Source organism: Calonectris borealis, chromosome W, assembly GCF_964195595.1.
Source record: "Calonectris borealis chromosome W, bCalBor7.hap1.2, whole genome shotgun sequence".
Lineage (NCBI taxonomy): Eukaryota > Metazoa > Chordata > Aves > Procellariiformes > Procellariidae > Calonectris > Calonectris borealis.
In genome coordinates, this window is record NC_134351.1 from 15,135,049 (window position 1) to 15,207,137 (window position 72,089).

General features: G+C 43.8%; 1 protein-coding gene across 1 annotated transcript; it reads right to left on the bottom strand.

Moving 5' to 3' along the window:
- Positions 1 to 15,938: 15,938 nt before the first annotated feature.
- LOC142074876 (very long chain fatty acid elongase 7-like) lies at positions 15,939 to 55,968 on the bottom strand. Its single transcript, XM_075135799.1, has 8 exons — positions 55,936 to 55,968; positions 27,870 to 27,963; positions 25,325 to 25,515; positions 22,812 to 22,892; positions 22,343 to 22,399; positions 20,465 to 20,570; positions 17,453 to 17,589; positions 15,939 to 16,142 (listed from the first exon to the last, which is right to left on the bottom strand). Exons 2-8 carry the CDS (start codon positions 27,931 to 27,933, stop codon positions 15,939 to 15,941), a joined length of 840 nt encoding a protein of 279 aa, XP_074991900.1. The 5' UTR covers positions 27,934 to 27,963; positions 55,936 to 55,968.
- Positions 55,969 to 72,089: the final 16,121 nt, after the last annotated feature.

The window sequence follows — 72,089 nt, forward strand, 5'->3', positions numbered from 1 at the left end:
ACTGCAGAGCACAGCAGACTACAAAACCCAACTCCAATCTTTAACAGGTACAGCAAAAACAAGAGCATGGTGCAGATCAGATAAATTAATATCGAGAACAGATGAATCAATATTGTGACCGGCAACTGTTAACAGATATAAATTCCTTAATACGCTCTAAATAATCTGTCATTATCTCAACCCTTCATGCCCCACGTTGGGCACCAAAAAGGACTGTCGTGGTTTAACCCCAGCCAGCAAATAAACCCCACGCAGCCGCTCGCACACCCCCCCACTCCAGTGGGATGGGGGAGAGAATCGGGAGGGCACAAGTAGGAAAACTCGTGGGTTGAGATAAAAACAGTTTAATAATGGAAATAAAACAAAAGAGAACAGTAATAATAACAATGATAACAACAACAATAGAACATACAAAGCAGGCGATGCACAATGCAACTGCTCGCTGACCGCGTGTCCCGAACCGCGAGAGCCTCCCCACCCCTAGTTTTTATACTGAGCATGACGTCACATGGTATGGAATACCCCATTGGCCAGCTGGGTCAACCACCCCGGCTATGCTCCCCCACCAGCTTGCTCTGCACCTGGCAGAGCATGGGAGGCCGAAAAGTCCCCGGTGCAGGCGCCACCCAGCAACAGCCATAGCATCAATGGGCCATCAACTCTCCTCTCATACCAAACCCAAAACACAGCACCCCCTCCAGCTACTGGGAAGAAAGTTAACTCTGTCCCAGCCAGAATCAGGACAAAGACCTAACTACCTTGTTCCCAATGACACAACTCTGCACCACGGTGTACAGTTGCAGTAAATTACTATAGGAATTTATAGAGAAGGTATGAAGTATATCAAGGTTTCCAGAGTAAGCACTGTCAATGGAATTAAGAGCTACTTGTACTTCTACCCATATTAAGACGGTGAGAAACATATTTACAAAGTAACATTAGTAAAGTCCAGCAGAGGGAGCTGCCAGGACATTAAATACATGAATAAGGGAGGGCTGGTAAACATGTTTAGCTCCATAAATAGGAGAAAAGCATGTTTTAATACTTAAAGCCAAACACCAAAACCACGAGTAGCATACATAGTTTATTTATGCACCAAGCCCAGTGGGAAAATGCTGGCTCCAATTCATGATGTATGAAAGGTATGCAGTTTTACTAAAAAGTATTTAACTGTGCAGTTAATAACTTAATTATCTTTTGAATGGGAGGTAGAGAAAGAAAAAGAACATTAAGGTAGCTATCACAAAAGAGCTCTCTTGTCTAATAGGAGACTTAGGCAGAGCTCGTAGAAAGTTAAAAGCATAGAGATATTTCACCCAATCAACTTCCACAGCCTGCAGTTCATGAAAGTCACGGCTGAAAATACAAAGGAGAGAAGAACAAAATAATTTGAATGCGTCACGATGCCAATGCAAAAGAAACAAAAAAAACCCCACAACCACACAAAACACCAAACCCAAAACAAGGGATATAGCATAATACCAGTGGTTACCAAAAACTAATCTTTTGACAAAAACAATTCAATGCCCAGGAAGAAAGGAGGCAAAGTACTTAACACCTATGGCACCAGTAAAAAAAACTGCGCAGATAGTGCTGTCATAAGAATAGACAGAGCAGGACTGGGCTAAGAAGTATACAAAACCACTAACACATCTATCACCATATGCTGTATCAGCACCTGATTGCTTTTCTAGCTCTGTTTAAACAAGCAAGAAGCCCACTCCACACCCCTCCTTTACATTTAACCTTCTCCAGGCTGAAGTCAAGATGTAAGATCCTCTGCAGCTCTTCTTGTCTTCCATGCCTGTCTTCCAACCTGAACTAGTCGATGACTAGGTAAACTATCCCAGTATCATGCCCTCCTATAGCAGCCATAAGCAGATGGCCAGAGAAGAGTTTAAGAACAGGAGAAGCATACATGATACTTCCTCAGCACCCTTTCCCAGCCTTCAGTCATTTTCAGCTCACAGACTGCAGAGCCATATGTTGTTTTTAGATAGATAGTAACAGACTTTCTTGGATCAATTTGTCAAAATATCTTCAGATACAAGTCCTTAGATATACTGGGACCTTAGAATTTGAGACTCAAATTCTAAAATTTAACATTTTTCTTGATTATTACATAGAATTTCCCTTTATTGAGCTAAGTTTGGAGAGAACATTCATTTTTTATTTCCCCAAAATTATTTAAAATTTCTTCCATTAAAGTTGATTGAAATTGCTTTGAATATTTAACTTATTTGGCAGGGAAGCTGTAGCACTCAGTGTCGTTTCCTTCAGAAGGGAGGCTAAAAACCAGCTACCACTTTCACTGAAAGATGTCATGCAGTATTGTGAAGAACAAGTTGAATTGGTACTAATTTGTTACTGGAATTAAGTACAACTGAACTGCACTGGAACAAGTTTGTTAACATAAAACACGATTATTTTATAAAAAAGTATCTTGACCCAAATCTGAGTAAAAGAACTACATCATGCATACCTCGTACTTTTAAAGTATTCCAAGTTAATAAATAAAATTAGGAGAGTAGTGAACAACTGCACTTACAGCATAGGTGTACAGACTAGACAGCAAAAAAGCTTAGGCACACTTTACAAACAAACTAGTTGAGATCACAGAGAAAAATGAAAAATTGACTTCATCCACATCACGTGGAAATTCAGCATTACACATGTCTTTCCAAAGACAATATTAAGAAATCATTACCAAAAAAAAATACATAAAATTTCTTTAAGGAAAAAACTAGTAAGTAGAAACGTAGCATTATTGCTGATCTATTTTCCCTATTGCTCTGCATGAAGATAGCTCCCATTTCCTCAAAAGAAGACTCACCACGATATAAGTTACAAATCCATACTTAAGGCAATGGTCATTTTTACGCTACTTTTTCAGTGAACAGGACAATACAAGATGGGACAAAATCAGAACCTGCAACTTCTTGACACCTAAACTTTAACAAGAGGTCAAAAAACCCAGTGATGCTAAGCTTTCATTACAAACACCTGTAACTGTTAACAAGCCACCAATTGAGAGGCTAAACAGGGATAAGTAAGCAAGCAAGCATCCTTGAGCATGAGCAAATAAAACTTCATCTCTTTTAAGACAATTTCAATCTACAACCCAAGGAATATAGAAAAAGGTTATATCATGAATGACTTTTAAATTCAGAAGGCCTCTCTCTTCTCTCAGAAGGAATGGAAACAGCATCCAAAGTAGTTGAGGGGTTGGGAGGACAACTGGAGTTGGATGCTCAATACCATCCTCGCTTTCATCAATGTCTTCTTGATATGCACTCTTCCAACACTGACAAACCTGATGTCTACCAACAGCAAACAGAACTCACCACCTTGTAAAAGCTGCAAAAGCTTTTGTTAGTATTCATAGAATGAAATCGAGTAAAAGTACTCTTCAAAAGTATTTAAAAACAAACAAGCCAAAAAAACCCAACCAAACATTAAATCATGATACTTGTCTGTCACTAAAGAAAATAAAGTCTTTAACAGGAAGGAAAAGAAAAACCACCAAAAACACAAAACAAAAAACACGTTAACACCTTTTCAAAGGCATTCTACAAAAATATTTGTTAGACCAATACAGAAGAGTTATTACTCCCTGTTTCCATAAAACCAAATTTTTTCCATCACCGTATAGAGGTTTACCTATATAAATGGCCATCATCTTGAATGTCCTCTTTGCCCCATCTTCCTTTAATATCTTCGGTAACACAATTTTTCAGGAATTTTTTAAAGCAGCTTAACCATTTGATTGTGAGTCACTTCTGGGCCAAAGTTTTGATTAGAGCCAAGCAGTTCACGTAAACAGTCCACTGCCTCCCAGGCTTTGAAGCAACACTCGTAGCTTTCAAAGTTACATCAATGCTTCTGTAAAGGCATCCCAGCATGAAAAAGTTCTATTATCTCGTTCCACTAGGGAAGAAGAACAAAGCAAACCGTTACAGGAGCTCTTCTACTAGAAGCATTTTAGTTGTACAAAGCGAGATCAGAAAATGCAGCCAGATCTGAACACAGAACTATACTTTTTTGATCATTTGCATTTACAGGCACACTAAAACCTAGAACTAGATGTCGTGGTTTTGGCTGGGATAGAGTTAAATTTTTTCCTAGTGCTGTGTTTTGGATTTAGTATGAGAAGAATGTTGATAACACACTGATGTTTTTAGTTGTTGCTAAGTTCCCTGCTGGTCAAGGACTTTTCAGCTTCCCATGCTCTGCCAGGTGCACAAGAAGCTGGGAGGGAGCATAGCCAGGACAGCTAGCCCAACTGGCCAACGGGGTATTCCATACCATAGGACGTCATGCTCAGTCTATGAATGGTAGGCGTGGTCCAGGAAGTAGTGATCGCTGTTTGGGCATTGCTTGGCGGGTGGTGAGTAATTGCATTGTGCATCACTCATTTTGTATATTCTATCATCTTTATATTATTATTATTTTCCCTTCCTTTTCTGTTCTATTAAACTGTCTTTATCTCAATCCACGAATTTTACTTTTTTTTTTCCAATTCTCTCCCCCATCCCACTGTGGGGGCGGAGTGAGTGAGCAGCTGTGTGGTGTTTGGCTGCCTGCCGGGTTAAACCACAACACTAGGATTTAAACAGTTGAGATCTGAGAACAAACACCTGATTTAGGAAGCTAAAATTTCTAGAGCCCTATGCTACTTACGGCTCTACAGCTACAGCTTTAGCCTCCCCTTGGCTTTTATCTCGACAAAAAGCTCGACTAAAGCTCCACTCTGCCACCGCCCCAGTCATGCATGGGTCTAGCCGCCCACACACACAGACTCAGCATAGGTAGCACTAACACCCGGACAGCAGTTGGGGAGCGCCCCACCGGGTCCCAACCGGGGACCAGCTGCCCGGGACAGGCCCAGGGCACGGACAGGCTGGCAGCACTCGTCCCTCAGGCTGCAGAGGCCCAGCCAGCGGGGCAAACCTAGGCGGTCAGACTGCCTCAAGGCAGCCGGCTGGTACCCAGGAGACTCTAGAAGGCCTCTGTAGGGCACGGAGACCCAACCCAGACGACATAAAGCTACACAAGGGACAAAGGCTGGGATGGGGCGCCCCAGCCCAGAGGAGCACTCACTAGCTGGGTAGCGCGGTAGCCTCAGCTCCATGGACGCGGCTAGGCCTCGCCATCTCCACGGAAACCAGCAGCCGCACACGCTGCGCCAACCGACAGTTTGAATCCGGGCCCGCGAGGCACCGCCTTCGCCCATTGCGGCACGTGACGGGTCCGCCGGGCGCACTCGAGGCGGCGGCCGCCGCGGCCCGCTCCCGCGGTAGGCCGGGCGAAGAAGGGTGGAGGGTGGGACCCGTCTCGCCGCTGCCTCACCCCGCCCCCGGGGTCTCCCCCTTTGCCCTTCCCCAGGTTCGGGTGCCTCTGCCTCACGGGCCGTCCCGCTGACAAGCTTCCACACGTGCCCACGCTCCTCGGCGGGAGAGCGGGCCGGGGCAGGGGGCGCCAGGAAGAGGGCAGAAAACAAAAGAGCTAGGTGGGACTAGGCACAGGAGGATTACCGGAGAAACTTGACTCCTGCCGGGCAGGCGAGAGCAGGAACGTCTTCTGTATGTCAGTCTCCAGGGAAAAACATTTTAAAAAAAAACCTCTGCACAGCGCTCTGTAAGCGCTGATAGACTCCTGAGATAATAAATGCTGGAGGGAGTGGGAAATGGCAGTTATGAGGCAATCCAGCCCGACACCTGCTTCTCATCATAAACTTCAGTGGGACAGCTCTGGCTTCCCAGAAGATACATTACTTAATTTTTAAAATGAACATTAACTATGTGGTGGTGTTTGTACTTCCTCAATCAATAAGTGGTTCAGGACAGGGGCCCAGGCTTCAGTTTGGAAAACACTCAAACCATGTCAATGGAATATAGATTGTCTGGTGAATTATCACCTTGATAAAGAGAATACAGCCTTTTCATTAATTCACAAAAAAAAAAAAAAACCACAACAACAACAACAACAAAAATCCCACAAACCAAAAAAAAAAACCCAACCAATTTTCAGGACTTAATTTCTTAGGAGAGTAATACTAGTAATACTAATGTTTCTCTTCCACCAAATCTAAGGAATATAAAATTTCAGTCCAATCCCCCTCATTATCAGTAAACATTCACTATAACGTTAATGATTTTGCCGACTGTTGCACTCCTATTTCTAGTATACCTCAAATGTATGCTACACTTCAGCATGTGAGATGCACAATTTTTAGGTAGGAAAGAAATGTAACTGTCCAGATCAAGATTGTGTATACCAGGATGTGTTTAATAACATTTTGTACAGGCGTCATTAGGATAGTTACGCTATATGCAACCTTTTAGAATATACCCATACAACTCACTGAAACAATGCATTTTCTTTCTCCAAATGCTTTATAACTTACAGAAAACTAAACCAGTGTGCAAGAAATTACGTAGTAGGAATCTGAAACGGCACTTGCTGACAGCCCACTGAATGATTAGCATCTCCAGTTTCTGCTCCTGCTTATTAATTCTTAATCTCAAACAACTGACTCTGGAGGCAGTTGGCTACTGTACAACTGCTGGACTTGGAAGTTTTTCCTGGCTCCTTACAGTTCAGCACCTGCACATGTGCAGAGCTGCTCAGTTTTGACCGTGTATACTCTCAGCTCCTACTTAAGCCCAAGTGAGCTTGAAGAATCAGTTGCTGATCTAGGTCCCAAAACAACAAACAAGTGTCTGGCCCATCACACTCAGCTGTAGGATCAATTTATTTTAAAATGTAACTGGAGGCATGGTATCTCCTACTTTCTATAAAACTTCCAACTGGGCCTGATCCCTGCATATTTATGCATTTTTTATTGCTTGGAGGGAGGGTAGATAATTGCAAAGTCAGAGACCAGAACTAGGACTTCCCCCACCAGCATAGGAGTCATCTGCAAGACTACAGAGTAATGCCTACTTCCCTCCAGAAGCAGCAGAGAACAGCATCATCCATCTTGCACTACAGACTAGCTATTACAGCCTTTCCCAAACACATTCGAACCCTCAAGCTTGAGGAAGCCTGAATGAACCAAATTGTCCCACTTTCTTCATCAGTAATTAGTTAAAATTGTTATATTAAAAATAGGCTTAACCTGGCAGGCAGCCAAATACCACGCAGCCGCTCACTCACTCCCCCCGCCCCCCCAGTGGGACGGGGAGAGAATCGGAAGGGTAGGAGTGAGAAAAACTCGTGGGTTGAGATAAAGACAGTTTAATAGAACAGAAAAGGGAGAATAATGATAATAAATAATGATAGAATATACAAAATGAGTGATGCACAATGCAATTGCTCACCACCCGCGCTGACCGATAACCAAGTAGCGATCGGCACTTCCTGGATCACGCCTACCGTTCATATACTGAGCATGACGTCACATGGTATGGAATACCCCATTAGCCAGCTGGGCTGGCTGTCCTGATTATGTTCCCTCCCATCTCGTGTACCTAGCTCAGTCAGTAGGCACGGGAACTGTCCTTGGACTAGGAGGGCACTTAGCAACAACTGAAAACATCGGTGTGTTATCAACATTCTCCTCATACTAAATCCAAAACACAGCACTAGGAAGAAATTTAACCCTATCCCAGCCGAAACTAGGACAGTATCCACCCCTTATTCCATACCATTTACGTTATGCTTAGGTCTCACATTTTTCGATACCTTTCAATTAATCACCACTATCTTTTTTATATATATACATATATAATACATATACATACATATATACATATAATACATATACATACATATATATATACATAAATATATATAAATGTCCATTGAGTTCTTTTAGTCCACAACTTTGGGCTCCATCTGTCATAACAGTCTTTCAGGGCCAGAAGGATGGTGTGTGGTGTTGGGCTGTTGCATCCTGAAGCCAGTTCTCATTTCGGTACTGCTGCACTCGTCCAGTTCTACCATCGTTGCACTTTGCTCGGTTTCATCGGAGTTAGTTCATTCTTCATTAATCTGGGTGATTTTCACTGCTATACCATTGATAGCAACCATAGAAATAATGATATACAATATCATATAACAATTGACATCATAAAATTCAGTTCATTAGCTATTTTCACCCAAAATCAAATCCCCTTGAGGTACACACCGGACTTGCCCATCCTTTCGCATCACCCACCAAGTGCACCCAGGTCCTTGAGCAAAAGCAATCCCATGGATGGGTTTTCCCTTGCCAGAGGCAGGAGTAACCCAGACTGTCTTCCCCAGCATATTTCTTATGTGCACGACAGGAACTTTATCTCCATCTACAGTACGTAAAAGTCTTGATTGGGCAGGGCCAGCTCGATTAACAGACCACCTAGTGTTGACTAACCAGGTGGCTTTTGCTAAATGTGTATCCCAATGCTTGAATGTCCCACCACCCATTGCCCTCAGTGTTGTCTTTAGCAGCCCGTTGTATCGTTCGATTTTCCTGGAGGCTGGTGCATGGTAGGGGATGTGATACACCCACTCAATGCCGTGCTCTTTGGCCCAGGTGTCTATGAGGGTGTTTCGGAAATGAGTCCCGTTGTCTGACTCAATTCTTTCTGGGGTGCCATGTCGCCACAGGACTTGCTTTTCAAGGCCCAGGATGGTGTTCCGGGCGGTGGCATGGGGCACAGGGTATGTTTCTAGCCAGCCGGTGGTTGCTTCCACCATGGTGAGCACATAGCGTTTGCCCTGTCGGGTTTGTGGGAGTGTGATATAATCAATCTGCCAGGCCTCCCCATATTTGTATTTCAACCATCGTCCCCCATACCAAAGAGGCTTTACTCGCTTGGCTTGTTTGATTGCAGCGCACGTTTCACATTCATGGATAACCTGTGCAATAGCGTCCATGGTTAAGTCCACCCCTCGATCACGAGCCCATCTATATGTTGCATCTCTTCCTTGATGGCCTGAGGCATCATGGGCCCACCGAGCTATAAATAATTCACCCTTATGTTGCCAGTCCAGATCCACCTGGGCCACTTCAATCTTTGCAGCCTGGTCCACCTGCTGGTTGTTTTGATGTTCTTCAGTGGCCCGTCTCTTGGGTACGTGAGCATCTACGTGACGTACTTTTACAACCAGGTTCTCTACTCGGGCAGCAATATCTTGCCACAATGCGGCAGCCCAGATGGGTTTACCTCTGCGCTGCCAGTTGTTCTGCTTCCACTGCTGCAACCACCCCCACAGGGCATTTGCCACCATCCATGAGTCAGTATAGAGATAGAGTACTGGCCATTTTTCTCGTTCAGCAATGTCCAAGGCCAGCTGGATGGCTTTTACCTCTGCAAACTGGCTCGATTCACCTTCTCCTTCAGCAGTTTCTGCAACTTGGCGTATAGGACTCCATACAGCAGCTTTCCACCTCCGATGCTTTCCCACAAGGCGACAGGACCCATCAGTGAACAGGGCATATTGCTTCTCGCTTTCTGGTAGTTTATTATACAGTGGGGCTTCTTCAGCACGTGTCACCTCCTCCTCTGGGGATATTCCAAAATCTTTGCCTTCTGGCCAGTTCGTGATCACCTCCAAGATTCCTGGGCGACTGGGGTTTCCTATTCGGGCCCGTTGTGTGATCAGTGCGACCCACTTACTCCACGTAGCATCAGTTGCATGATGTGTAGAGGGGACCCTCCCTTTGAACATCCAGCCCAGCACCGGCAGTCGGGGTGCCAGGAGGAGCTGTGCTTCAGTACCAACCACTTCCGAAGCAGCTCGAACCCCTTCATATGCTGCCAATATCTCCTTCTCAGTTGGAGTGTAGCGGGCCTCGGATCCTCTGTATCCCCGACTCCAGAACCCTAAGGGTCGACCTCGAGTCTCCCCTGGTGCTTTCTGCCAGAGGCTCCAGGTAGGGCCATTCTCCCCGGCTGCGGTGTAGAGCACATTCTTCACATCTTGTCCTGCACGGACTGGCCCAAGGGCTACTGCATGGACTATCTCCTGTTTAATTTGTTCAAAGGCTTGTTGTTGCTCAGGGCCCCATTTGAAGTCGTTCTTCTTCCTGGTCACGTGATAGAGAGGGCTTACAATCAGGCTGTAATCTGGAATATGCATTCTCCAAAAACCCACAACGCCTAAGAAAGCTTGTGTTTCCCTTTTGCTAGTTGGTGGGGACATGGCTGTTATTTTGTTGATCACATCCATTGGGATCTCACGACGTCCGTCTTGCCATTTTATTCCTAAAAACTGGATCTCCTGTGCAGGTCCCTTGACCTTACTTTGTTTTATGGCAAAACCAGCCTTCAGAAGGATTTGAATTATTCTCTCCCCTTTCTCAAAAACTTCTTCTGCTGTGTTGCCCCACACGATGATGTCATCAATGTATTGCAGGTGTTCTGGAGCCTCACCCTGTTCCAGTGCGGTGTGAATTATTCCATGGCAAATGGTAGGGCTGTGTTTCCACCCCTGGGGCAGTCGGTTCCAGGTGTACTGGACGCCCCTCCAAGTGAAAGCAAACTGTGGCCTGCACTCTGCTGCCAAAGGGATGGAGAAGAAGGCATTAGCAATGTCAATTGTGGCGTACCACTTGGCTGCCTTTGACTCCAGTTCGTATTGAAGTTCTAGCATGTCCGGCACGGCAGCACTCAGTGGTGGCGTCACTTCGTTCAGGCCACGGTAGTCTACTGTTAGTCTCCACTCTCCATTAGACTTTCGCACTGGCCATATGGGACTGTTGAAGGGTGAGCGAGTCTTGCTGATCACTCCTTGGCTCTCCAGTCGACGAATCAGCTCATGGATAGGGATCAGGGAATCTCGGTTGGTGCGGTATTGTCGCCGATGCACTGTTGTGGTAGCGATTGGTACTTGTTGTTCTTCAACCCTCAACAACCCCACAACAGAAGGGTCCTCTGAGAGACCGGGCAAGGTGGACAGCTGTTTAATTTCCTCCGTCTCCAGGGCAGCTATACCAAAAGCCCACCGATACCCTTTTGAGTCCTTAAAATACCCTCTCCTGAGATAGTCTATGCCAAGGATGCACGGAGCCTCTGGGCCAGTCACAATGGGGTGCTTCTGCCACTCATTCCCGGTCAGGCTCACTTCGGCCTCCAATACAGTTAACTCTTGGGATCCCCCTGTCACTCCAGAAATACAAATGGGTTCTGCCCCTTTATAGCTTGACGGCATTAGGGTGCACTGTGCACCAGTGTCTACGAGAGCCTTATACTCCTGTGGCTCTGATGTGCCAGGCCATCGAATCCACACAGTCCAGTAAACCCGGTTGTCCCTTTCCTCCACCTGGCCGGAGGCAGGGCCCCTCTAGTTCTGGTCATAGTATCCGCTTCTCACTTCTTGCAAATGTGAGTCAAGAATTCCTTCATTACAGTCCAAAGTAAGATCAGCCCTTCTACTCTGTCTGGGGAACTGTTCACTGGAAACTGGACCGTCGTGGGACAGGGTTTTCCTGAAAACTGGAGCAGCATTTTTCCTGAGAGAACCCCCTTGTGTGATTGTTTTTCCTTGCAACTCACGTACACGTGCCTCTAGGGTCAAGGTAGGCTTTCCATCCCACTGCCTCATGTCCTCTCCGTGGTCACGCAGGTAAAACCACAGGGTGCCCCGTGGTGTGTACTTTCGATATCCTCTCTCTTGAGGAGAAAAACGCTGACTCCTAATGGCTGAGATACTGGTCCGTACAGGTGGAGAATAGGACCTATCGTCTTTGAGTTGCTGGACCTCTCGGGATAGTTTCTCTACAGCCGAGACAAGGGAGGAGGAGATAGTTTCTTCGAAATCCCGAAGTCTGTTAACCACCTCATCCACCGTTGGTGCTTCTTCCTCTTTCCAGCACAGTACTGCCAACGAACTGGCGTACGATGCTGGTGCGCTCCGTACCAACTTCCGCCACATGGGTCGGGTGCACTGGACATCATCTGGATCTTTGGGTGTTCGGCCGTCGTCCAGGTCACTATAAACCACCTCCAGCATGCCTAGTTCTCTCAGGTACTGGATACCTCTCTCCATAGTGGTCCATTTGCCTGGGCGATATATAACATCTTCCTTGAAGGGATACCTTTCCTTCACGCCTGACAGCAGTCGCCTCCAGAGGCTGAGGACCTGTGTCCCTTTTCCGATTGCTTTGTCAATACCCGCTTCCCTAGCAAGGGATCCCAGCTGTTTGGCCTCCTTCCCCTCTAATTCCAGGCTACTGGCCCCATTATCCCAGCATCGGAGCAGCCAGGTAACAATATGCTCGCCTGGACGACGGCTGAAATCTTTCCGCATATCTCGCAGCTCACTCAGGGATAGGGATCGGGTGGTTTCCGTCTCGTTTATGAGTTCTTCCTCTTCCTCCTCCTCTCCTCGTGATGCCCCTGCTCTTTCATCATCCCTTTCTAAACGACCTGATCTCCGCTTCCAAGATTTCCTCTTCTGTACAGGGGCAACGGATACCAGCAAGGGTTGGTCCTCTGGTTCAGCTGTAGTGCCTGTTGCTGGGGTTTGGGTAGCTGCAGTGCTTGTCATGGGGGTTGGAGTAATTGTAGTGCCTGTTGCCGGAGCTTGAGTGGCTGCAGTGCTTGTCGCAGGGGTTGGAGAAGCTACGGTGACTGTTGCCGGGGTTTGAGTAGCCACAGGGGTTGTCATGGGGGTTGGAGTAGCCGCAGTGCCTGTCGTGGGGTTTTGAGTAGCCACCGTGTCTGTAGCCGCCCCCGAGACTCGCCGCTCCGCCCGCCCCGATGAGGCACCGCTGCTTGCCCTCCCTCTTTTCTTGTTCCTGAGGGTTGATCTCTGGACAGTATCCCTGAATAGTTGTTTAACCCTAAACAAGGCCTGAACCACATTCAGGAGACATAGCAATATGATCATGCTTGTTTGAACATCCCAAGGATATTCAAAATTCTCAGGGAATATTGTGGACATCTTTGTGAAGAGGATAGAAGAAAAAGGAGTTTCTGACGATATGGAAGGGAAGATGAACAAGTGGGAGAGAGTGTCCCATCCCGTCTCCCCCTTAAATTCATTCTCCGAGGAGAAGCAAGTGCAATTACCAATAATTTCTAAGAGGTGGTTCCCAAGGTACAGAAATGACGGCAGTGCCGAATACAGATACCAGATTAGACTTACGACCAACGATTTTATCACCTCATAAAACAGCAGCAAAATGATAATCTTGGCCCAGTTCCGAATAATGATAAACAGCACAAACGGGAACATATCCTGCAAGCAAGGTATTACATGACCCAACATTGAGAGCCAGCCCCACAACTTTGACAGCCAATACATTAACATTGTGACCAATCAATATAATGGATGCTTGTAACAATTTTGCCTTAACACACTTTGGTCAGATCTATCGTTATCTCAACCCTTCAAGCCCCACGTTGGGCGCCAAAAAGGACTGTCGTGGTTTAACCTGGCAGGCAGCCAAATACCACGCAGCCGCTCGCTCACTCCCCCCGCCCCCCCAGTGGGACGGGGAGAGAATCGGAAGGGTAAGAGTGAGAAAAACTCGTGGGTTGAGATAAAGACAGTTTAATAGAACAGAAAAGGGAGAATAATGATAATAAATAATGATAGAATATACAAAATGAGTGATGCACAATGCAATTGCTCACCACCCGCGCTGACCGATAACCAAGTAGCGATCGGCACTTCCTGGATCACGCCTACCGTTCATATACTGAGCATGACGTCACATGGTATGGAATACCCCATTAGCCAGCTGGGCTGGCTGTCCTGATTATGTTCCCTCCCATCTCGTGTACCTAGCTCAGTCAGTAGGCACGGGAGCTGTCCTTGGACTAGGAGGGCACTTAGCAACAACTGAAAACATCGGTGTGTTATCAACATTCTCCTCATACTAAATCCAAAACACAGCACTAGGAAGAAATTTAACCCTATCCCAGCCGAAACTAGGACACCACTCAAGCTTCAAAAATAAATCAGAGGCAAATCCTTTCCAGCTGTTTGAAAAAAACAGCAATAGGTCCCCATCCTTGGGTCCCTTCCCCTACTTTGGAAGCCAAGGGCACACACACAGGCCAGAGGCTGGCAGGATTTGACACTTGGAGTCAGTGATTGCATTTCCCACTGAAACTGTGTGTGGCCCCTGATCAGCATCCTGGCTGTCTTGGATTCTGTGCTAAAGTACCTCTCTGCATGCATTGCCACAGAGCTGAAACTCGGCACTGAGGATTCTAGGATCAAGTGTCTAAAATTTAGGGGTTGCAATATACATCTCAATCCATCCAAATCCTTTCTGGGATCTAATTTCAATCTGCCATGACTTGATAGCTACAGGGATTAAATAGTGGGAAGCTAAAATATAAATTATTTTTTATTTGTTTTATAAAGGCGACTTGTATGTAATCTCATAAGAAATAATTTGCAACTCATGTCCAAGATAAAGTTTAAATTCTTTCAGCATTAACAATACACCATAAATGTCAGTATTCCCATAAAAGTATCCAGGTAACAAAACTTACTTTCTTGGAATTGTACAACAGGGATGCAATTAAAACTGCCCCAAAGTTTTGGGTACTTGAAAATCCCACAGATCAGATCAAGCACAAAGCAAAAATCTCAAGCTTCTTTTCTGTTAGTGGCAATCATAATAGAAAACAGTACTTTTAAAGGTAACATTAATTAAAACACCTCTAACTCCTCATTTACAGGTCTGTTGCATGCACCAATTCCTTAATAAATTCATACAGTACAAATGCAACTTGCATACAAATAGCTAGGTCCTTTAATTTCCATACATGTGTGACCCTAACAATCTGCCTAACCAAGGAAAACAACATACTGGTTGATTCTATACGGACTGGAGTCATGCCCTGTTACCACTGCCTGCCCCACTCTCAGTAGCTCAGAGAATGGCACATATCTTTTTGCCTAGTTCTGGAGAACAGAGACAAGGTAACCGGTGCTATTAATGGAGAAACTTTAACCTTGAGTTGTTAAAAACAAACAATAATAATCATGAAAAAACCAACAGAAAATCTTTCTAGGCATGTATTTCAATACATAATGGAAATAGAAGAAAATAGAGCACGGTACAATCATGCTAGGTGACATTTAGGCTTCAATTAAAAAATGTTTCTTTAAAAGTTATTTGAGAACTAAGATTTTGTCTATTGAATCACAAGATTTTTTTCCCCCTAAACAGCCTAGGCTACCAATATCAAAATATATCTATAGACACATTGAATAATAAGTATATAAGGATACTTTGGTGGATGTTTTGTAGGATGTTTTGATCATTACACTACAAGACAGTTCGGATAATCCTCAAATTAGTAGGTTTCCAACATTTAGGATAATGTTCAAGTGAGTAGAAGTTTCCTACATGAAATGAATTAAGTTATCTTAGTAAAAGACAGTATATCAAAAAAACTATGATCTTAAATTAAACTCCATACTTTGACAGATTAACATACATTCCTTTCTTTAAAGAAATATCATTTGTAAACACATATAACAATGTTTATGTATTAACTATATTAATAATAAGCTTTAGATTCTATAAACAGTATTTATTGAAGATTTGTTCTTTTAATAAAATGCAGCTGACAGTCTCGAGAACTTATAACATTTAAGGTAATTTTTTTCCTCAGTATTCAAAGTACTCAGTACTTGTCATACACATTTTAATTTTACCAATGAGTATCTTTATTTTCATGCATCTTCTAGATAGAGATCATCTATCCATTCATTTCTCATAGGATAGACATGAACAAGTTGTTGAAAAAAAAAAAAAAACCCACTTTTTTTTTTTTTTTAAATCAGAGATCCACGCTGCTCCCCACACCCCCCAAATTCTGAATCCCAAATAACTTACAGTAAAATACAAATTCTGTTTTGGAAGAAAACATACAAAATATACAGAGTGTAGTGCGTGCACCTAAATATCTTGATTGTCAAGTAGTGCAAGTTTCTACTTTGACATATACACCTTTTTTTTTTTTTATAGACAAGAGTTTGTTTCACTGATCTTTGCTAATTCCATTTCTTGCCATCTTTGGTAGTCGTTGTCCCTTCGTGTAAGCATGGTACCAGAAGTGGAGAAACAAGACTAAAAACATAGAGCCATATAGCCAAATAATAAACATGAAAATTGGATACTGGTACGGACAATCATCCATGATGTAGATTTGTCCTATATGTCCTGTAATCATAATAAACTGGACCTGGAGGAAAAAGATGAGGAAAAGAAATACTTTTTAAATAAATGACAAACTTACTACAGAAGTTTAAAAAGATTCAGCATAGCTTGCATACAGAAAAACAGAAAGTTGGGACTGGGGGGCTTTTTAGAACTATAGAGATGTACCTTTAGAGTCCCTCTCCCAAAATGTTACTTCACTGAAAAACATTTTCACAGAGTAAAGAAAGAGAAGTCCTGGGACAAACTGAATCACAAGCAGCATTGAGAAACCCATACTAGGAGAAAAGGAGTCTGCACTGGTCAGTTCAGAGAAGAAAGAAGGAAAGAGACATGTGTTTGACCAGTGACAAATGGGAGACTCCTTTAGAAAAATTAGCCAGAAAACCAAAAAGACAACCATTATAGGATTGGTGAACATGAATTCCTACCCACCCCACCCCCACACACTAGCATGTGACACAAAGGTCCACAAGGTCCCAAAAAAAACAATTTCATGGAGGATTTAAAAAAAAAAAAATTCCACATGAACTCCAAGTTAATAATCCACAAGTAGTGCCTCCAAGACAAAAAGACTTTAAATAAGTTATAAATATTCAAGCTAAATCAGAGTTACACGTGTTTACATGAACTATTCTAGTAACACCAGACCTGGTGCAAGCAGTTACATCCATGGCTGCTTCTCCCTGCTCCTTTCCCTCCTCCATCAGCATCCTTGCTCAGGACAAACTAATTGTTTAGCCAGAAGCTGAATTTTGAAAATTCAGCTATTAAAAAAGCCGGGCATGAAGAAAGCACCCAGAGCAGTAACCATTTGAAAACAATCTAATGCTGATAAAACATGTAATGTAATTATTGCAAGAGTACTTTTTAATGCTCTGAATTAAGGAGAAGTAAATTCTCTAAACACAAACAATTTCTATGAAAGAATGGACATGAAATTCTTAAGAAAAACTTTTTTTTCCTTTTACTCATTGCTATTTACATGTATATTCTATACATTAATTAATTATGTTTTCTTGGTGTAAACTTATATTCTAATCATTTTTATACAGGAAATGAGTTTTGTAAATATATTTACGAAGTACTGCATAACTGAAAAGCTCATGTGTCTAAATCTGTGATTATAGTGAACACTGAAGTAAGCGGACTTAAGTAAATAACTGAGTGGAGCTCACAACTTTTGTTTTACTCAATTAAAACATGAGTAAAACTTGTACCGACTGTAAGCTACATACATGAACATAACTAAAAGTATAAATGTATTGCATTAAGTCTGCGTTAGCCTTAATCAGCTTTCTGAGAGGTGTTTAAGTCAAACAGAAAATTACTCACAAGTTGTATAGTTGTCATGTATTTTTTCCACCACAAATATTTATGATAGGCTGGTCCCAAAGAACAGATTCCATAATAAGTGTACATGACAACATGGACGATACAGTTCAGCAAAGCATGAAACGTTCCTAAACCACCTGTAGAAAATCAAAATATGGTAGTATTATTGCATCAAGTATTTAAAAAGCCACCTCAGGTCCTAGTAGTTTGGTTTGAGTTGGGGGAAAAAACCCAGACTACAAAACCTACAGACTTCAATTAAGTATTTACCCTGAATTGGGTTGACACCAATTCTGAGGTATCTCATCAGTTTCCTTTCTCAGAAAAGGCTTATCTAAGCATTTCCAAAAAAGCAATAAAACCTAGCTGATCTAATTACCTGTAAAAGGTTTAGTGTTTTTTTGTTTTTAATTATTATTTTTTAATTATTAAAACATATACATGAAGGAGGCGCAGAGAATTTAATGGAAACAGCGTTCCTCCTGTTTTACACCTCTTTTCTAGACATCATGATGAACTGTGCAAAGCTCTGGAGGATAAGTAATAATTCTCTCCTCAACATAGATTTCCAGGTTTCCAGGGAAAGAATCACAGTTTCAGACAGTAAGTTTTCAGAATCATGACCTAAGTGAGGGTCTCACAAATCCATAGTCCATCTCAAAAGCATACGCACAGTGAAAAGGAAATTTAAGGCCAAGTAATCCCCCCTTTGGGGCAAACTCATGACTGAAACTGGTAAGATACAAACATTTCACAAAGAGAGTAAGGAAATATTTCCTTTTCCATTGGATCAACTATGGAGTTAGATGATCCTGTTCAAAGTAATTTTATTTTGATTAACACAAGAAATTATAGGTAAAAATTATCCAAGAAGTGGCATACAACAAAGTATTTTTAAGAGAAATATGAACGTGAAAATATTGAGCATCAGGAAGAAAACAAAATGTCATGAAAAGCAGACACTTAGTGAGAATACTTTTGTATCCAAAAGCCAATTTTCCATTAAGAATCATTCAAGTTAAAAATAAAACTTATTTTGTGATTTTAGTAGCTCACACTAGTCTTCCAGCTTGATAGATCATAACTCCTCCAGCTGTGATTGCAAACTTTCTTTGAAACTTAGCTATTTGTATTTTTGAAAATAATTTGAGTTTTCTTACAGTTCAAACATACATATTTTCCTTTGGCTTGCACAGTGAACATTCAAAAGAAAAAATAAATAGTTAAAGCAGAGAAGAAAAAAAAAAAAAGAAAAAACAACCTAAGCAACAGTATAAAAATATGCTCCAAAAAGCAACACCATACATAAGCACCATCTTACAATTCCCTGTTTACAGCAGATCAGAGAAAATAATCAGCATCTCCTTTCACAAATGTGTTGTTTTTTAAAAACAGGTTGAAAACTTGATCAATGCCACTATTTAGAAGGAAGAATAAACAGTGATGAAACTGAATACAAGATAATCATCAGCAGGACTGAAATTATTGGAAAAAAATTTAAGTTATCAAACAGATCAATATTTGGAAAGATTAGTGTAAAGATAAGCAATAGAGTTGTAGGAATAAACACAGCTCTTCATGAGTATGAGGGACTATTACGAGCAGAGGACAAAACAGATCTTGCACACTTTGCTGAAAGTATTTGTCAAATTATCACATGGGAAATTTGAATCCAATGCAAAATCAGAAGCCTGTATCTGGTATACTGATCCAATGTCCAGATAAAAGGCAGAAAGTTAATCACCTATAAATGGAAACTTTCCAAGGTTGAAGAGGAGGGACTGTTAGTTGCTGGGATTCTTTGCAAATCTATAAACATACTGAACTGTATGCTGAGAGACTATTCACAATTTCATCATTAACTTTAAATACCAGTTACTCATCAACATTTGAGAAAGACATGATCAAGACACCAGCTTCCTAATAACAGAAACTCAACAAATACAGCAGAAGTATATCCTTTTATATACTAGGAAAATCTGCACACAGAACATGTTCAAAAGACCCCATCTACAAATCTTCTGGACTGCTTTCAGGGCTTATTTTTGTATTCATGAAACAGGCACTAACAGATCTGATTTAATAGGCAATAGTTCTCTTCATCAATTTGTCACTGATTTTCTGGGAGAAAAAAAATAACATGCCAGAGGACATGAGTGAAAGAACATGTACAAAACCCCCTCTTTCTTGGTAGAAACTCCTAAAAAACCCCACACCCTCCTAGAGATGTACTACTAAATGACTGTGCATTTCTCTACTCCATGCTTACCAGGCTATTCTTATGGCAAGCTATATTTATTAGTGTTGCACACTAATACTATAGCATAGAAAGATGCATGCATAGACACACAGAGCAGGAAAGGAGAAAGTGAAGGTAAGCTAGAAGTGGACAAAGACTTTCAATTCATTACAATTCAAATAAGTTTCTGTAATAAATAAGGTCTAGAAAATATCTCTGTAGTTTTGAGAAAGCCAAAGTATTAGATGTAAATAAGCCGCAATTATGCTACCTAAGGCCAGTAAAAATAACTGCAACAAAGCCTGAATAATTTCTTAAACAGGCAAAACAAAGGATGGTAAGAACAATGAGAACACAGTCCTCCCCTCCAATTCAATTCTTATGTTTCAGGGGGACAAATGCCTTTGAAGTAGTTTCAAGAGAGTATCTGCCTCATACTTCTCCCCTAGTACTTCTGATTTTGCAGTCATCTCTCTTTTTCATGTAATAATGCTCTTTTCTTACATACACCTCTCTCCTCTGCACCTTCTTCCCCTTACGAGAAAACAACATTGCACAAAATGCTGTCAAAAAGGAAAAATTAGTACTCCCCACCCACTTAAATAATTGTTATGTATGGTGATCTCAGATGTTCCATGAAATACTGCAGACATCTAAATTTAAAAACATCGATGTTCGCAAGAGTTTTAATTCTGTTCTTTAAATATTTTTGTCTAGCATAGTTAACTTTTACTACCAGCAGATATGTACAACTTAAACTGTCTCTCCACTACCTGCAGCAAATTTGACTCCAAACCACCAGGTCCATGGCATGATGGAATGATGAAAGACATGCAGGAATGTAACTTGGTTGTTTTTCTTACGCAGCACAAAAAATATCTGAAACAGATTTTTAATGAACAGAATGTTACAGGAGATAATCAAGCCCAACACACTTACAGAAAACTGTATGCATCAGTGCTGGTTGCTCACTACTATACATTTAAAAATTCTTCACAGTTGCAGTCTTGGGAGAAGAAGGGAAACCAAGGCTCTGGATATGCAGACTAGTTTTCAAAAAAATTAAACCAGTATGTAAAATCCACCTGTGAAGTCTCAAAAGCCAGGGCAAGCTTTGAAAGCAAGTGTCCAAGGTTGAGCCATCACCTATGCGTGCAATGGACAGCATAAGATGGACTTGCTTGGATTGAGAAGTATCTAGAAGCATCAGATTTTAAGTCCCCTGAACTACTAAGGCAAAGCCATTTGAGAAAATTAATCAAAGGACTAGCAACAGATACAGAAAGGAGAAAATATTAAGTTAGAGAAATAGCACTATTATGAACACTGACTTAGGTACCCTTGGAAGAAGGCAAAATTGGACAGAATAAATGTAGGTATTCTTAATGGATATTGACAGGCCACATTTTAAAGGACGGACATCGAGGGAAGAGTTAAGGGAAGACAGAGCAAGAAAACTGTGCAAGGAGAAGTCAGGTCACGCGAAGGGTAGTATCAGATGGCAAGGAAAGGAACACAGAAGAAAAAAAGTCTGGTGTGCCAGGAAAAACATTTAGAAACAGCTGACTTAAATACAGCTAAGAAATTACTTTTGCAATAAAACCAAAAAGCTTCTGAGAAACAGGTACCTAATTGGATGGATTCAAACAAAACAAAACAAAACAAAACAAACAAAAAACCTCAAACAAACAAACAAAAAAACCAACCGATTTTTTCAGGCCTAGGACTAATTAAAAAGCAGCAATCTAACCAGTGGGTAGTAGAGGTAAATAGAGGACTAAACTGATCAGGCTTTTCCAGTTTTAGCATTCCTGGCCCTTCCATTACCATTCCATTTGGCCCAGTCAGTAAATTCTTCCAGTGTTGAATCAGGAGTATTTGCAGATGAAAGTTAGATGGCTAACTTTGCTTGCAGGGTGTAGAACATCCTAACTGCTCACGAGTCAGCTCCTGAATCACCACTATTGTGCCCCACACACAATAAGGCAAACAAAATCACAGCTGATTCCAACACTCAGAAGCTGGTTTGAGAATAGCTAAACCAACCATACTAGGTGTCAGTCTTGGGAAGAGGGGAAGGCAGATGGCTGCTGGTGGTGAGTGAGGTCTGCATTCTGCTTTAATGCATTGCTGTTCAGACTTTCTTTGAAACAACTTAGAGTGCCGGTCTGATATCGAACACATCTATAGTCATGACCACCAAGGCATACACAGGAATTTAGAGCAAGTAAGTAGAGCAATTTATGCTGTATTCAGAGCTGCTGATGCAAATGTTCCAAATGTGGAAGATAAAATCTGAAGATGACATGGAAAAAAATTCAATACCATTTTTTATCTGTAGTGTTGAGACAAGCATTGCCATAGCACAACAGGTTAGTGCATTCAGCTGTTAGACAAGTTATCAGGGCTTCCTAAATTTTTAAAGGTGTGTTCTCTCATTAACATTTTTCCTGATAATCAAGAAATGACAGTGTAATGGGACAATAAGATGAGAAGAGATAATAAGGGTAAACACCTTGATGGTATTCCAATAATTGAAGGCTGGAGGGCTAAATACAGAGCAATTTATACCCTCAGCCCCCAACAGCACCAGTTCTTCTATTGTGAAAAGGAAATATCACTACTTCTTTTATTAGGCTACAAATACTTACAGTGTCTAATAATTCAATGAACTTGGAAAAGTAGTAAAGCCAACAAGTTCGTACCATCTGCAAGAGTAAAAACCAGAAATTGTCAAATCATAATAGTCATAAATAAAACTAAACAGCTGCAGGAAAAATAAGTAACTATATATAAGGAAAGTATTGGGATGAGTAAGTGGTGTCACAAGGTTGAAATAAATATTAAAATGTATAGTTTGTTTGGTTTTTCTTTAAAAACACAAAACATTCTTTAATCCTGAAGGAATGTTAAAACCAAGATGAACAAGCCAACAAATACGTTGCCTCTTTCTTTTTCCCAATCAACCCCTCCAGTTAACTCTCATGCTCTACATTATGCAAGAGGGCATTTCCATTTACTGCATTCCACTCTACAGCAGTGCGTTTGGTTGTTCAAAAAGCATTTCCAAAAATAAAGTCAGTGTAGCATAACAATTTGGCCTTGCATTTGGCAACTTACTCTTAGAGCTGTAGGTGACCTCGAGTAGTCAACGATATCGCACCGGAATGAGTACCCTGTGGCCCAACCTGACATAAGAAACTGGAGCAAAGAAAAGGGAAAGAGCAAAGATTTACTTTATGTCTTTTGAAAAAAATCATTAATTTCAGATTACTTTCACAATCACTAAGCATGAGGGGAAAACAATATTAAAAACTTGTTGAATCAGCAACCTTGTCAGTCATCTACCTCTGTGTGGGCTAGCTACCATAAAATCCTTTGCTGTTGCAGATTAATGAATTTCTAATTCCAGGACCACACCTATGGACAAGAACTTTCTTCCTACACCCATTATCTCAGCATTAGTAACCGAAGAGGAGAAACAGCTGTATCTCAAAACCAATGTTAGAAAAGCAACTTATTGTATAAATCAGACCACAAAAACAAATCAACCATTTTGAAATTTTTTGAAAATTGCTATCACAGCCAAACATCTTAATACTGAAAAGAAACCAGCACAACATCTTAATACTGAAAGAAAACCAGCACAACAGAAAAATATGGCTTAATATCATTAAAGACAAGGAACAAATCAATATGCACTGTATTTTTAGTATTGTAGTTTCTAAAATTTTGCTTAGTTGAACTGCATGATTCAATTAGTCTTTCACTGATATCAGGGATGAGAAGCTAGGGTTTTATAATCAAGAGCACATGTATAGGACCAAAGGACTATATGTAACAAGTATCATTTAATCTTTTCTCTTGGAATATATTAGAACTTGGACAAGAGCAACATTGTTAATATTACACTTGGCTCATTTGCCGGCCAGCCTCTAGAACTACTGTATCTTACATCTGTTTAAAAAGTACTTCTCATTGATTGATCATCATCATCCACTCATGCACGACAGGAGGTTCAGCTCTCTTAACAGATGGAGGGTTTTAGTCTGTGACCACAATAAATGTTTAACTTCCTAAAAGAATCAGTTGCTTAAATGAAACAAGATGTGAAAAACCATCAAGACAGCACAATACTAAAGCACCCATAAAATGGCTTAGATCCAAAGAGGGAAAGAATCAGCTTTTTGCTGAGAGCCAGACAATAGCAGAGATTCAATCTGTTAAGCTCTATCTATGCATTCTTTCATGAAATTGTAAAATAGAAGTCTTGATAGCAGATTAATTGAATACTGTGTTAGTGTCAGACACTAAAAGAAGTTTAATTTTTTTTAGTTTAGTAACCAAAACAAAACTTATCACCAAATCACATGAGGAAGTTTGGTGATTTTTCAAAACAAAGTCTAAATAGCAAACGTATGCATCTTGCCCACCACTTATAGCTTTCCACACAACAGTCATGACACAAAGTAGCTGCTGCTGCACTGCCTTTAGAGTGCTGTTAAAAGAAATGTCAAGCAGTTCACAGTAACTCATGATGAAATTTATTCAAATTGAGGTAACAGAAAGGTATCCTGCCAATTTGGCAGGATAATCTGACAACTTTCCATTACCAATTTGCCAAACCTGAAATAGCCACATAGCCAGATTTAACACAAAGAGGGTCAGTACTACTAGCATAGTGATGCTTCACCAAGCAAATGTATAAGGCCATCATTCACACAATACTACTGTTAAATAGCTACACTTTAAAAAAAACAAAAAACAAACCCAAACACAAAACATCACCACTACCACCACAAAAACCCGAAACAACAGATATTAGCTATCTTAAGGTTTAAGGTTCTAAATTAAAGCTTCTACATAGTCTATACCATTCATGGTTAAGGATTTTTAGGTCATTCAACCCATAACCCTATATAACTCATCAGGCTTTCCAGTCTTAAAGTCTAACATTTGCTTGAGCTATGAACTATGGCAAAATCTCAACATTCCTTTTGAGAGAAAGAGCATTTACTATTGGGGGGGGGGGGGGGGGGGAAGAGATAAAAATCAATGCTAAAGATCATCGTGGTTTGTTTTTTGAAGGTTTTTTGTTTGTTTTTTTTTGTTGTTGTTGTTTTGTTTGTTTGGTTTGGTTTGTTTTTTTTTTTTTAAGGATGAAGATCCCTAAATTGGATATTGTTAACTTCTGTAATTTACAAGGCAGATCTAACTGAAGATTATTCTATAGTAAACGTACTCTATATACAGTGTTTGAAACATCAGTGTTGAGTATCGTGTAGTAGGACAGCAATAATTACAACAAAGAAAAACATGTAGTCTACTTTACCTGCTACAACCCAGGAAAATTAAATAAGTTATGAGGATTTTTAATTTTTTAAATTATATATAATGGCACATGAAATATTTAACAATCTTTCTTTCTAGGTATGACTTATTCCCTTTTTTTCAAGTATCAGCTCAATTAGTTTAGCATACAGCTTGGAGGAATATAATTATGACAATCAGAATAATAGTTTTTTTGAGAATTGCAGAGTGGGAATTATATTAATAAATTTATTAAAAGTTGGTATGAAGATAGTTAGAGACACGAAATATATAAATACGTTACAAATAAAAGTAGAACTTACTTCATAAGTCATATATAAAGAGAGGGTTACCACACTAAAATTATAAAGCGCCATTATCTGCCTGAGTTCAAAAGGCTTTTTATTTTCCATGAGTTTGGGTCCTAAGGAAGTGACAAAATAAATGTAGGTTCCAATGATAATGGTTGTTGGAAAAGGTGAAGACATGAGTGGCCAGCCTTCCAGTCTTGGATCTAAAGGAGGGGAGGAAAAAAAAAAAGAAAAAAAAAATCAGATCTTTCCAATACTTACTAAATCCTAAAATGGCTACAGAAAGGTACTTAATTCTTAACTGTTTAGGTTTTGCTGTCACTGATCAAGTTTCAGAGTCCATTCACCTCAAATCTGTACCAACTGAATAACAAGATTTAGCACCCGTAGGATTCTACGCTTCTTTCTGCATCAATTCTTCACACATAATGAAGAGGAGACACAGAATCATGAGTGACCCGATTTTTGGTCTAGAGCTCTCCCTCATGAAAAGTCTGCATTTTCACACATGAACACAGCTCAGAGGGCAGCATAAGAAGGCAATGCGCAAGCAGATCACTGAGGCTGCATTTCCAAGTGAGGCTTCATTCTTCTGGAAAAGCATGAACAAGTTCAAGTCAGACAGGGAGTAGCCCCACTTTTCAAGATCCTCAAGCTTTAGAAGCAGTACAGTGTTAGACGTAGTAAGTATGGGGATTTTAAAGTTAGAAGACATTCTGTCCCATTGGTTGGTATTCATAGCTTAGTTCTTGAGGCTTGTGCCTATTCAGTCCAGGCACGTCACCACTTTCACAGCACCATAAAACACACACTTTCATATTACAAACCTCCAAATGGCAAAACTATTGCAAGTTTCTCTCCAGTTATCCCAGACAGAACTATTGCAGAGAGAGTCCTTCTCCTATGCATGCCCTGCTCCCTCTCCCTGCAGCTGAGGCTGGCAGACATTCCCTCCAAGCTTCACCATGATTCCGCTGCACCCTTCTGTGGTTCATCACTGAGTCCCAGCTTACCAAAGACTTCAACATTTCTCCATAAGCAGGAGAAATAACACAAACTTAATGTAATTTTAAAAAATTATTTATTTTTATAAACTGACTTTTAGAAGATTTGTTTCTGAATTACCCCAAATTTAACTATTGACTCAGTAAACTGCTGCTTTCATGGTTTGCTGCTGTATTTTGTGGGTGAAATTATACCACTGCAATTTTTGTTAAATGTTTAATTCATGGCCAACTGTCTTAAGTCAGTGATCTTCAACCCATGGCATTCAAGTAACATATCGCCCATGAGACCCTCTGATGTTTACAGCCACTAGAAGTTTTAAAACAGATTGAGGAGGAAAGCACATTATAACGCTGCACACAGCCTGTAATGTGCCCAGTGCTGCTGCCCACAGACCAACAAGGATTGTGAACAACAGCACTAGGCATTAGCTAAAAAATGAAATCTCTATGTGTTGCATTGCAAGAGAATCACCAGCTCTTCACAACTGACTGCTTTTTCTGCATCCACTCCTTGCACTGACACTACCAAAACTTTCCCATTGGTCTTCCCAGCTTGATCCTGAGGAAACCATGTCCAGCCACTAACAGTATGCTACAAGATGCCAAATACAAGCACTGGTAGGCAGAGAGACAAGGGATTCAAATTCTGAAGTCATGGACACTGCAGAGGAAATGCTCCATCACCCAGCTCCATCCCAATCCACTTCACCCACACAAGTCATACTGATAAAACTCCCTTCTCACTTGCATGCTGTGGTACTACAGAACAAGAGAAATTGTACTCAGCTATACTGGAAAAGATAAATTAGTAATTTTATTGATCAAACCTTAACTGCTTCTCAAGTTTTCCCCAGGAATCAGCTAATCCCTGTCACTATGTGCCTACCATGGTGAGGAACACTCAGGGATGCCACTGAGACAGATGGGTTTTAACCCCAAACTTGAGATCTTCTCTGTCATTTTTTGGTAAGTGTGCAGAACTACAGAACAACAATGTTAAAACAAAGCATGTTTAATATCCTCATACCAGCTGCAACAAGAGACTAACATTCCTTTTCAAAAGGACTGTGACAGAGTGAATTACTCTGAGGATTAATTTCAAGATACTATAACTCATCAGGGTTTTTATTTATTTTACTTTGCAAAAGCAAAATACAGTAACACCATGCACCTAGCTCAATTAACTGATAAAATACCATTGTTCAGTAATGAAAAAAAAAGTTAAAGCTTTACATTCAGCAGCACAGAAAAAAACATAAACTGTATATTCAGGCAAGCCAGAAACTCTTACAGAAGAATCACCATCTGCACTTTATTTAGTCTGGGGTTATACCCATAAATTAGCTAAGTTTTGTTTCTTCCTTTTTTTAAAATGCAGAAACTAGTCTGTTCTTTAAAGTTAAAAATGTCAATAAGTAACCTGACAAGTCTTAGAAACATTTACAGGAAGACAAAGCTACTTTAAGTTGATAAACAGTACACCTAGAATAGGTACACATTGCTATTCAAAATTATTGAAAGTTAATAAGTTTTAGACTTAAATGACTCACCAGCATCTTTAATCCATTCATCATACAGTAGCACAGCCTTTGATGTCAGATTGTTAAAGGCCATTTTTACTTGATTAAGATTTTATGATGCTGCCTGCAGGAAAACAAAAAAAAAACAGAAATATGGATTTTTGTAATTAATAAAACAAAGGTCTAAAGTGCTTTGGAAAAGATTTTCAGAAAACAAAATGGAAAAAAAATATGGAGAGGGTTAACAGAGCACCACATGTGAAATACAGATCAGGGAGCGTTAGCTGACCACATCGCACTATGCTTGATGCTAATTTATAGCTGAGCTGTTATGCGCAACAATATGATTTTGTAATCTCTACATACCAAACCAAGGTGCTTCCATGCCATAAAGCGTTATCTCAAGAAACCATGCTGTGGTTAACAGTTACAGTTAAGGGGAAAATATAAATAAAGAGCAGCTGCTTAAATCCATTTTTATTGTCATCTCCATTTAAAGTCCAACTCACTGATATGTGAAGTTCAGCTTTACAACATTTACTACTGAAAGCTTTAATTTTCTAACTAAGAAGTATTTCTAAGGTAGGTGGGAAGGAAGAAAGGTGCCAATATGTCTGCATACTCCTTTTAAATACAATAATTAGCTATGTTATAATTAGTATGCAAATCACACTCTGATGAATCAACTGTTTCCACATCAGGATCATGAAGTGACATAGTACCACCAGTAATACCATTAACTCACAAAAATTATCCAGCACATCCAGTTTGCATGCAGCACCACCCACATATGTAAAACAAAGAAGTATGCTTATATGAATACTGATTTTTGCTCCAAAATCAAGTACTCATCAGCCCTTCCCTCACCTCATTCCCCCTAGAAAATACTTTTTAAAAATCCCAACACATTTGAATGGTGCCTCTCCTATTCCCACTCAGTGTCTCACTTTGCCATACAATTTCTCTCCATACCCCTGTGCAATCTTCAAACTGCATTCACCTTTGTTAGTCCAGGCTGCAGCACACCTTGATAACCAGCTCCTTTCCTCTAGCTGCCCTTCTCCACCTCTTCCAGGCTAAGCTAGCTGCAGCTTTGGAGAGCCAGTTCTGCCCTCGTGATGGTAATGCATCTCTCTCTGCTCACTCCTCAGATCTCTCCACTATCATCTTCGCATTTGTTCTCACCTTAACACTCCTGCAAAATAATTTCACCCTTATCTCCACTTCTACAAGTACCTCCTGTTCACCGCCATTTCACAGGAGTTTTTAGGCACCTCAAAGTACACTACACCCACCCTTCATCACAAGATGCAACACAGACAAGCCTGCCTTCATTAGAATTCATCTGATCTACCTCTTCCCAATTCTCATTTTGCTACCCACTTGTTTTCTTGCTTGCACTCCTGTCCCATGTGTCTGTACATCTGAAACCACCATCAATTTCTTGTTCAGAAAATATTCCCTCTGCAAGTCTCTTTAAAGTTCACATCTTCCAGAAATACCATCCTCCAGCATCAGCATTTCCCAACTCAGTGTCACAAAATCAACTTTTGTATACAACACTACTACTTTACTTTCAAAGCGCTTTACAATTCTACTTATTTTCTTAACTTAATTAGCTACCTAGTTTTCCTTTGTAAGCCCATTTCTATGAACAATTGTTTGCATTAATGTTAGGTTTTCAGAATTTGTTTGTTTGTTTGTTAACTACCTACAAGTAGGGTTAATGGCAGCATGGAAGGTATTTTGTCTTATCCTGTTACACTTACTTCACACACAAATTCATACGTACTGGGGCAAAAAAATACGACTGAGGCACCTTTTTTTTTTTAAATAGAAGAGTAAAAAACCCCTACATACCCACACACAAGATAAACAACTAGCTTGTGCTTCAGCAAAACACAAACCATTTTTGAAAGATTGCTTTTTCACAGTACAACCATGTTGTTAAGAAGTAACCTGAAAACGCTTTGACCATAATCAAAACTGCCAAACATTATGGAAGATTGTAAGTCTACAGAACTTATCCTCTAAATGTGAGATTGGAAATATTTGGCCTGAAGGGACAAAGACTTGGGGGCAGAGAAGGCCATTTGTTAAATACACAGCTTTAGTTCTTCATGCTGTAAACTCATCTGCACATTAAGCATTTGTATAGCCACAGTTCAGTCAGGAAAATATACATTTAGTCTACATACTTGCTAAGGTACTTACAGAATCAGCACATCAGCACTTTTATTTCCAATGTTCCACTTTCCGCTTGTAACAAAATTTAAAAATGCAACTAAAATGCACTAGCAGTAGGGAATTTTCTTTTTAAAATACAGTGTCTAGATTGTAGCAAACTCTCTCAAAATTAGGGAAGTCACACCAGCAGACTAATTTTCAAAATTAGGTTATTTTAAATGACATATTGGAAGTGATTTACATAAATTTGAAAAAAATGCAGTCATATAAGTTCAGTCTGCCCAGCTTGAAAAGTTCTAAAGAACATAGAGGCAGTCCTCTGAAGCACACGCATTCAGGAAACAAGCACTGAAATCACCTCAAAAACATATGCAAGGTACTCAGCTCTTAGAAAGAAATGAGCACTATTTTTCTTTTTTTTTTTCCTTTTTATTTAAAAATGTCAATGGAAGTAATACTGTACACCTAGGTTCAAGCCAGCTGTACTAATATAATTTCTGAAGGCACCTTTAAACAAATGTGTCTTCATCATTATAAAAATAGGGGGTATAAGTGAGGCAAATGATGGAAAGGGCTGTGTCAAAAGAGCAAAGTAATTTGCTGGCTGGCCTCTGGTCCCCTGCGGCTCGGCAGACAGCTGAAAGAGCCCACTAACTGCAGCTGAGTTAAAGCATACGGCTTAGCAGAACCAATTTTAGTCAGACCATTACCTTTACTGGAGAGGCAAGAGTAGATAAGATCGTTTATACCAGCCAAAAACGCCACAAATACTACAGCAAACCATAAGAGAATGCCTCACGATGACAAGTAGTAGGTAATAAGTTGTTGGAAGTGCTCAAGTTCCATTAGTACACAAAACTATTAGTGATTCTTGTAATGGGAATTACTGGTATGCCTCAAACATTCCTTATTTTTAAATGAGAACAAGAAGTTTCTCACATTCCTTTGCTTAACCCACATGAAAGATATTTGCCATTCTTGATGCTCATTTATTCCTCCTATATAGTTTTTAAATATTAAAACAGATATCAAGATTTGCTTTTAAATAGTAATTTTACAACAAACATTTTATGTTGATGGCTACTAAACAAAACAAGCAAACAAAAAAAACTTGACATAAAACCAAGCAAAATGAAACAATCTAACATAAGCTTTGTCACTCCAGAAAACAAATTCTAAAACTCAGTGGGAACTTAAAACACGTTAAGAAACTGCATTAGAGAGCAAAGCTAATTATTAGAAAGACGGACAAGCTACTTTTACAGGGACCTCTTAGCAAAAGACAGGAGAATATGACAATACAGTACAAACTTCAGTGGGATAATTTCCACTCAAGGCAGATGCCAAAAGCAAAGGTTCTGGAGCATCACCCCCTGGGCCCAGCAGGCAAGTATCAACGGTGGACCCTCCATCCCACAGAGCCCACAGCAAGATGGGGAGAGCCTGCAGAAAGCATTGACCCACTCAGGTCTGATTTCAAAATGATAGCTTAAGAAATGACAGTAATACTGGCTTACATATTCAAGCACAATTATGAAACTTTAATGTTTCAGAATCACTTAGTATACTATTGTTAATTCTGCTCTTGAAGTTCAGAAGGTAATTAAATCAGGACGTTTCACAGATGGTATCTTTAGCTTTACCTGGAAAATACCAGCTCTGCCCTTCCTGTTTCCCAAGGCTGTGTGCTTACATAATTGCAGTTATTTTAACTACATTACTCCCTTATGCCACATGGCAAACATACAAACTGCCTATTACACTAGATTGATTACTCACCCATATTCTGCAACAAAGTTTTAAACTGTAGCTGGGCGTCACCTGTTGTTACAGATTTCCCTGAGAGGAGTTTCCATCACCTTCCCCATCCTTTATGCTTTCTCTCAACCACACAACCTGTTTTTGGAAAGATTTGTCTCACAGGCAAGTTGGCTACATCCTGCTTAGCATTAGGTGGCCTTTTCTTTTTGTTAATATTGCTTGTAAACACTGTTCCTGTGTGGTGGGTTGACCCTGGCTGGACGCCAGGTGCCCACCAAGCCGCTCTATCACTCCCCCTCCTCAGCTGGACAGGGGAGAAAAAAACGACAAAAGGTTCATGGGTCGAGATAAGGACAGGGAGAGGTCACTCACCAATTACCATCACAGGCAAAACAGACTCGACTTGGGGAAATTAGTTTAACTTGCCAATCAAAAGTCAGAGTAGGGTAATGAGAAATAAAAACAGATCTTAAAACACCTTCCCCCCATCCCTCCCTTCTTCCAGGCTCAACTTCACTCCCCAAATCTCTACCTCCTCCCCCCCGAGCAGCACAGGGGGATGGGGAATGGGAGTTGCGGTCAGATCATCATATGTTGTCTCTGCTGCTCCTTCCTCCTCAGGGGGAGGACTCCTCACACTCTTCCCCTGCTCCAGCGTGGGGTCCCACCCACGGGAGACAGTCCTCCACGAACTTCTCCAACATGGGTCCTTCCCACAGGCTGCAGTTCTTCACGAACTGCTCCAGCATGGGTCCTTTCCAAGGGGTGCAGTCCTTCAGGAACAGACTGCTCCAGGGTGGGTCCCCCACAGGGTCACAAGTCCTGCCAGCAAACCTGCTCCAGCGTGGGCTTCTCTCTCCACAGGGCCACAGGTCCTGCCAGGAGCCTGCTCCAGCATGGGGTCTCCACGGGGTCACAGCCTCTTTCAGGCACATCCACCTTCTCTGGCGTGGGGTCCTCCATGGGCTGCAGGTGGATGTCTGCTCCACCGTGGACCTCCATGGGCTGCAGGGGGACAGCCTGCCTCACCATGGTCTTCACCACGGGCTGCAGGGGAATCTCTGCTCCGGCGCCTGGAGCACCTCCTCCCCCTCCTTCTTCACTGACCTTGGTGTCTGCAGAGTTGTTTCTCTCACATATTCTCACTCCTCTCTTCCGGCTGCTGTTGCGCAGCAGTTTTTTCCGCCTTCTTAAATATGTTATCACAGAGGCGCTACCACCATCGCTGATTGGCTCAGCCTTGGCCAGTGGCGGGTCCATCTTGGAGCCGGCTGGCATTGGCTCTATCGGACATGGGGGAAGTTTCTGGCATCTTCTCACAGAAGCCACCCCTGCAGCCCCCCTGCTACCAAAACCTTGCCATGCAAACCCAATACATCCTGTTAGATGACAGTTCTGCCCAAGTGAGTGACAGAAGGCAGGCAAGGCAACTCTACGCAACAGAGGTATTTGGAGAAATTTCCAAGTTTTGAGAGATGTGTAAGTCGTTACCTCGATTAAATTTCAAACTTTGTCTTTGAAGTCAGTCCATTTTAAAACACAAATCCTAACTTAGAGTGCATCAACAATCTCTGCATGTACATTTTAGAGTAGACATTCAGGAGGGAATAGCAAATTTCAAAGGAAATATAAATTCCTTTTTTTAAAAAGTAGACATCCTAAAAACAGAAATATGTTTAGAAACTATATTAGAACTTCTACTTGTAAAATTCCCCATTAGCAGCATTCAATAAGATATCTAATACTCACCCTGTGTACTCACCCTTACTGAATTATTTACACGGTACTTCTTTATTTAATGCTTTGCTTTTTAAACTAGCATCAAATCTGTCATTTACCTACATGAATGAAGTAGCCTGGAAGCAGCAGAACTAGTGAAAACACGTTTCTCTTCAATCACACTTCAGATGATTGGTTTTCTGCCAGACTAACGGATTTCCCATTCTGATGCTGCATAAAGACCAATTTGTATTTTCTTCCACACCTGCCTATAAACTGTTAAAAGAACTGATGCTGCAGACTTCACAGCAAGGCTGAACATTAGCAACAGGCACAGAAAGGCTCCTTCCTATGGGAACTGTTTCAGGTTCTTCACAGGCCACAGGTACAGCCCCGTTTTGTGCCCAGCTCCCTGCCAGAATCATATGGCCATTCTCCTGGTCCGCACACACCAATCCAACCACCACCAACTGCTGAACGAGGACGCCCTGGCGCACAGTCCCATGGCATCTCTGCCGATGGGTCTGGTCCTCAGGCAGCTGCAGGATAAGCCACAACAGCTCACTGACCCAACTGAAAGCTTAATCTTTTGGGAAAAGGTTATTTTTCAGTCCGTTCAGTGGGTGCACCTGAAAGAGCTCATGCAAGGGAAACAGTGAGACATGAACTGGATTGCCACAGGCAGGGAGAAAGGTGGGAGTAGCAGCCCTGTCATAGATCCCTTTAAGTTGATGGTGAAATCATGTAGGGAGGACATGGGATCATCATGTCCAGTCCTGCATAGTCATAGACAATCATGTACTAGATCCATAGTCAAGAAGTTCACACACTGCACCTCAGCAAGTCATCACTCTGTCCATCAAAAGCCACAAGGGACACTCCACAACACAAGAACCAAAGCCACAAAAATTACATTGTGCTACAATAAGGCAGAAAAAGATCTGACATCACCAATATCTTAAATATCTTAAATGCATCAGCTGGGGTTGCAGTGGTGCATGTGAAAGTGATCCTAGGGACTAATGTCCCACATCACATAGAAAGGCACATCAAGTTCAAACAGTCCCTGCAATCATAGCCTGGAAGGAAGTTGCTTTACAAGTCTGAACCACCCAGTTATCAGTTTAACTCAAGTATGAGAAAGACTCTGGGCAGGCCTCTGAAAGGATTCTCAGTTTCACTTGGGAAGTGAACACCATGGACATCAGTGTATCTTCCCCAGTTTTATCTTCCCATATTCCCAATGTTTCATAGAAAGGCAAAAACATAAACAGGGGGAAAAGCTCCTAGAATTTTAACTTGCTATCAGTGCTCCCCTGCCTTTACCAAAAACTCTTTACTTGAGCATTTGCATGTCAACCATCCTGCAGTCAACTAGTCTCACCTGTCTACTCCTCTGCTGTGGTGAGTGGCTCCTGCACCCAGCTTATGACAGAAGCTCTTCTCGTTGGTCCCCCAGTGCATGACTTGCACTTGGCTCCCTTAAGTTTCATTCCAGCTCGGTGACACCAGTCACAAAATCACCTAGTCCTGCCTACATGGTGAGCCCTGTGGCACATATCGCATGACAACTTCCACCTAGAAGTCAAAATAAGGTTCACCTATGATGTAAATATTTTTATTAATGCAACCTCATTTCCATTAGATAATGATACATCATTACCCTTATCAGAAACCTTTGGCAAAGTATTCATTTAGTATTTGGGCCATATCCGACTCAGGTTAATCTCCTCCTTACCAAAAGGGCTTAACAGCTCCTCCTTTTTCCTCCTTGCTTATTATGTAACCAGAAAACTTTCTGCAGCATTTTAATTTTTCTTTCAAGACCAGATCAGCTAAGCTTTGGATCACTTTAAACAGGCTTTCACCAAACAAGAACCAGGGGCTAGACAGCAGTAACACAATCTAGTATTTTCAGCTGCACAACACAAGCATGCTAACTCATACACCCAGTGCTCCCCATTCATTCCTCTACAAGTCAACATCTTCGTAACATGCCAAGCTTTTACCCATTCTGTTTTTCTTTTCTCTACAATAGGGACAGTTCTGATAAATATACATAAGAATTATTTACAGCTGTGGTATTTCTAAAGTGCATACACATTGTTAGTAACTAAGCAAACCAGAACATAAAACTCTGTACTGATCTAGAGGGGTAAGGAGCGGTATTTACCTACACTGCAAATATAGCATGGTCTGGTTTTTTTTTAACCTGCATAGGAAATATATTATTTTCAAGAAAATTTATAGGTAAGCTCTAAAAAGGTAGGGGGAGGGCAAGTGCTAACTAAATACTTTCAATTAAAGGGACCAAAGATGTCTGATGACATCAAAAGTTTGCATTTTAAAAGACTAAGAATGAATAGGCTTTGTGGATGCATCCACAAAATAGGATTAATGACATTTAATTTCTTCTCATTATGGTGATGAAGATTGCTTGCTTTGAGTACACACCATAGTTATTTGAATGCTTTAGTAAGACTCCTTCCAGCTTTCTACCAGACACCTCTTTTAGGGCGAAGCATATGGAACGCAGATAAGAGCATCCTCATATCAGTTCTCAATACTTTCTTAAAACACCCTGACAAAGGGCAGGCCACAAGCAAAACAGACTCAGCTAACGTTGCCAAAATTTGTGTTCAGTCTAAAGCTCTCCCTCCTCCTCCTCTGTGATACCATTACCCAAAGTCTGTATCATTCTTGAAACTCCAGGTAGGATGGCTTAGAATTGACTCTGGTTATGAGTACTATTGCTTGTATCTACCTGCCTGATTAAAGCTACTCATGTGAAAATATGAAAAGGGACATGAGCGAGACCATCCCCTTCCTTCAGCTGCAAGCAAAGCCACTGGGTTGGCTGTGTCATATCATCTATCCTCATCAACAGTTAACAAGAGAACCGCATATGAGAATCTCATACATCCGATTAATTACAATAGAAGCAGTTTGCTACCAAGAACTGGTAAAGAATTTAGTTTGTGTTTACCCATCACTTGATGTAAATTGTCATTAGTCACTGGGGGGGGGGCACTCTGTGGAAGCTACACAAAGAGAGAGATGCAGAACTAGACTTCAGCTTCCAGAGGAGACTCCTTAAAACAAATGGGAACAAGACGTGTTACACAGGTAATATCTTGCTAATCTAGCTAACACCAATGGAAAAATAGCAGACAAGCCTTCTTATTTCCAAAGACATCTTATAACCAAGTAATCAATGGCAATGTACCTGTAGCTATTCAGCACTGGAGAAAAATAAATACAGAAAAATCAGACCATAAATTTCCACCTGCGGTAGACAAAGAGGGGGAGACGGTGCTGTCTTTTGTAACATGAAAATACAGCAGAAAGGAGTTTCATAGGAAAGGGAGACAAAAAAAAAATAGTTATCTTAAAAACACAATATTCACCTTACGAAAGAAGAGGTGAGCAAGTAAAGTGAAAAATATTCATCAATACCAAAGGAAGAAGTATTTTTCTACAGTCACATCTTGCCTATAGCGTACACTCAGCTACTGTCACTGCAGATGCCATGGTGCAAAGTCAATGTCATTTTATGGAACTTTTATTGCACCAGCTGTAATCTTGCTGGGTTCAGAATATTATTAAGTAGTAACACTGATAACACTGGTATGGAGTTTCAAAGTATTATTTTGTTCACTCTTTAATGCAGCAATTTACAAAAGCTGAACTGCTCCCACATCACTCTCTTATGCTGACGTAGGCTAATTTCCTTTACTATTGTTTCCCACCGCCTTGCGCTTGCTCAACCTACTCACCCTCTAGGTCCTAGGCTGATATGCTAGGCAGCAAAATAATGCATTCCTTCTGCTCCGATTTTGCTTGCGTTGCGTTAGGCAGGCATAAATTTTAAAGGCAGCTGACCTAGAACTGACACCCTCCCTTTCCTCCCCCCCTTTTTTTTTTAAGCTACCATGCAGAATAGCGGACATGCTGTTGAGCACTGTAAACATCAGCAACTGCATCCTCCCTAAGAGGCTCTTTCAAAAGAAAGCTGGAACCAGCTGTGTCGGCACCTTCTGCAACGACCCACACAGCGCAACCGTGAACTTTGGGAAGTGTGACGCAGGCAGCAAGAGGCGATGGCAGAGCTTTAGGGTGACAAGAGCCATTTTAAAGGAAATCTGTGCTAAGCATGTTTTTAAACTAAAGTATCAGAACACTCCCCCTACCCAAGGAAGTGTGCTGACAGTATCATAAAAAAAGCTGCTGCTCCCAAGTTCAGTCTTAGCACATCAACTACTGTTGTGAATGTGCTTTTTGGAGTGCTCCAGGAAGCTACTACACTGCCACATCCTAAATCTTTCCAGTCCAGAGGTGATAATTTGTAGACTTGCTGTTGGAGGTCCTGTCGTGGTTTAACCCCAGCCAGCAAAAAATAAACTCCACACAGCCGCTCGATCACCCCCCCACTCCGGTGGGATGGGGGAGAGAATCGGGAGGGCACAAGTAGGAAAGCTCCCGGGTTGAGATAAAAACAGTTTAATAATTGAAATAAAACTAAGTAGAACAGTAATAATAACAATGAGAATAACAACAATAACAGAATACACAAAACACGCAATACACAACACAACCGCTCACCGACCGCCGACCCCGTGTCACGAATGGGGGGCGAGCCCCCCCACACACCTGTTTTTTATACTGAGCATGATGTCACATGGTATAGAATACCCCATTGGCCAGCTGGGTCCACCACCCCGGCTGTGCTCCCCACTCCTGCTGCAAGCATCACCCAGCAACAGCCAAAGCATCAATGGGCCATCAATGCTCCTTTCACACCGAACCCAAAACACAGCACACCCCCCAAGCTACTGGGAAGAAAGTTAACCCTGTCCCAGCTGGAACCAGGACAATATCCACCCCTTATTCTATACCATCTACATCATGCCCAGGTCTCACATTTTCCCATACATTCCAATTAGTCACCGCTCCTTTTTCCTGCCTTTTGATATATACACACACAGAGATATCATTCCCTTAGTCCATGGGCCATCCCTCTAAAACGTCCGGTGAGTTCATTTAGTCCATGACTTCGGGTTCCACCTGTCATAACAGTCTTGCAGGGCAGGAGAGATGGTGTGTGGTGTCGGGCTCTTGCATGCGGAGGCCAGTTCTGGGCGCTCGTCCGGTTCTATCATTGTTGCACCTTGCTCAGTTTCATCGGAGTTCATCCTACATTAATCTGGGTGATTCTTAATATAATACTGTTAATATGGCATATGGTAACCATAAAAGTGATGACATACAGTACTATGTAATAACTAACATCATACAATTCAGTTCATTGGCTATTTTCACCCAAAATTAAATCCCCCTGAGGTACACACCGGACCTCCCCATCCTTTCTCATCACCCACCAAGTGCACCCAGGTCCCTGAGCAAAAGCAATCCCACGGATGGGTTTTCCCTTGCCAGAGGCAGGAGTAACCCAGACCGTCTTCCCCAGCATATTTCTTATGTGCACGACAGGGACTTTATCCCCCTCTACAGTACGTAAGGGTTTGGATTGGGCAGGGCCAGCTCGAGTGACAGATCCCCTAGTGTTGACTAACCAGGTGGCCTTTGCTAAATGTGTGTCCCAATGCTTGAATGTCCCACCGCCCATTGCCCTCAGTGTTGTCTTTAACAGCCCGTTCTATCGTTCAATTTTTCCGGAGGCTGGTGCATGATAGGGGATGTGATAGACCCACTCAATGCCATGCTCTTTGGCCCAGGTGTCTATGAGGGTGTTTCAGAAGTGAGTCCCGTTGTCTGACTCAATTCTTTCTGGGGTGCCATGTCGCCATAGGACTTGCTTTTCAAGGCCCAGGATGGTGTTCCGGGCAGTGGCATGGGGCACAGGATATGTTTCCAGCCATCCTGTGGTTAGTTCTACCATGGTGAGCACATAGCGCTTGCCCTGTCGGGTTCGCGGGAGCATGATATAATCAATCTGCCAAGCCTCCCCATATTTGTATATCAACCATCGTCCTCCATACCAAAGAGGCTTTACTCGCTTGGCTTGCTTGATTGCAGCGCATGTTTCACATTCATGGACAACCTGTGCAATCGCATCCATGGTCAAGTCCACCCCTCGATCACGAGCCCATCTATATGTTGCATCTCTTCCTTGGTGGCCTGAAGTGTCATGGGCCCACCGAGCTATAAATAATTCACCTTTATGCTGCCAGTCCAGATCTACCTGAGCTACTTCAATCTTTGCAGCCTGATCCACCTGCTGGTTGTTTTGGTGTTCTTCAGTGGCCCGTCTCTTGGGTACGTGAGCATCTACATGACGTACTTTTACAGTCAGGTTCTCTACCCGGGCAGCAATATCTTGCCACAATGCGGCAGCCCAGATGGGTTTACCTCTGCGCTGCCAGTTGTTCTGCTTCCACTGCTGCAACCACCCCCACAGGGCATTTGTCACCATCTATGAGTCATTATAGAGATAAAGTACTGGCCATTTTTCTCTTTCGGCAATGTCCAAGGCCAGCTGGATGGCTTTTACCTCTGCAAACTGGCTCTATTCACCTTCTCCTTCAGCAGTTTCTGCAACTTGGCGTATAGGACTCCATACAGCAGCCTTCCATCTCCGATGTTTTCCCACAAGGCGACAGGACCCATCAGTGAACAGGGCATATTGCTTCTCGCTTTCTGGTAGTTTGTTATACAGTGGGGCCTCTTCAGCACGTGTCACTTCCTCCTCTGGGGATATTCCAAAATCTTTGCCTTCTGGCCAGTTCGTGATCACCTCCAAGATTCCTGGGCGACTGGGGTTTCCTATTTGGGCCCGTTGTGTGATCAGTGTGACCCACTTACTCCACGTAGCATCGGTTGCATGATGTGTAGAGGGGACCCTCCCTTTGAACATCCAGCCCAGCACCGGCAGTCGGCGTGCCAGGAGGAGCTGTGCTTCAGTACCAACCACTTCCGAAGCAGCTCGAATCCCTTCATATGCTGCCAATATCTCCTTCTCAGTTGGAGTGTACCGGGCCTCGGATCCTCTGTATCCCCGACTACAGAACCCTAAGGGTCGACCTCGAGTCTCCCCTGGTGCTTTCTGCCAGAGGCTCCAGGTAGGGCCATTCTCCCCGGCTGTGGTGTAGAGCACATTCTTTACATCTTGTCCTGCCCAGACTGGCCCAAGGGCTACTGCATGAACTATCTCCTGTTTAATTTGTTCAAAGGCTTGTTGTTGCTCAGGGCCCCATTTGAAGTCGTTCTTCTTCCTGGTCACGTGATAGAGAGGCCTTACGATCTGACTGTAATGTGGAATATGCATTCTCCAAAAGCCCACAGCGCCTAAGAAAGCTTGTGTTTCCTTTTTGCTAGTTGGTGGGGACATGGCTGTTATTTTGTTGATCACATCCATTGGGATCTGACGACGTCCATCTTGCCATTTTATTCCTAAAAACTGGATCTCCTGTGCAGGTCCCTTGACCTTACTTCGTTTTATTGCAAAGCCGGCCTTCAGAAGGATTTGGACTATTCTCTCCCCTTTCTTGAAAACTTCCTCTGCTGTGTTGCCCCACACGATGATGTCATCAATGTATTGCAGGTGTTCGGGAGCCTCACCCTGTTCCAGTGCGGTGTGGATCAGTCCATGGCAAATGGTAGGGCTGTGTTTCCACCCCTGGGGCAGTCGGTTCCAGGTGTACTGGACACCCCTCCAAGTGAAAGCAAACTGTGGCCTGCACTCTGCCGCCAAAGGGACTGAGAAGAATGCATTAGCAATATCAATGGTGGCGTACCACTTGGCTGCCTTTGACTCCAGTTCGTATTGAAGTTCCAGCATGTCCGGCACGGCAGCACTCAGTGGCGGTGTGACTTCGTTCAGGCCACGGTAGTCTACTGTTAGTCTCCACTCTCCATTGGACTTTCGCACTGGCCATATGGGACTGTTGAAGGGTGAGCGAGTCTTGCTGATCACTCCTTGGCTCTCCAGTCGACGAATCAGCTCATGGATGGGGATCAGGGAGTCTCGGTTGGTGCGGTATTGTCGCCGGTGCACTGTTGTGGTAGCAATCGGCACCTGTTGTTCTTGGACCTTCAACAACCCCACAACAGAAGGATCCTCCGAGAGACCAGGCAAGGTGGACAGCTGTTTAATTTCCTCCGTCTCCAGGGCAGCTATACCAAAAGCCCACCGGTACCCTTTTGGGTCCTTAAAATACCCTCTCCTGAGGTAGTCTATGCCAAGGATGCACGGAGCCTCTGGGCCAGTCACAATGGGGTGCTTCTGCCACTCATTCCCGGTTTAGGCTCACTTCGGCCTCCAATACAGTTAACTCTTGGGATCCCCCTGTCACTCCAGAAATACAGATGGGTTCTGCCCCTTTATAGCTTGATGGCATCAGGGTACACTGTGCACTGGTGTCTACGAGAGCCTTATATTCTTGTGGATCTGATGTGCCAGGCCATCGAATCCACACAGTCCAGTAAACCCGGTTGTCCCTCTCCTCCACCTGGCTGGAGGCAGGGCCCCTCTAGTCCTGGTCATCATATTCGCTATCCACTTCTTGTAAGTATGAGTCAGAAGTCCCTTTGTTAAGGTCGGAAGTGGAATCAGCCCTTCTACTCTCTCTGGGGAACTCACTGGAGACTGGAGCAGCAGTTTTCCTGGAAGAACCCCCTTTTGTGGTTGTTTTCCCTTGCAACTCATGTACCCGTGCCTGTAGGGCTGAGATAGGTTTTCCATCCCACTTCCTCATGTCCTCTCCGTGGTCACGCAGGTAAAACCACAGGGTGCCCCGGGGTGTGTACCCACGATGTCTCCTCTCTTGAGCAGAGGGACACTTGCTCCTAATGGCTGAGACACTGGCCCGTGCAGGTGGGGAGCAGGACATATCCTCTTTGAGTTGCTGGACCTCCTGAGACAGTTTCTCCACAGCAGAGACACAGGCCCGTAGGGAGGAAGAGAGACTTTCTTCATATTGCCGGAGTTGGCCAGCCAGTTCATCCACTGATTGCTCCTCTCCATCTCTCCAGGTCATTATTGCCAATGAGTTTGCATGTGACGCTGGTAACAAATCTCCCAGGCAAAACATCATTAATCACGGCAGAGCACAACAGACTACAAAACCCAACTCCAATTTTTAACAGGTACAGTAAAAACAAGAGCATGGTGCAGAACAAATTAATATGTTACCAGATATAAATTCCTTAATATGCTCTAAATAATCTGTCGTTATCTCAACCCTTCGGGCCCCACGTTGGGCGCCAAAAAGGACTGTCGTGGTTTAACCCCAGCCAGCAAAAAATAAACTCCACGCAGCCGCTCGATCACCCCCCCACTCCTCCGGTGGGATGGGGGAGAGAATCGGGAGGGCACAAGTAGGAAAGCTCCCGGGTTGAGATAAAAACAGTTTAATAATTGAAATAAAACGAAGTAGAACAGTAATAATAACAATGAGAATAACAACAATAACAGAATACACAAAACACGCAATGCACAACGCAACTGCTCACCGACCGCCGACCGCGTGTCACGAACGGGGGGCGAGCCCCCCCCCCCCCCACCTGGTTTTTATACTGAGCATGATGTCACATGGTATAGAATACCCCATTGGCCAGCTGGGTCCACCACCCCGGCTGTGCTCCCCCCTCCCGGTGCAAGCATCACCCAGCAACAGCCAAAGCATCAATGGGCCATCAACGCTCCTTTCACACCGAACCCAAAACACAGCACACCCCCCAAGCTACTGGGAAGGAAGTTAACCCTGTCCCAGCTGGAACCAGGACAGGTCCCAAATCACTGAGGGATATGCAATGAGATATAAAGGCCTTGGGGTTTTATTTTGTTTAAATCAACATTCTTCAGCATGATGAAAGGTCTAGTTAATCACTACAAAACATACTCACGAGTATTCGTGTCAGGCAACCCACGAAGGTACATTATACCGTTGTTTGGAGACTCAGGCCTCTCAGACAGAACAACTAAACAGAGCAATAGGAACATGAATAGACCTCTAATTTTTCCTGACAGTCCTGTTTTTCTCCTGCATCCCAAAGAAGATCTCCACTTAGAAAAGAGAAATAATTAATTTATACTTGACCAGAGTTACCACAGAAGTGAAATACAGTTTCAGAAATTGAGGTGAGGTGGAAATGCTTTATGAAAAAGCCAGATGTTTCCCAGTAAGTGCCCGTTGTACTCTGTACTCAAGGGAGGAATCACAGAGTGGTGGAGAACAGATGGCAAAGAGACATCTGAACGTTAGGGACAGCTGGAGGAAGTGACCAAGAGACATCTGAACATTAGGGACAGTTGGAGGAAGTGACCCTGCAGACTCATCCTGTAGTCAAAGCCACTATCAAGGTTGCATTGTGCTTATACTTTGAGTCCAGGGATGAATACAGGGGAATTAGTATATTATAAAACCCCATTTGATTCTGTTTGAAATTTGAGTAAGCTTTTGGGTACCACTCAAGCCGTCTTGGATGCTGTTTGCACTACTCCATGGTTGAAAACTTTCCACAGCACCTTTCCCTTTTGAGGTGACTGCACCCCTTGGAGGGTGATCCAGTTTCACAGAGGTTGTGCACATGGTATGAACACAAGAAAGGGAGCACCTTTGCTTTGACTCAGTAATAATGGCAGTTACAGAAACGCTCTTTTCCACTTGCTGTGCAGGTAGCCTTCAAAGGACTATAGAGGTGTTGGACTTCCAAAGGGTTCCCGTGAAAGCCCTGGGGGCCAGGACTCAACAAACAGTATAGAACAGGGACATTCATAGCTGCCTGCAAGCATTAGAGAGGGGAAACATCCAGTCAAGGTGACTCAGAGCAGTTGAAGGCCTATGGAGACAAAAGAAAAAGGTTGCTCCAAGGGCAAAGCAATGCTGTGCGGGACAATATTCAGATGACAACCTAACCTCAAAAACTTACGCAAAAATAAAACTCTCCATGATCTAAAAACATTAACTGGCTTGATTAGCAAAAGTATCTTACAACATTTTTTTAAACTAGATCTTGTTATAAAAATTCAACTTTACAAGGATACAGGTTCTTTGTTCAATTTCTGAGCAATCAACATGCAGTAGTTTGCATACCAAAATGCAAAGTAGAGCCTGATATTATGGGCAAAATATATTAATGACATGACACAGCTGTGAAAGTTTACTTCTGCTCCAGATCTAGTTAGGTAGACATTAGTTCCTTTGCTAACAGGAATTTTAAAGTCTTCAGTATTTTGCACTTTCAGGAAGCTCAAGAACAGTGTATAAAGCAGCATTATGCAGGCTGTGACTTTGTAACATTAGAGCTTTTTTAAAATAGCTTAAAACACTGAATGATAACTTCACAGAAGAACAGAATGAAACACACAACATTAATGAACAGGTTTAATCACAGGTATGTTGTAAGGATTTTCCATCTTCTATCAGTATTTTCCACTACTACAGTAGAATGTAGTTTTTACCATCTTTCCAAGCATTCAGAGACTACCCAGGACCACAAGACATCGCTGCAGTTTAAAATAGATCAGCTCAGCCAGACAGTGTGTAAGGATGAACCAGCTACATCCGGCCTGTCCTGGTTTCGGCTGGGACAGAGTTAATCTTCTTCCTAGTAGCTGGTATAGTGCTGTGTTTTGGATTTAGCCTGAGAATAATGTGATAACACACTGATGTTTTAGTTGTTGCTAAGTACCCTGCTGGTCAAGGACTTTTCAGCTTCCCATGCTCGGCCAGGTGCACAAGAAGCTGGGAGGGAGCATAGCCAGGACAGCTAACCCAAACTGGCCAAAGGGGTATTCCATACCATATGACGTCATGCTCAGTATATAAAGCTGGGGGAAGAAGAAGGAAGGGGAGGACGTTCGGAGTGATGTCATTTGTCTTCCCAAGTAACCGTTACGCGTGATGGAGCCCTGCTTTCCTGGAGATGGCTGAACACCTGCCTGCTGACGGGAAGTAGTGAACGAATTCCTTGTTTTGCTTTGCTTGCATGCGCGGCTTTTGCTTTCCCTATTAAACTGTCTTTATCTCAACCCACGAGTTTTCTCACTTTTACTCTTCCGATTCTCTCCCCCATCCCATTGTGGGGGGAGTGAGTGAGCAGCTGTGTGGTGCTTAGTTGCTGTCTGGGGTTAAACCATGACACGGCCATGTCAAGTGCACTTACTTTTTTTCCTCTTTTCCATCCTGAAAGATTGCCAAATACAAATAGCTCTAAAAAATTTATCCCATCAATAAAGTGCATTAGGCAGTGGATGTGCCACATCAGAATAACACAGGAGACAATAATACTTCCAGTGCAGAACCTTGGCAAGCAGCAGAGTACTCAGCCTAATACTAACATTCCTGTGAAACACCAGTATATAAGAAACAGACAAGTGTCTAATAGTTTACTCAGCATGCGACAGCAGCAAAGGAGAGGAAAACTGGACTGTCTCCAGTACAAAGAAAGATTAGGCTTATATATAACTATGCATTTAAGTTATCAAAAAAAGTCTGAGAGTGCATTTTTCACGTACATGTTTCAGTGCTTTGCAGAAGAGGTCAGTGCGTTTGGTTCACTCTCCATATGGAGCACTCAGTCACCAGAGAAAAAGGGGCACCTTTTCCATCAGGTAGTACAGCAAAGCTGTGAACAAAACCAAAGTGTTGGGTGACAGTTCAATATTCCAGTTACTATGCAAAACTACCAGGCCACACACTGCTGTCTGAACCTAAAGCAACACTGCAGCCCTCATCACCCAAGCAGGTTTCTAAGCATAGTGGTTTGTCTTTGTCTCCACTCTTTCTCTTCTACCTCACCTCAAGATGATTTTATTGTTCACATACAAATCAAGGAATCATAGAATGGTTTGGGTTGGAAGGGACCTTAAAGATCATCTAGTTCCAACCCCCCTGCCATGGGCAGGGACACCTTCCACTAGATCAGGTTGCTCAAAGCCCCATCCAACCTGGCCTTGAACACTTCCAGGGAGGGGGCATCCACAACTTCTCTGGGCAACCTGTTCCAGTGTCTCACCACGCTCACAGTAAAGAATTTCTTCCTAATATCTAATCTAAATCTGCCCTCTTTCAGTTTTAAACTGTTAACCCTTGTCCTATCACTACACTACCTGATAAAGAGTCCCTCCCCATCTTTCCTGTAGGCCCCCTTTAAGTACTGGAAGGCTGCTATAAGGTCTCCCCGGAGCCTTCTCTTCTCTAGGCTAAACAACCCCAACTGTCTCAGCCTGTCCTCATAGGGGAGGTGCTCCAGCCCTCTGATCATCTTCGTGGCCCTCCTCTGGACCAGCTTGAGCAGGTCCGTGTCTTTCTTATGCTGGGGGCCCCAGAGCTGAACACAGTACTCCAGGTGGGGTCTCACCAGAGCAGAGTAGAGGGGCAGAATCACCTCCCTCGACCTGCTAGCCACACTTCTGATGCAGCCCAGGATACGGTTGGCCTTCTGGGCTGCGAGCGCACATTGCTGGCTCATGTCCAGCTTTTCATCCACCAGTACCTCCAAGTCCTTCTCGGCAGGGCTGCTCTTAATCCACTCATCGCCCAGAGCCTGTATCCATGTTTGGGATTGCCCCGACCCAGGTGCAGGACCTTGCATTTGGCCTTGTTGAACCTCATGAGGTTCACACAGGCCCACCTCTCTAGCCTGTCAAGGTCCCTCTAGAGTATCCCCATCCCCCCCTTCCCTCTAGAGTATCAACCACACCACTCAGCTTGGTGTCATCCGCAAACTTGCTGAGGGTGCACTCAATCCCACTGTCCATGTCCCTGACAAAGATGTTAAATAATACTGGTCCCAATACGGACCCCCGAGGGACACCACTCGTCACTGGTCTACACCCAGACATTGAGCCGTTGACCACAACTCTTTGAGTGCGACCATCCAGCCAATTCCTTATCCACCAAGTGGTCACCCATTTAATCCATGTCTCTCCATTTTAGAAACAAGGATGTTGTGTGGGACAGCATCAAATGCTTTGCACAAGTCCAGGTAGATGATATCAATCACTCTTCCCTTATCCACCAATGCTGTAACCCCATCGTAGAAGGCCACCAATTTGTCAGGCATGATATGCCCTTCGTGAAGCCATGTTGGCTGTCACCAATCACCTCTCTGTTTTCCATGTGCCTTAGCATAGATTCCAGAAGGATCTGTTCCATGATCTTCCCAGGCACAGAGGTGAGACTGACCGGCCTGTAGTTCCCCAGGTCTTCCTTTTTTTCCCTTTTTAAAAATGGGGGTTATGTTTCCCCTTTTCCAGTCAGTGGGAACTTCACCAGACTGCCACAACTTCTCAAATACAATGGATAGTGGCTTAGCAACTCCATCCGTCAGTTCCTTCAGGACCCTCGGATGCATCTCATCAGGTCCCATGGATTTGTGCATATTCAGGTTCCTTAAATGGTCTCAAACTTGATCTTCTCCTATGGTGGGTGGTACTTCATTCTCCCAGTCCCTGCCTTTGGATTCTGTGAGTTGGGTGGCATGGCTATAGCACTTGCCGGTGAAGACCAAGGCAAAAAAGTTGTTGAATACCTCAGCCTTCTACATGTCAGTTGTAGCCAGGTCTCCCATTTTGCAGTGAGTGTGGGTGAATTTGCTTTCACCCACACTCGCTGTCTTCCATACACATTACATAGCTGGAGGTTCATCCAACTGAATATATCCAAAAAGTATGATGTTTTCCCACTGACTGGAATGGAGGACTGGACCTCTTCCCACTGCTGTTGTCTCAACAGATGAGTCAAGGTCATATAATTTCACCATCTGTAAAAGCAGCTCCCTTCCTTATCACAAAAGTCTGTCTAGATTCAATTAAGTTTTGTCCAGTGCTCCGGCACCTTGGATGAAGGCAACCGATGGCATGCAAGCCCACTTCACAAGGATATGTATAAAGTATTGTCCTGGTTCCGGCTGGGACAGAGTTAATTTTCTTCCTAGTAGCTGGTATAGTGCTGTGTTTTGGATTTAGCCTGAGAATAATGTGATAACACACTGATGTTTTAGTTGTTGCTAAGTACCCTGCTGGTCAAGGACTTTTCAGCTTCCCATGCTCGGCCAGGTGCACAAGAAGCTGGGAGGGAGCATAGCCAGGACAGCTAACCCAAACTGGCCAAAGGGGTATTCCATACCATATGACGTCATGCTCAGTATATAAAGCTGGGGGAAGAAGAAGGAAGGGGAGGACGTTCGGAGTGATGGCGTTTGTCTTCCCAAGTAACTGTTACATGTGACGGAGCCCTGCTTTCCTGGAGATGGCTGAACACCTGCCTGTCGATGGGAAGTAGTGAATGAATTCCTTGTTTTGCTTTGCTTGCATGCGGGGCTTTTGCTTTCCCTATTAAACTGTCTTTATCTCAACCCACGAGTTTTCTCACTTTTACCCTTCCAATTCTCTCCCCCATCCCACCGGGGGGGGGAGTGAGCGAGCAGCTGTGTGGTGCTTAGTTGCTGGCTGGGATTAAACCATGACAAGTCTCTACAGGATAAAAGCAAGAACACCAAATTGCACAATTTCCACAGCTCCAGAGGCAATTTTCCATCCCATACCTTTAAACGTAGGTCAAATGGGGTATCTAAGCTGTTTAGTTTTAAAATACAGCAGCAGCCTCATTTCAACAGATTGGGAAGAGCTCCAGATCAAACCAGAACTCAGCGTTGTCCAGTCCATGTTCAGGAAACTTTTTTCTGCAACTTTCAGATAAACTCCCCTAACTGATCAATGGACCACTTCAGTTTATGAGAAGCAGTTTCAGGATAATCTGAACTTCAGCTGGGGGATTTCTCACCCCATAACATTTCAAACACTCATTAAAGGACTTGTTGAAGGGAGGTACAGAAAGCTCTAACAGCTTCTGTTTTGCACTCCCTCCTCCCAACCTTCTCCCTTCTCCAAAATCTAAGAGCCATGTTCATGGTTAGAAGTTAAAATTTCATTAGCCTCTTGGCTTTTGTACGCAGTGTCTTCTACACATCTGTCACAAGAGACAAGGGTGGACAGGGCACTTCCAAAGTGCATTACAATAATTTCATTAAGCTTGTCAGACCCATTCTGTACATTTAAAAGTCTCAAAAATGAATCTTTTATTTCAGTATTGAAAAGACAAGCCACAAAACTCTGACTACAAAAGTGATTAAAGAATGTATTTAATCCAGATATTTCCAACAGTGCATCTAAGCAAATAAAAAAAGGATTGTAGTGGATGTTATAAATGCAAACACTGTAAAATACATTAAAGTATTCAATTGCAATTGCAATATACCTGAATTTAAGTAATTAATACAATTAAACATACACAGGCAGCACGTAGGAATTCATAAAGCTGCTACAAGCAGCTTCTCTTGAGTATAGCCTGCTCGAGCAGAGCAAGTCTGACTGTTTACAGGGTAAGTTTGCAATTATAAGAGCGCTTTTAATGGTACCAGTGTCATTTTAATCAACCTCTCTCCCCATTACTCATACCTGCTCCCACATCACCCTTGACTTGTACTGGAACAACTGTTATTCTGGCTGCATAATAAAACGGATTAGGAAACAGATCCGAGGTGCGGGAGACAGTCCCACAGAAAAGGAAAGGGTATTTTTAACCCAGACCAGTTCCTCAGTGCACTTCAGCACTGGACTTCACCAAGGGTTATACCAGCATAAAAGAAAGGTGACACAAGGGCAAAAGCACTCAGGATAAAAGAAATTCTGGTGAAACTACATCAGCCAAAGTTGGTATCATGAGGGGAGTGGAGATAAGAGTCAGCCTTCACTGCTTTTATTGTGATGAGTAACACAGCCCTGACACAGTTAAGAGGGGCAATCTGAATACCATTGCTCCCAGCAAATAAGATGATTCATAGAGTTTATTTATTGACACACAAATTTGTCCTCCTTGTGACACCTGTGCCACTCTGCAGGTGGAACCCAGAGCTTGCTTTGGGATGGATAGGCTTTACAAGTAGTTTTTAAGAGATTTGTGTGGTAGCTCAGGATTCAAAGTTAAAAATGCTACTGAAATTCAGTTCCTCGGATTCTCATCTGGTACCAAGATAACAACCAAGACACTTTTACACCTGTGCTGCTCTAAACTGTGTATTCTTCTCACATTACTCAATTTCTGAACTACTTATAGGTCTTTTCTAGTCAACATCTTCAGTGATAAAACATTTTGTGTGACCATCATAAGCAGACAGAACATAAATAGCAAAATACATGCAGAAAAAAATAATTAAAAAAAAAAAATCAAGACATACATCAACAGACACACATGGAAAGCATTTTACTGCATGATTTTAGAAAAAAAAAAAAAAAAGACAAAAAAAACCCCAAACAAACAAGCCACACACACACCATTCAACATTTCCAGTTCAATGGTCAGCATTAAACACTGAAACCAAAGACAGGTAAAAAAAAGAGACATCCGAGTTGCTCTGGTGTCTCTCATCAGAGTAAACTTACATATTTAATTTCAGCTGAAATAATTTCTATTACTTTTTGGATTTCAACTAAGTATCAGAAGGATAGAAAAATTTGCAACTTTTCAAAACTTCTTTTAAATTGAACACGTGACAACAGGCTACAGAAAATAAAACTGTACTGCATGACCCTCTGGCTTTCATTTTCTTGCCTTTAAAAAAAAAAATGTAAAAAAGTACAATCAGGCTTACAAAATGAATTCTTTATTTTGTTAATGTTATGTTTTTGTTCTAATAATCTGATATTTTCAAGTAGTAAAAGATTTACTTTTCACCATTTAGGCTGCATTTGCCCCCTGTAGATGCAGCACTGAGCCTGGATACTGGAGGGAGGCCCTTGGGCAAGCACATGGGACCTGCTTGCTAGCACTGTACAACAATGCAGAGTAACTACCCCGCTTTTAAATAACATTTAAAGTAATTTTAAGTGAGCAGAAAGCTCCTAAAATTAAAACTAAAACAACCGTGAAACTTTTGTGACATACTTTAAATCTTTTTTATGGCAACAATTATTCTTAGTGTTTGAATAGCCTCTGTTTGAGTTTCCCAGTACTTAGCTCCCATCCCTTTCTGCCTCAGGGGTGGCTTCCAAGCACAGAACAGCTTCCTCCTAAATACTCAGAAAGGCCTACCAGAACTGCTGTTTGAAGCATCCATAAATTGCAATAGAGAAAAATGTAATCAAATCTGTCAGTTTTCAAACTTGGGCAACGGGGAAACCAATGAAAAACTGCACCTGCATGTGTGTGTCACCTGCTGTGACTTCAGGAAAGAAAACCAGAACAGTGAAAAGCTGCTGTGAGGGACAGAGTAATAGTGGGAGGAATGGAGTATTTCTTCCTTTTCAGCTACCTAGGATTTGGGGAATCGCTTAAAGCTTCAGACATCCACTAGTCTGAAATCAGTATTAAAGTTGGGCTATAAAATCATAGAATCATACAGGTTGGAAAAGACCTCCAAGATCATCGTGTCCAACCATCAACCCAACACACCATGTCCACTAAACCATGTCCCTTAGGGCCTCATCTACACGTCTTTTAAATACCTCCAGGGATGGTGACTCAACCACTTCCCTGGGCAGCCTGTTCCAAGGCCTGACCACTCTTTCAGTAAAGAAATTTCTCCTAATGTCCAATCTAAACCTCCCTTGGTGCAACTTGAGGCCATTTTCTCTCGTCCTATCGCTAGTTACTTGGGAGAAGAGACCAACACCCACCTCGCTACAACCTCCCTTCAGGTAGTTGTAGAGCGCGATGAGGTCTCCCCTCAGCCTCCTCTTCTCCAGGCTAAACAACCCCAGTTCCCTCAGCCGCTCCTCATAAGGCTTGTGCTCCAGGCCCTTCACCAGCTTCGTTGCCCTCCTCTGGACACGCTCCAGCACCTCCATGTCCTTCTTGTAGTGAGGGGCCCAAAACGGAACACAGTATTCGAGGTGCGGCCTCACCAGTGCCGAGTACAGGGGCACGATCACCTCCCTACTCCTGCTGGCCACACTATTCCTGATACAGGCCAGGATGCCATTGGCCTTCTTGGCCACCTGAGCACACTGCCGGCTCATGTTCAGTCGGCTGTCAACCAGCACCCCCAGGTCCTTTTCCTCTGGGCAGCTTTCCAGCCACTCTTCCCCAAGCCTGTAGCATTGCATGGGGTTGTTGTGGCCCAAGTGCAGGACCCGGCACTTGGCCTTGTTGAATCTCATACAATTGGCCTCGGCCCATCGATCCAGCCTGTCCAGGTCCCTCTGCAGAGCCTTCCTACCCTCGAGCAGATCAACACTCCCGCCCAACTTGGTGTCATCTGCAAACTTACTGAGGGAGCACTCGATCCCCTCGTCCAGATCGTTGATAAAGATATTGAACAGGACCGGCCCCAAAACTGAGCCATGGGGAACACCGCTCGTGACCGGCCGCCAACTGGATTTAACTCCATTCACCACAACTCTCTGGGCTCGGCTGTCCAGCCAGTTTTTTACCCAGCGAAGAGTGTACCTGTCTAGGCCGTGAGCCGCCAGATTCTCCAGGAGAATGCTGTGGGAGACAGTGTCAAAGGCTTTACTGAAGTCCAGGTAGACCACATCCACAGCCTTTCCCTCATCCACGAGGCAGGTCACCTGGTCATAGAAGGAGATCAGGTTGGTCAAGCAGGACCTGCCTTCCATGAACCCGTGCTGGCTGGGCCTGATCCCCTGGTTGTCCCGCACATGGCTCGTGAGCACCCTCAAAACCAACCGCTCCATGATCTTCCCCGGCACCAAGGTCAGGCTGACCGGCCTGTAGTTCCCCATGATTTTTATAAAATCATGCTGTGCCACTGAAGATGACACCACCCTATCTATTCATCCTTGCCTATGTGCCATAGCTCTACTATCCATAGTTTACAAATTGTCCTTAATCCACTTCAGACAAAGCAAGTCAGATTAGTTTAACCCACAGTTGGGAGCTAAACTATCTCATTTCAGCTGGGGCAGACCAGGGAGCTTGCACCAGCCTTCACCAGGAGAATTACAGGGCAGCAGCCTCCGACAGCAATACTGGGGCAGAGAGGTGTCAGGGAGGGAGAGATGCCACCTGAAGTCTGCAAAACTAGATCCAGAATACGACAAACAAACATGATTTCAACAAACAGCTATCAAAGGTCCAGGAAGGGATCCCGGCTCCCTTCCACTTCCTGCACCTGAACACAGCACAGAGGTGACATCCTCCCACTTCCCTCACTGCACACGCCTCCCGTGCCTGTCCCTCCTCACCCCTCTACAAGGTAGAAAAAAAAAAAGTTTCCCGTTTTTTTGCAGCAGAGTGAAACAAAGCCAGGAAGGGTACAGCATGGCAAGGGGAGCACACTCAGCAAAGGCCATCAAGTTGTGTCACGTCAGGATACAGAAATGTACCTGATTAGTTCTTTTACTGGTATGTAATTAGTTGATAGGTATTTCATGGTATTCAGTGAGCTTCATAACTAGTCAAATTCTATTTGGCATGTATTATTTGACTAATGCCATGGCATCTTTCCCAACACATTCCATGAATATTGCTTCCTGTACCATAACCTGCCTCACTCTACTGGTAAATAAATACTATTTAACAGAAAGTTGATTGACACATTATAATGAAATACCATAAAGCTGCATTATTCCCCGCACTTGCAACAAAGGTGCTGCCTAGGAAGACTTTAAGCTTACGTTTGGCTAGGGTTTCATATCCTAGATCTTTGTACTTTTTCTTCAAGCAAACATGTAAGTACAAGCGCACCCATTCCTCAGTGAAGCATTTTCAGGGTATGTCCACACTGCCTAATGCCGTGTCGATAAACAACAATGCTACCTTTACCCAAGGCAGCCCGAATGCTTCCCAGACAGCACCCCAGATGCTGAGCAGCAGAGTAAGTCAGGCAGCGTGCAGTTCCCAGGCTGCTCCCAACAACCAGAAAAACTTGTTCAAACTTCTCCCACATGGCAACGTTCAGTACAGACCTACACGCGGGTCTAGGAAGGACTGAGTTACAATAGAGTAAGGAAGAGGGTATCCATACACAGCTATAAGGTTTCTGATTTGTCTGAACAGCTTTAGTTAACTTATCTTGATTTCCTACACAAGCAAGCAAAGAAATCAGTAAGAGTTGGTCTGCAGCCTCACTACACCTTTTCAAGCATCACCCAATTCTATCCTAGCAGCAGTGAGGCCCAAAACCCAACCAAAGTATCAACATACTTACAATGTATTTACAAATTAAGTAGCAACGTACTTACAACGCTCAAACAACACATGCAACATCCATGGTTGCAAAGGGCAAGTCCAAGAGATTGGCCCAATGCAGCCTCGTGAGCCACATGCTCTGGCACGCACCTGCTTCCTCAGCTCACGGTCTCGCTGCTCCTGCTGCCAGTCCTTGGGGACAGACCCACCATGCGCAGCAGCAGAGGAGACCTGTCTCCGAGGAGGAGGAAGGCAGCAAGCCAGACAACTGCCCCACTTTCAACTTGCTAGACAACACCTGACTAGACATCATCCCTCCAGCCCTACATTTTAATATCATCATCTTAACCACATGGGCCACACCTCTCCCCTGGCTGCCTCCAACCTTTGCCCCTGCAGAGAAAGAGGCCTTCATCTTTTGACATCTGGGACCACTCTTCTCTCTGGGGTGCAGGTAGGGGAAAAGACATTTTTCAAGAATAAAATCCCTGATGCAGCCTCCTGTGCAAGGCAGAGGCCATCCCCATGCCTCATCCTTGGTGTGACTTGTTCTTCAAGACAGGAAGATGAGCTCAGTGCATGTGGGGCATAGCCAGAGGGCTTAGAGGGACAGGCAGTGTGGGGAACAGTCAGAGGGTTTAAGGGGATAGACACCGCGGGGTGTGGGGGCCAGGCACTGCAAGGTGTGAGGTGCAGCCAAGGGGTCTGGGGGAATAGGCACTGTGGGGTGCAGACAGAGGGTTTGGGGGTGAAGGCACAGCAAGTCACTGACAGGGTTTTGGGGAGACATGGATCACAGGGTGCAGCCAGAGTTTGGGGGAAAGACACAGTGGGGCACAAACAGGGGTTTGGGAGACAGATGTGGGCACAGCCAGGGGTTTGGGGAGACAGGGACTGCGAGGCTCAGCCAGAGGGTTTGGGGGGAAGGCACAGCGGGGTGCAGCCGGGGACAGGGACCAGGGATGCGGGTGCAGCCTGAGGATAGAGGCACAGCCAGGAATTTGCCAGAGAGGCATAGGGGATGCAGGCACAACCAGGGAATTTGGGGGGTAACTGGGCAGGAGGCAACCCGGGGCCCAGCCCACCCAGCCCTGCGCGCACAAGCGCGGGAGGGACCTCACACAGGGACAGCGGAGGCCGGAGGGACACGCACCCGCCTCGCCCCTCCCCGACACCACCCCGGACCCCGCGCCCGCCACGCCACGCCACGCAGCCGAAAAGGCTAGCGGGCGGCAGGAAGGGAGGGAGGGAGGCGGCGGGACCCGGTGCCCTCCCGCACCCTAAAGTTTCCCACTCTCGCCGAGACCACTCACGCGGCAGCAGCACGACCCTACCCGTCCCCACAGACGCCGGGTAGCAACTGCGCGGCGGGGCAGGGTGGGGTGGGGCGGGGCGGCCCGCGGGAGGGCGCGCAGGCGGGGGCGGCCCGGCCCGGCCCGGCCCGGCCCGACCAGCCCCCGCCGCCGCGGCACCGCCCTCCGCCGCGCTCACACCCACACTCGCGCCCAAGGCCACGCCGGTAGCACTGAGTCACCAGCCCCGCCGCTGCCTTTCCCGCCCCCTCCCGAGAGGCGGAGGGGAGTTTCGGGACATCTGCGTCCAGGGGCGGGCGAGCAGCCCGCGGCGGGAAGCCGTGCGCCCTCCGCGGCCCCGGGGGCTGCCCCTTCCCCAGCGGCCGGGCTCCCTGGGGGACCGGGCGGGGGGTCGAGGCTAAGAATAGGAAAAAGACAACTGATTTTCTCCCTCTTGCGATATCCACTGCTGCGGTGTTCAGCGGTTTCTCCAGACGCCCCTAGATCTCTCACTAGCGCTTTCTGCGAGCACGGAGAAGTCCGAATTGCAGTGCGGCTTCTTGATGCTGAGGGATCGGTGGCAACTAAGGGTCACTCAAGGCAACACTAGGGAAACGGAATAATTCCTTGTTTAAAAAAATAAAGCAAAACTGGTGAGCTTTAGTTTAGTACTTTAGGGCACACTCCCACCCCAAAAAGATTGCAGTACATATGTATGTTCCTCTCTTAGAAGCTATTTAGGATTAAGATAACGTTCCCCAATGACTCCCATCTAGAGAAGCAAGGGGCACAATGAAAGGTGATGGGGGATTCCTAGCGTGTAAATAGGTGCTCCATTTTAGTTTGTCACTTTAGTCCACAGAAAGCTATAAATTACAGCTTTTGAGATCGTTAGCATAGAGATGATAGCTTGAGTCAAAAGAAGAGGCAAAAACAAGTAGCAGGGAGAGGGCATGAAGGCAAAACTGAAGAAAAGAGGCAAACTCCTTTTATGATGTGCAGAAAAGCACAAGATGAAGGGACTGCAAGCTGATACTGTGAAATTAATACACAGTCAATGTGTAAGTGCAGAAGGGGCCTCTGAGTTGGAGGACAGCTCAAAATCAGAGTCTGAGACCACAAGAGGCAGAACCAGCATCGAAAGCTTGTTATGAGTGTGGAAATATTATGAGAAGCTGAAAAACAGGTGGCAGGATGGGGATGGAGAAACATAACTTGTAACAGAAATCCTGCAGAAACTCCACATCACTGGGCAATTGATTAGGCTGGAGATTAGGAGGAGGACCTTGAGCTTTTGGGTTTGCTTCATGCTCCTGTTGGAATTGTTAGGATTATGACGGGTGAGGAAATCCTGGGGGTTTTGAGAGGGCATCTTAATAAGATCACTGGGATTGGCCAAAAGGGATATGTAGGAAAATGACAATCCATTGAGCAATACTGTGTGTCTCACCTAGGAGGGGAAAATCACAAAACAAAATGAAACAACCCCATTCTCCCACCCTGTTAATTTTCAGAAGTTGGAAATTTTTATTTGATTTTTTGGTTCAAAACCATTTTTTTTAAGACATCAGCCAAGAAAAACTACAAACAGACCTTAGGAACCAGCACATCCCTGCTCAGACAGAGCCCTTGGGAGCCTTAAGACTAATAAGTCTTGACTTGTCCGTAGGAATGTAGCTATATGGCTCAGCAAGCAATTAATATTCCTCATGTGTTGTAATATCTATTTTCCCATGCCTGATAGGGCTACCTTGGCTGAGACAAAATGGGACACTGTGGTGCATAACAATAAAAAGTAAGTCACCTGTAGACTTCAAAATGCAATTACCAGATGCAAGCTAACAGCTCTAACACATTCGATGCCATCAGTGTTAGTTAGCAACAACAGCTGCTACTTCTCTCTTTGGAACCCCATAAAGAGAGTAAGTGGCCTTGCCTTCCATGCACTTCAGGAGCAAAGGTAATCCAAATCATCAGGCAAGTCTGTGAGGGTTGGGAGAGGACAGAAATAATGGTTGACCTGCTCATGGCAGGTAAATGATTAACATACAGTTATATGCAGCAGGGGAAAGGCAGCATGAAGGAGAAGGCTGTGCCCTGCACAAAGAAAGCAGAGACACACAGAAAGTCAGAGACATTTAAATTTTAAAAGAGGGAGCTAGCAGCAACCAGGCTTTCTCAGTGGTTAGCACATGAAAGCTGCGCATGAAATTTACTGTAAATATAAGTAATCTTTTAAGTTCCCTACAATCACCATCCAAGAATAGGGCAAGAGGGAAATGAATGTAGACACTGGAGACAGCTCTGCATTTTACAAGACGCTGAAATCTTAACTCATGGTCTACGCTGAATGAATCATAGAATCATAGAATCGTTTAGGTTGGAAAAGACTCTTAAGATCATCGAGTCCAACCATTAACCTAACACTGCCAAGTCCACCACTGAACCATGTCCCTAAGTGCCACATCTACACATCTTTTAAATACCTCCAGGAATGGTGACTCAACCACTTCCCTGGGCAGCCTGTTCCAATGCTTGACAACCCTTTCGGTGAAGACATTTTTCCTAATATCCAATCTAAACCTCCCTTGGTGCAACTTGAGGCCATTTCCTCTCGTCCTACCACTTGTTACTTGGGAAAAGAGACCGACACCCACCTCGCTACAACCTCCTTTCAGGTAGTTGTAGAGCGCGATGAGGTCTCCCCTCAGCCTCCTCTTCTCCAGACTAAACAGTCCCAGTTCCCTCAGCCGCTCCTCATAAGACTTGTGCTCCAGACCCTTCACCAGCTTCGTTGCCCTTCTCTGGACACGCTCCAGCACCTCAATGTCCTTCTTGTAGTGAGGGGCCCAAAATGGAACACAGTATTCGAGGTGCGGCCTCACCAGTGCCGAGTACAGGGGCACGATCACCTCCCTACTCCTGCTGGCCACACTATTTCTGATACGGGCCAGGATGCTATTGGCCTTCTTGGCCACCTGGGCACACTGCCGGCTCATGTTCAGCCGGCTGTCAACCAGCACCCCCAGGTCCTTTTCCTCTGGGCAGCTTTCCAGCCACTCTTCCCCAAGCCTGTAGCGTTGCATGGGGTTGTTGTGACCCAAGTGCAGGACCCGGCACTTGGCCTTGTTGAACCTCATACAGTTGGCCTCAGCCCATCGATCCAGCCTGTCCAGGTCCCTCTGCAGAGCCTTCCTACCCTCAAGCAGATCAACACTCCCGCCCAACTTGGTGTCATCTGCAAACTTACTGAGGGAGCACTCAATCCCCTCGTCCAGATCATTGATAAAGATATTAAACAGACCTGGCCCCAATACTGAGCCCTGGGGAACACCACTTGTGACCGGCCACCAACTGGATTTAACTCCATTTGCCACAACTCTTTGGGCCTGGCCATCCAGCCAGTTTTTTACCCAGCGAAGAGTATGCCCATCCAAGCCATGAGCAGCCAGTTTCTCCAGGAGAATGCTGTGGGAGACAGTGTCTAAGGCTTTACTGAAGTCCAGGTAGACCACATCCACAGCCTTTCCCTCATCCACTAGGCGGGTCACCTGGTCATAGAAGGAGATCAGGTTGGTCAAGCAGGACCTGCCTTCCATGAACCCGTGCTGGCTGGGCCTGATCACCTGGTTGTCCTGCACGAGCTTGAAGAACTGTGCTTGCCATGAATACTGCTAACCAATGCTTTTCCTTACTTTGTTGCTGTACTAGAATCCAAATAGCTCAGATGCTTCTCTTCTACTGACTAAAGGATGTTTAGACTGTCATTCTGTTGATAAGATTGTGTTTTAAGAGTCCTTTAGAGATGAGTACTCTCTAGGACTGTATTTGAAGCTTGAAGGGCTGATCAGCAGGAGCTCACCAACAGTGTTGGGAGCTTTTGCTGAAATAGTAACAGTTGTAACCAAGCAAGGAAGTAATCCAAAGAACACCAACAGATATCTGCATACCAATCTTGAAGAGATAGGGAAACATTACAAGCAGGGCCATGCACCCTGCTTGTAGGCCCACAGCCCAGGGAAGTGCTCTAGGTCTCTGCCAGGATGGTGGGCGCTCGCCTCAGAGTTAAAAACAGTGTTTCTGCAGGGAAAGCCCCTGAGATGTCTGACGCTTCCACCCAGACGGAACTGGTAAGGAAGGAGACTTAAGTACAGACGGTAGGTTGCAATGAGTGCCCAGACCCTTCTCCTGGAGAAAAAGTAAGTCCCTGCAAAAGATGTGCACAGGTTGATGATCTGTTGTGTCAGGTGGCCAAGTTGCAGGAAACAGTTAAAAAGCTGCGCAGTATGAGGGGCCGAGATGGAGATAGATAAGTGGTTTCAGAACCATGCTCCTGTGGTGGACACCACAGAGAATGAGGCACCTTGGACCCTGGTGACCCACAAAAGCAGGACTCTGCTTCAGTCCCCACCCTCCAGCATTACAACCAAAACCAGATATGAAGCTTTAACAGCTGTAGACACCCACAAGCAAGGTCTGCAAGGAGAAACTGTACCAGCAGCACACAGTGGATACCGCAAAAAGAAACAATGAGTGCTCGTAGTGGGTGACTCTCTGTTAAGGGGCACTGAGGCACCCACTGCTGGCCTGACAGGGAGTCACAAGAGGTATGCTGCCTTCCGGGAGCTAAGGTCCAAGATGTTGCCGAGAGGGTGCCATAACTTGTCAAGAGTACAGAATACTATCCATTGCTACTCTTCCATGTGGGCACGAATGACACCGCAAGCCGGAACCTGGGCAGAATCAAGAAAGACTACAAAGCCCTGGAGGTGCAAGTGAAAAGTATTGGTGCCCAAGTTATCTTTTCTTCCATTTTACCAGTTAGAGGAAAGGGTGCAGCCAGAAAGAGACGTATAATGCAAATCAACTTCTGGCTTCGTGGCTGGTGCCAACGTGAGGGTTTTGGCTTTTATGACAACAGGGCATTCTTTGATGACTATAGCCTGTTAGGGAGGGATGGGATCCACCTGTCTAGAAGAGGCAAAGGAATCTTTGACAGCAGGCTGGCCAACTTGGTGAGGCAGTCTTTAAACTGAAGGACTTGGGTTTGAAAGGGCCAGTCGAATCTGGCGAGTTGAGACAAGGGATTTCCGCAAATCAGAGTCAATGAATGGTTACAGGACTGGTGCCACAGCCAGGGGTTCGGCTACTTAGACCATGGGACTCGCTTTGAGAAACCTGGTCTACTGGGGGCTGATGGGGTCCATCTGTCAGAGAAGGGGAAGAGCATCTTCGGGCATAGGCTTGCCAAGCTGGTGAAGAGGGCTTTAAACTAAAGTTGCTGGGGGAGGGGAACATCAATCCATCCCATTCCTACCAGTTTGATGCCAGTGCCAGCAATAGATGCCCAGAGCCTGGAGAAGGATCACAGGTCAGCAGGAGAACGCCTGAAGAGCGGCACAAAGGAACTCCAGCCAGTAAGACACCTTCATCGCGGGCCCAACTTAAATGCCTCTATGCAAACGCACATAGCATGGGGAATAAACAAGAGGAGTTAGAGACGTGCGCACGCCTGCAGGGCTACGATCTTATTGGCATCATGGAGACGTGGTGGGATGGGTCCTATGACTGGAATGTTGGGATGGAAGGATACAGACTCTTTAGGAAGGACAGGCAGGGGAGATGAGGAGGGGGTGTCGCCCTCTATGTCAATGACCAGCTGGAGTGCATGGAGCTCCGCCTGGGGATAGATGAGGAGCTGACCAAGAGCTTATGGGTCAGGATTAAAGGGAGGGCAGGGACAGGTGACATTACGGTGGGGGTCTGCTACAGGCCACCCGACCAGGAAGACCGAGCGGATGAGGCCCTCTCTAGACAGATAGGAGCAGCCTCACATTCACAAGCCCGGGTCCTCATGGGGGACTTCAACCACCCCGATATATGTTGGAGGGACAACACAGCAGGGCATAAGCAATATCTGTGAGGTTCCTGGAATGTGTCGATGATAACTTCCTTCTCCAAGTGGTAGAGGAGCCAACGAGGAGAGGTGCTATGCTGGATCTTGTTCTCACCAACAAGGAGGGGCTGGTGGGGAATGTGAAGCTCAAGGGCAGCCTTGGCTGCAGTGACCATGAAATGGTGGAGTTCAAGATCCTTAGGGCACCGAGGAGGGCACGCAGCAAGCTCGCTACCCTGGACTTCAAGAGAGCAGACTTTGGCCTCTTCAGGGATCTGCTTGGTAGGGTGCCATGGGATAAAGCCTTGGAGGGAAGAGGGGCCCAAGAAAGCTGGTTAATATTCAAGGATCACCTCCTCCAAGCTCAGGAGCGATGCATCCCAACAAAGAGGAAGTCAGGCAAAAACACTAGGAGGCCTGCATGGATGAACAAGGAGCTCCTGGACACGCTCAAACACAAAAAGGAAGCCTACAGAGGGTGGAAGCAAGGACAGGTAGCCTGGGAGGAATACAGAGAAATTGTCCGAGCAGCCAGGGATCAGGTTAGGAAAGCTAAAGCCCTGACAGAATTAAATCCGGCCACGGTCATCAAGGGCAACAAGAAAAGCTTCTATAGGTACGTCGGGGATAAAAGGAAGACTAGGGAAAATGTGGGCCCTCTCCGGAACGAAATGGGAGACCTGGTTACCTGGGATATGGAGAAGGCAGAGGTACTCAATTACTTTTTTGCCTTGGTCTTCACCAGCAAGTGCTCAAGCCTCACTGCCCAAGCCGCAGAAGGCAAAGGCAGGGACTGGGAGAATGAAGAGCCACCCACTGTAGGAGAAGACCAGGTTCGAGACCATCTAAGGAACCTGAAGGTGCACAAGTCCATGGGACTCGATGAGATCCATCTGCAGGTCCTGAAGGAACTGGCAGATGAAGTTGCTAAGCCACTATCCATCGTCTTTGAGAAGTCGTGGCAGTCCAGTGAAGTTCCCGCTGACTGGAAAAGGGGAAACATAAGCCCCATTTTTAAAAAGGGAAAAAAGGAAGACCCGGGGAACTACAGGCCAGTCAGCCTCACCTCTGTGCCTGGGAAGATCATGGAACAGATCCTCCTGGAAGCTATGCTAAGGCACATGGAGGACAGGGAGGTGATTCGAGACAGCCAGCATGGCTTCACCAAGGGCAAGTCCTGTCTGACCAGCCTAGTGACCTTCTATGATGGAGTGACTACATCAGTGGACATGGGAAGGGCTACCGATGTCATCTATCTGGACCTCTGTAAGGCCTTTGACACAGTCCCCCACAACATCCTTCTCTCTAAACTGGAGAGGTATGGATTTGATGGGTGGACTGTCCGGTGGATGAGGAATTGGTTGGATGGTCACATCCAGAGGGTAGTAGTCAACAGCTCAATGTCCAGATGGAGATCGGTGACGAGTGGTGTCCCGCAGGGGTCTGTATTGGGACCGGTACTGTTTAATATCTTCATCAATGATATAGACAGTGTGATCGAGTGCACCCTCAGCAAGTTTGCAGGCAACACCAAGCTGAGTGATGTGGTTGACACGCCTGAGGGACGGGATGCCATCCAGAGGGCTCCAGAAGTGGGCCCATGTGAACCTCGTGAGGTTCAACAAGGCCAAGTGCAAGGTCCTGCACCTGGGTCGGGGCAACCCCCAGTATCAATACAGGCTGGGGGATGAAGGGATTGAGAGCAGCCCTGCCAAGAAGGACTTGGGGGTACTGGTGGATGAAAAGCTGGACATAAGCCAGCAATGTGCGCTCGCAGCCCAGAAGGCCAACCGTATCCTGGGCTGCATCAAAAGAAGCGTGGCCAGCAGGTCAAGGGAGGTGATTCTGCCCCTCTACTCTGCTCTGGTGAGATCCCACCTGGAGTACTGTGTTCAGCTCTGGGGCCCCCAGCATAAGAAAGACACGGACCTGCTCGAGCTGTGGTCCAGAGGAGGGCCATGAAAATGATCAGGGGGATGGAACGCCTCTCCTATGAAGAAAGGCTGAGAGAGTTGGGGTTATTCAGCCTGGAGAAGAGAATGCTCTGAGGAGACCTTATTGCAGCCTTTCAGTACTTAAAGGGGGCTTGTAAGAAAGAGGGGGACAAACTTTTTAGAATTTTTTATGAGGGTGGTGAAACACTGGAACAGGTTGCCCAGAGAGGTGGTAGATGCCCCATCCCTGGAAACATTCAAGGTCAGGTTGGACTGGGCTCTGAGCAACCTGATCTAATTGAAGATGTCCCTGCTCACTGCAGGGGGGTTGGACTAGATGACCTTTATAGGTCCCTTCCAACCCCAACTATTCTATGATTCTACGATTCCATGATTCTATGACTTGGAGGGGGCGGGGTCCAAAGTGGCAATGCTCATGCCATTGCAACCAACTGGGGAATAAGCCAGGCCAATCAGAGCAGCGACAAATGTTCCTTACCTGTCTCCCAAGATGAGAACCAGAAGACCACCCACGTCAAGTGTATGTATACCAATGCACGCAGCCTGGGGAATAAACAGGAGGAACTGGAGCTCTGCGCCTAGTCAGAAAGTTATGATATCATAGGAATAAATGAAACATGTTGGGACAACTCACATGACTGGAGGATTGCGATGGATGGCTATAGGCTGTTTCGTAAAGACAGGCAAGGAAGAAGAGTCGCACTCTATGTTAAGGAGAACCTTGAATGTATAGCAGTCAGCTATGGCGACTGTGGAAGCCCTATTGAATGCCTCTGGGTGTTGTGGTTTAACCCGGCAGGCAGCCAAACACCACACAGCCGCTTGCTCACTCCCCGCCACCACGAAGTGGGATGGGGGAGAGAATTGTGAAAAAAAAAAGTAAAATTCGTGGACTGAGATAAAGACAGTTTAATAGAACAGAAAAGGAAGGGAAAATAATAATAATAATAATAATAATAATAATAATAATAATAATGGTAGAATATACAAAAAGAGTGATGCACAATGCAATAGCTCACCACCCACCAAGCAATGCCCAAGCAGTGATCACTACTTCCTGGACCACGCCTCCTATTTATATACTGAGCATGACGTCATATGGTATGGAATACCCCGTTGGCCAGTTGGGATAGCTGTCCCAGCTATGCTCCCTCCCAGCTTCTTGTGCACCTGGCAGAGCATGGGAAGCTGAAAAGTCCTTGACTAGGGTAAACACTACTTAGCAACAACTAAAACATCAGTGTGTTATCACATTATTCTCAGGCTAAATCCAAAACACAGCACTATACCAGCTACTAGGAAGAAAATTTACTCTATCCCAGCCTAAACCAGGACACAAGCGGCACTACTGCTGATACAGGTGTGACATGCTTACAGAGATGGGCTAAGTAGTCTGATTTTTTACGAAGTGCTCAAAATTCCTATATTACTACCTACCATAAATGTCACTGGCAACAGTTCAGAACAATGAGTTTTTACAGATAAAGATGTCTCCTTTATGTGTTTAAAGGAGTGCATCAGAGCTATCAAACAGTGAGGCAAGGCTTAAATATATGAATAGTAACATACCTAGAAAAACACATTCTGTCTTGGAGAATCTGCCATGAAACCTAAAATGTTCTGTGAAGGAGTCTAAGGCCAGTATGGAAGGAAGGTGGGAAAAAAACCCACCAAAGAAAGTACTGAAACTTTTAGTCTGAACTCAGTGAACCAAATGGTTTCTTCAAAAAAAGATCACTCTGTTCCTATTCTAGCTGAGAAATTAAGACTTGCCAGTGAGAGACTTTAAATGCTATAGGGTATGTTGTTGCTACAGGGTATATCCCGGGCCTATATTCCCACTGAGGACACTCTCCCAGGCAGACTCCCGTCATCTTCAACAGCTGCATCTGGGGACATGTTAAGCAACTGCATGCAACAGCGTTGTCTTACAATGTGCTTCATTCTTCCTCTCCTCTTTACTGTTGGGGCTGAGAATTTAAATAGGTCAAGAATAACAGGTGGAAGTGGGAATGTGGCTTCATATCAGATGGCAGAGCATTATCTGACTCTTATGTGTAGGTGGGAGCTGAGAAAAAATCCTTTTAAGTTGACTTGTTTTCGTATCTTCACCCATTTTGACATTCCTCAACATTCACTCTAGGGTAGCCACAGGCAGAGTAATGAGTTATAAGAACAGCTCAAACAGAGATTGGCTGAGATTAACACAACTCTTTACATGTTGAATCTTATTAAAAAATCCCAGCGTTTCAAAAAGAAACTTACACTTCCTTGGTTGTTACTGTTCAATGAATTGTTACTTCTGCATTAGTCTACAGCATGTTACTATGGAATAATATACAGTCTGATGTTCTTCAGCTGGAGAAATTTTTGGGTTTAAATCTTCAGTGAAGTTTGCAAGATCTACATTCTTAGATCAGTTTTGCAACTGAGGTACTGTTTTCTCTATGCATGTGACACCCACAAACACATAAAAAGATGATTTTTAGACAGAGCTTAGGATGAATTCTGTAATCTTAGAAGCCAATAGTTTCCTCTTCAAAACTTAATCACTGGATAGTAGAAAACTATTAACTAAGGCTACTGGACTTTTTCTGTGATTCGAACATGGCTTCTCAAGTATTTCTAGATAATACTCTGAAGCTTTCTCCTCACCCTTTTTCCTTCCTGACAACTATTGTCTTATCTAGAGGTTTACTGTGGTTGAGGTAAACTGTTATATTTATTGTGCTCACCTTTGCCTACTGAGAGATACAGTAAGAGAACAGAATGGAAATTTAGAACTTATGTCAAGGTTTTCAGAGACATTGCGGGCTCTTGTCTTCTAGGCTGCTCTCGGCTTGATCTTGGTCTTTACTGTTTATAATGAGTTCTATATACATCAAAAGTCTCAAAGGCTACACAAGTTCATACATATGAATGCAGCTGAAATCTCTCTTGTCACTGTGACACAAGGAAAGGACTAAATTACTTACTATTGCTTACTATTCTCTCTTACCATTTTTAAGGCAGCTTGTCTCTTTGTCATGTACTGAAGACGAGCAAAAAGAAGTTACCCCCAAGCATCTTTGTTTCTTCTGGTGGCAGTATTTTCATATACGAAGCCATATAGGAATTAGTGCTCTTTGTCAGGACATTTTCCCTAATCCTTCTGGTCTAAGATTCTGCAAATCATGGAAAATACTGAAGTAAATCATCCTACATACTACCAGTTAATGTAATAACAATAAAAACTAAAATAACAATTAAAAATAAATAATTAAGAAAAGCCAACATCATTCTCTTTCTCCCACTCTCTTTCTGGTTGTCAGTTGGGTTAGTTATTGTCCCAGGATGTTTGGTCTTTGATTCTGCTAGAGGATCTAGACACTTCCAAATCACAAATGAATTTATAACGAAACTAATTACTTCTATTTTTAAGGCAGAAATTGAGAAGCCATTTGAAATTTCACTGAAATTCCTAAAAGCAAAGAAATCTCTCAGTCTAGTCTGCCTTATATTCTTTCTTTAAAAAGAGTTTAGCTAATTCAGTCTAAATGGTGAAATGGCTTCTACCGTGAATTTATGGTGAGGTAGAAACAAATATTTCAATATCACTAAAAAGGGACTAAGCAAAATGCTGTGTAGGAAACCTCTCACTGATATTGGCAACTGCTTTTGATCACCTTGTGTAAAGGAAAGGTCCAAATATCTGTTAATCTTATAGGGAAATCCAGGTAAAGGTTTGAGCATTTAGACCATGTTTGGCCCCCAAATTCAACATGAGTGTAGATACCATTTGGAAAATTCCTACCAGTGCCGTAGCATTGGGTTTTCTTATCTGAAGCATATTGTGTGCTCTGAAATAGTAATTTCAGAGCTTTGCTTTTCCAGCCACGCATGCACTTCATCCTCTCCAAAAGGCCTTTTTTGTTTGATCTCTTCCACCTGGGCCTGATTTGCTACATTCATCCTTTTTTCTCTGTGCACAGGCACATGTGCAAACCCTCCTCTCCTTCACTCTGAAAGCACCCAAGCCACTCTCAGAAAGCTCACTAGAAAGCTTCATCAAAATCTCCAACAAATTGTGTCACTGAAAGACAGGTTCTTACACTTGCTTGCTCGTAGTTAGAGGCTTTTGTAGCTCCCCACCCAAGCATATGACATTAGTCTGCATTTGTGTATTTTTCATGTAGGATCTGAGCTTGTCTTCCTATCAACCTGTTAAGTGTGAACAAGCTATTGAAGCATTACTAATAGCTGAGTTTCAGAATGCGGCAGGCTAGAGTCAAGTGTCAGGGAAATGTGTGCTTCTCCACAGATGCTTTAATGGTTAATCTTTAATAGTTAAAAGGCTTTTAGATTAGAGTTCCTAAGAAAACACATTATTTTTCCGAACAGGCTACAAAGAAAGGTGAGGAGGATGAGAATGGTCTAAAAAAATATAAAAGGAAGATGGATCAAACAGAAAAACGGGAGAGAAATAACCCAAGACGACAAAGCAGGAGAGTTTCCATACAAATTCCTTCCATTATGCTGGATTTATTTTAAAGGCTCTGCCAAGACATAGCAGGATTTTCATGCATGGAAACTAAAGAAGCAATCCAGAGCTTTCCTTCTTGCCACCTGAGGAGAGGTGAAGCAAAGTTAATTTTAACCATTGTGAACTCTCTCACCCAGTTGCCAAGGACGTCCCTGTGCTTGTTTGGCCTGTCTTTAACAGCCCCGAGGGGCTCAAACGCTGCAGACTCAATGCTGTATGGAGCAGAGCTTACAGCTCTGTGTCATGGAGGCTGCTAGTCTTAGATATGGTGACAGGAGACAAGGCAGTGAGAACATTTTAAGAGAAATTAAGTAATTCAGTTTGGACTACTGAAATGGCATTTAGAAAACGATGGGGAGAAAAGCAGAAATGTGAATTTGGGTAAAAAAAGATCATGGAGAAGTAGCATCAACAAATTATGATAAAGAACAAAGCTGGCAGCTGTTTTACATTGAATAAAGTTATAAAACTGAGAAATAATGTCCTGGTTTCGGCTGGGACAGAGTTAATGTTCATCCTAGTAGCTGGTATAGTGCTGTGTTTTGGATTTAGGATGAGAATAATGTTGATAACACACTGATGTTTTAGTTGTTGCTAAGTAGTGTTTACCCTAGTCAAGGACTTTTCAGTTTCCCATGCTCTGCCAGGTACACAAGAAGCTGGGAGGGAGCATAGCCAGAACAGTTGACCCAAACTGGCCAAAGGGATATTCCATACCATATGATGTCATGCTCAGTATATAAACTGGGGGGAGTTGACCGGGGGGTGGCGATCGCTGCTCGGGAACTGGCTGGGCATTGGTCAGCGGGTGGTGAGCAATTGCATTGTGCATCACTTATTTTGTATATTCTTTTATCATTATTATTATTATTATTATTTTCCCTTCCTTTTCTGTCCTATTAAACTGTCTTTATCTCAACCCACAAGTTTTCTCACTTTTACCCTCCCGATTCTCTCCCCCATCCCACTGGGGGAGGGGGGAGTGAGCGAGTGGCTGTGTGGTGTTTAGCTGCCTGCCAGGTTAAACCACAACAGTCCTTTTTGGCACCCAACGTGGCCAAAACCAGGACAAATACTTTAATATGGCAGTTAGTAGTGCTGCTGATTTTCAAATATTTCAGCAATACTTCTGCTATACTTTTATTTAACTAAATCTCTTTTAGATAAACCAGGCATTGAACATTTATATGATTACTTTTGCTAATGAGCATAAGATTTTAAGAAGCTGCAGGTGACTGGGGAAAATAATAATGAAAATAGGTCAATTATAAAATGAAAATAATATTTAAATGTCAGGTTTTCAAGACAACTGTTTTCTACCAACTTTGATGAACAAATACTGCAAGTGTGGGAACTAATGAGCTGCTTCTTCATAGAAAAATATTGCACTGGGTCCAAGTGTGTTAAAAAGCAGCTAATGTTATTATAGAAACTGCTTGTATATGTTAACATAGGGTTACAAAAAAGCTAATGAATCCTCCCTCCCATTTGCCTTATTCTGTGGGTACAGTTCTGCTCTAACATAGCCCAATGGCTTTCAGATCAAAGCTTTCATGTTCTTCTGCTCAAAACACTATTTGAACTGGCAAACCACTGTATGCACCTAAGCGCGTAGCCATGCCAGCCAAATGGAAATGGAGAAGAAATGGGAGGACAGGCCAAAGGACTGCCCAGAGAGGTTGGGTGATATTTCAAAAGCAAATAAAACTATCAATTTTAAGCAGAAGAGCTTGATGAATAATATTGGATGAGTAAAAGGTTGAGGACTTCAGTGTAGAGACAGGCCAGGACTAAGTCCCAGCTTGGAGAGCTGTGTGTAGGCATGGCTATGTGCAGCAGAGAGAGGAGATGCAAATTAACAGCAGTGATTATGAACAGCCTGCTGCAGAGAGAGGGAGAGGAGGCAGGAGTTGGGGACCATGAAAGATTTGTATTTAACTGACCCTAGGTAAAGAAATGGAGATAGGGGGAAGATGGAGCAGTGTGAAAGCCGTTGCTTTCACAGCTCCCGCGCACTGGCCCGTGTGGAGCAGGACCTTCACCTCAGGGTCCAGGAGATCAGGGCACCACAGAACTGAGCACTGGCCCTGGTGATGCACCGCTGCAGCATGGAGGATTGTCGAACATACACACCCTGTGTGTCTTGGGGCACAAGAGGGGCTCTACCTTCCCTTCTATAAACTAGAATGGCTCCTTTGTTTCCTTTCTCTAACTTCATTTTTCTTGTGACTGTCAAGCTTAATGTCAAGCTTAATGCTTGAGCAGTCTCATGAACTACTGGACCACTTTCTACCCTTTGACTTGCATCGTTTTTCCTCTCTCTGGCAGGAAAAAAACTTTGCTGGCACAGTTTTCAAAGTCACTGGAATATATAATAAGCCTTCCTACTGATACAAGGTGTACCAGTGAGACCTTATACATGTTTAGGGCACACAGAGCAAGCCTCCTGAAGTACTGAAACCTATAATCCAACACAGGGGAATTCTGCTAAGCAGCAATATAATTCTTATACCTCAGAGTTTTGCATGTCTCACAGGTATATACATTTAATATAGTAGCCCATCACTGAGTGTTATTTAAATTACTTTGATATAATTAATTAATCAACCTAAACTTTAATAGTTACCCATAGTGGAAGAACAGGATGAAGCAGCTGTTTCAAACATTCATTTAGGCCCTCAGGTATATTAGCTGTCTGCAAAACAACTAAATGTTCTGGAAACTTTCTTTATAAACAATGATGAATAGCATTCAGATGGCAAAGTTCCATGCAACTCTAAAGACGCAATTTTTTTCCTTGGGAAACAATTTATGCACTACCCTGAGAACATGCAATACACTCCAAGTAAGTACCAAATGTGACCGTTTCCTACAGATGATGTGCAGAAGTTGTGCTCAGTGTAAGGCTCCTGTTGCACTAGTGCAAAACCACAGAACAGCATCAGACCATTTGGATACTTAAGATGCTTAGCTTCAACTCATATAGGCCATAATGCATGCTCTAGGTACAAAAATATATTATCTGGGCCATATACTCCACCTGGAAGAACTAGTGATGGGCAAAAGAAAAGAGCTTCATTCAAATCTACTATTTTATAAAGTCCCAAAACATTTTTTTCATGTTTGCTAGCATGAGAATCATAATCAGCTGATTTCCTGAGGTGTTACAGAACAGTGTAGGAGGTGATAGCAACAGTAACTACCTGTTGAGCAACACAAGACACTCCCTACTGACTGCCACAAAACATGAGAACTCGATATTCTTACCATACACCTACTGTTTGGTATATCTTTTATCACAGCAAACATGGACTCCCCAAACTGCTGCATTCATTGTGCCCTGTTGATACAGCATATCTACAGAGAATAGGAAAGAAGCATATTAACACAGTAACAAAGTAGTCTAGCCATGGCAGTATTAAGCTCCATATAGGTGAATTGATGCAGCATCTCAGCAAGATACATTAGCCTGTGGCGAGGTTGCTCACATAAACTAGAGTTAACATCTCTGTATTATGCTGCTGCCTGCAGAACAGATGTACCCTAAGTTAGAGGAAAGGATTCTGTTTTTTTCTCTTTTTTTTCAGGCTACCCCTCTTTCTTAAAATGCCACTGACAGATTAAAGATCCACCATATAGACCAAGATATATTTGTGTGGATGAAAGTAAAACATTGCAGGCAGGCATTAATAGTTACAGTTCCTTCAGAGGCCATCCTGAACTACTAACAGAGAGGATTAAGAGTCAACTTTAAATTTTAAATACAAATGGAACTGGCTGGCTACCAAATGTAAGTCTATTC

Excerpts from the sequence above, each read along its gene's own strand:
- LOC142074876 (XM_075135799.1), bottom strand. The coding sequence starts at position 27,933 with ATGGCCTTTAACAATCTGACATCAAAGGCTGTGCTACTGTATGATGAA. Across the intron at positions 22,893-25,324 it reads CTTTATATATGACTTATGAA|TTTCTTATGTCAGGTTGGGC; the intron begins GTAAGTTCTACT and ends TCTTTGCTCCAG. Across the intron at positions 22,400-22,811 it reads GGTCACCTACAGCTCTAAGA|ATGGTACGAACTTGTTGGCT; the intron begins GTAAGTTGCCAA and ends TTACTCTTGCAG.